The following is a 67,274-nucleotide window of genomic DNA, read 5'->3' as shown; positions in this document are numbered from 1 at the left end:
GAGCTATAGAACAAGAAACTTGAATGATCAGCATCGATGGCTACGGTGATCGGGCCAATTGTTGCCACTGCATCAGCCAGAGCCCGCTCATCTCCCTTAGGTATAAACTTGTAATCCTTGACATGAGCAACTGCAAGACTGCTGTCATAGAAACAAGGCTGGGTGTCCTATTGAGAAAGACCATTTTAGCAGCAGGTTGAATTCAGATTTGTTCCGATTGTATTTAATGTGATTTACAAGTGGAGACTCACCACTGAGGTATATGGGTAGGTGTCTGTTGCCTGCAGCCCGTTGCTGACCACGTAGTCATAGGCATTGGCCATCCAGGCACCGCTACACCCGTTGGTCCCATACGGTTTGGAGCAGTCCACCAGGTTTTGCTCACTCAACGATATAAGCTGGCCTGTTCTTTTGTACAATTGTCCCTCAATGGCTCCTGTAGTGCTGAAAGCCCAGCATGAGCCGCAGTAACCCTGGAAAGACAGTTTAAAGCATAGACCTGACTGTGATTGTGTCCCACATGACTCAAATGCCGAGAGATACCTTACCTGATCTTTAACTTCAGTGACGTAGCCCATGTTTCTGTAGTCAACAAACCGGGAATTTAAGTTTTTGGCATGGTAATGCAGTTTTCGAGCCGACACATGCTTCCCTCGCTTTGCAAACTGGGCATTAATAGTGGCTCCCTGCAAAACCCGGTACTCCTGTTTTGTCTACAAATGGAAGACAAAGGGAAGATTGTTCTTTAAAGCTTTCATAATACTTATATTTAACCAGCAAAACACAAATTCAAGCCAATAAATCTCATTTAATCTCTAAAAAACATTATCAGCACTACTGTCCATGCGTTATTATTATCTGTTTAAAGTAATTACAGTCACCAGCTGGTTGTCTTAGCTGAGTACAAAGACTAGAGGAAGGGAAAAATATCCAATCTGTTTGGTCAAAAGGTAAAAAATTCCAGCCACTATTATTTCTAAAGCTAACATGGTCATAAAACTGGACCTTGTTCTGGGGTTAAAAAAAAAAAAAAACTCTACTTCTTACTAGGTCTCCATATTTATTCATGGCCATAGCAAATGGCCTTCTCCCCATGAGAAAACCTTGATTGTGGTTTTCAATCATCTGCTTATTGCCTTCCCAGATGACTCGTCTCTGCACGTCATCCTGATTGGAAAATACAAAACAAAATAATCAAGTTATTTAGAGCACATGTGCTTTGTTGCTGTTTATGAGTTCAAAACATGAGGTCTGTCTCACTGATTCATCATGGGTTATGCCATTGCTGTCTTTCCAGATCTCCCACTCAGTCAGAACCACCTCGTCCGAGTCTGACAGCACGCTCTGGGGACTGCACAGCAGGATGCACAGCAGCATGGCTCTCAGCAGAAAACCTGCCTGCTTAACTACCAGAACCAGAGCATGACAGGGAGTTGAATCTTCTCTTCATATTTGTATTTATAAATCATATTACAAAGACATGACTTCTCTTATTCCAACTAAATCATCATCAAGTGGTTAATCTCTCCTAATTCTACACAGGAACATCAGCTAGAGTCAACACAACATATTAAATCAACACATATCATCTATTAAAGTTTCAAACTGTTTCAAAAGAAGTCCCAAAAAGCCTACCTGCACAGAGGTTAGTCTGTTTTGTTCCCATATTCTTAGAATGAGTCTGACCAGTGCCACAGAAACACACTACCAATCTGCCTTATATAGCTTTCCAGTAAGTACATGTTTCTACCATACTTTTATTTAATCCCCAAATCAACACCTATAGCAGACACTGAGAGTGGCATTAGTCCACAAAAATAAGTTGCTTTGCCTGCTCAGACTCCAGAAACGTGTAGTTATCATTTAGAAACAGCCAAAGCTGCAATATCTTAAATCCTCAAAATACCTGTTTATGACTGGACACAACACCTAACCTCTAACTTACCAAAACCAGCAGTGAAAGAAGAACTTTACTTCAGAAAAGTGTGTATATTTTTATATAAACCTATTGTATTCTGAGCAAAATTCTGCATTCAAATTATAACTAAAATCAGATGCATAATAACATCAACAACAAAGCATCAGTAAAAGCTATGACCAGCATGGTGTTCAAAGTTCATTACACAATAGTGATAAAATGGCACAAGTCTAAATAATCAAATCTTTATTTAGATTTTTTATTTCTTTTTTTTTTTTTTACTTTATTCATTACATCAGCTGAATCAGAAAAGGATATAAACATCCTTAAAGAAGGTAATTTGGTGCAGAGTGTGGCAAAACATTTTAGTTATCCCCTGTTGTCTCTGACATTTAGAGTATGTACAGACAGAATTACAAAGTTGTAAAGGGAAGGAAAATCCTAAGTCAAACATGTAGACATGGAAGTTAATATCTGAGACCAAACTGTAGGAAAATGGCGCACGAAAATAGGCTTTAAATGCAAAAATGACCAACTTCAGATGTTAATATCACCATAGCAGAAAAAAAGAAAGTTCTGGTGAGCCAAAGAGAAGACGTCATGGACTGTGAATGACGGGTGAAAGTGATATTTAGTGATTAATAACATCTCTGCATGGAGCAAAATGATGAAGCTGGTTCTTTGGTGCAGATCCAGTGGGATATGTAAATACGACTGCCTGTGAAAAACAAGCTAATTTTCTACAATCACTGATATGGGTCTGATGTCACGTAACAACCGGGGCAGAAGGCAGTTACTACATCTACGGTAAATTCATTGTGTACTTTCTCGTTCCATTAATCACAGCTTGAGTGATGCTGAAGTCATTTTCCCAGCTCAGAATGTATCCGTCACAGAGCAAATAGCTGTGACTAAAGAAAAACATATTGTACAGTATAGGCTGACAATTCAAGCTCTGTGAGAAGCCTCCATCCGTGTGCCTCAGCAGCTGAACAGGAGAAGAGTGGGAGGTATTCCACAGTTTATTATAACAACTATATTATTTACACTTTATTATTTTTATTTGTTTATGGTGAGTGACCACTTTTCCACATTTTTTCATTCATTTAAAATTTGCATCTAACAACTGTTTATTTATTTATTCATTCAGAGATTTTTGTGCATATGTATCTTTTTTCCTAATTTTTCCTATTCTTCTATTAAAGTTGTCATTAACAACTCTTCATTCATTCTTTCATTCTTGAAGGGTGGCTATCCTTTTTTTCCACGTTTTTTCTAAACTTCTTTGAAAGTTGCCTATAAAAACAATATTAATTTGTTAACATATTTGTTCGTTTAGTTGTGTTTTTAGTCATTAATTATCAAATTTTGTTTAACGTCAGGGCCTTTTTCAATAATTTTCATTCTATATATTTCATTCAATATATTTCAATTCTTTTATATTTACCGTTTATTTATTTATTTATTTATTTATTTATTTACTTATTTATTTGTTTGTTTAATTATTTATTTATTCACGTTTCGTTTGGCAGTTTAAATTCTCGCAGCAACAAGGAGTCAGCGTGTTCGGCAGCGACCCCTGGTGGCCATGCCTGGCCATTACTCCGTGCGGGACTGCAGAGGATGCGCACAGCTGACCGTCCTGTCTGTTATTATGGTGGCGAAAGGGCGCCGGCAACACCCAAACACGGTGCGGCAAAACAGGCAAGTGGCGCTCAGCATTGCTTCTAATGACTGAGTGCGCCGGAAGGACAGTCATGAGTCAAGACTAAGGTCCACAAGATGTCTTTCAAGGTAAACCAGCTTTCTCCATCCCATCACTGTATACACGCAGCAGCCTGACAGGGCCTTGATTAGATAACATCACTCCTGCTTCCTCTTCAAGTGCAAACTAGTTCATTGACGGAGTTTTAGATGATGACGATGATGTGATGTGTTTAGCTGTTAAACATTGAGAGGAAACAGTAAAGCTGGCATTTACTGGCTATGTACTTAATAATCACACTGTCTAGCTCTGAGGCTGCATGTGCGTGCACGTGTACATACAAACAAAGGCATCATATGGCATACTTTCACAAAATGTTCACATGGTTCTGCTTATTGACCTGAAAGCCCCACTGTAGAGACTCAACCCTCTTCCAGTCCCCATCCATAAATTTTAGTGTGAAGAATATTAGAGAAAAGCTTATTACTTATTATTATGCACTCGTTACACAACACTGCATGTTACCTGCACATGTGTTGGGGACACCAGGACACTCTCTTACTGTCTACTAGCAGCATGTCTAATGTTATAATGGTGGTTTAAGTGTCAGTGTTGTGTGTATTTACCCTCTAGAAGGAAACACCCCTGGCTAATGCTGTGTTTTGGGCAACGAGGAAGGGAAACTTGGCTCTGCTTCAGCTGCTGCTCAACAGCGGGCGAGTGGATGCGGACTGCAGAGACAGTGTACGGACACTGCATGTCCTGGCTGCTCAGCTGCACGCTTTAACCATAACCCACCTGTGGTAGGGATACAGAGAGTCTCCAGCCTTGCCTCTGTGATTCATGTGTTGGAGTGTGTGTCCTCACTGTGGACAGATTATTGAAGAAGAAAAAAAAACACTTTACAATACTTGTAAAAGTAATTATCAGGTACTTACTGGTGACCACAAAGACCAGGCTTATTAGGGAACAACTGGTCTTTGTGGTCACCAGTGAGTACTGGTAAGTAGTTATTAGTCCTGATTTGTTCCTCTTTGGATAACTAACAAGTTGTTCCATCATAAGCTTGGTCTTAGTGAAGTACTGGTTAGTTATCCATTAGTTCCTGATTTACTTCCAAGGCGTTCCCGTGTAACAAAGCACATTTTGTGTCCAGTATTGTAAAGCATGAGCAAAAAAATTAAAAAAAAGAAATACAAAAAGTCCCTGAAGATTGAGACAGGAAGACTGCACAAGACACGACACGTTCACAAAGCATGCAGGGGTTTTGTGTGTTCAGTTTTTAACATGATTGGCATAATTCTTCAAAATGTGTGACTTTCAGTTTGAAACTTTTTTTTCCAGGCGAACATGATTTTGTTCATTATGTGTCTTATTTACGTCTCTGCAAACCCAGTTCTGTGTGTCTGCTTTGTGCTCGTCATGTATCGTATGTTTTCTTTTAAGGTTCCTGTATTGTCATTCAGTTTTGCACCTGTTGTCACATCTTAAAGTCTCCACATCTCACTAGTGTTATGTTGAAACTATTTTGTGACAAGTTTGGCCAGTTTCCATCTCTATAGCCGTTTTAAATGTCTATATTTTGTGTCATATTTTATTCATTTGGTATATCTTCATAGCCAATTTTCTGTCTCTTCAGTTCACTTCTCTTTGGCAAATCTGGTTCTTGTTTTTCCTATTTGTATTTAATTAAAATAAGAAAATTGGCCCCTGATATCTCAGCCCGACAGACCCATTTAATGTTCAGCACCCTTATCATTTGTTTTTCTCCATTATAATAAAAAATTCATGTTTTTATTCTGCTGGAAACCTGCAGAATGTAAACAATCCATTACCACATTTTACGACCTTCGAACGAGCCACTGCAAAGTAAAGAGGAGGAAAAAGGGCTTTTCGCTCAATATCTGCATGTTTCTTTTCAGTATGGAACAACAGCTCTGATGGTGGCATCGTACAGCGGCCATTATGAGTGTGTCAAAGAGCTTATCATGCAAGGAGCGGATATCAACTACCAGAGAGAGGTAAAAAAAAAATAAAAATGCATAGAAATAATGATAATAACTTGCAAATGGACTGACTGCATCTAGTGTTATATTAACCTCCAGGGCTGCAACTCTCTTAGACTGTCTGATTAAACACTCTGAAATCAAGCTAATTATTTATGCTTCGCTTTTGTCAGGATTAAACAAATATGCGAGTCAGAATCTCTGAGATTTTAAATCAGTTTTCTTACCTACAGGCAACAGCAAGCTAGAAGTCTGTTCACAACATTTCCGACTGTTTCTTTAAGATACAAGTGTCTGTAATGTCACTTTTATAAGAAGACATGCCAATAAAAACAGCGTCTCGAGGGGCTGGTAAAAACAGTCGGCAAAACCTTTGAACTCTGCAATCAAATTAATTTAAAAAAAACATAAAACACAGCTTAAATTTTTTTAAACTATATCTCTAATTTTAAATATGCAGAAATATAATTAACATGCTGTACAGATAACCAGCTTTTTTTTTTTGTTATCCTCCTGTCCAGACGGGTTCTACAGCTTTGTTCTTCGCCTCCCAGCAGGGACATCATGACGTTGTCAAGCTCCTCTTTGAGTTTGGTGCCTCCACTGAGTTCCAGACAAAGGTAAGCTGCTATGACGTGTTTCACAGTCTTCCAAATAATGAGCGTGATCCTATCATCTCCAACTTCAGAAAGCTCCCTGTGGTGACAACAAGGCAATGATGCACAAATCTGCTGCTGAATTATACACCTCTTTGGATTAATTGTGAGGCTCTCAAAGATAACTTTCAGCTTGTCTTCTTTCTCTTCTCTCCATGAAGGATGGCGGTACAGCACTCACTGTTGCCTCTCAGTATGGTCACTCCAAAGTAGTGGACATCCTCTTGAAGAATGGAGCCAATTTGCATGACCAGCTGAATGTGAGGCCCTTTGCATCCACATCTGCATCCTGCTGTTAGGCCTCTCTCCTCACTGTCAGTACCTCTCATTGTCCTACATTAAGCCTCCTTGTCTGTCAGGAACAAGATGATTAGCTGCTCACAATGCAGCAGGAATCCAGCCTCGGGTTTCTGCAGACTGCTGAGTCAGACATGAGTCACCTTTGGCTGGATTTGACTATGTATTTAGGCTTTGGACAACAACCTGATTGTCCAGTTTTGCGTTTATAAATAGAAATTACTGCTAAAAGATCTATATGTTGTCAATATAATGTTTTCTTCTTGGAAAGTTTTCTTGGCAATCCTAAGCAGCATGAAATACTCTTAAATTTTCAGGATGGTGCCACTCCTCTCTTCCTCGCTGCCCAGGGGGGTCATGTGACTGTGATTCGTCAGCTTCTGTCATCTGGTGCCAAGGTTAACCAAGCTAGGGAGGTAATGTAACATCAAGCACACTCTTCTCCCAGCTTTATTCCTGTTTTCTATTTCAGCTTGTTTATGCTTAAACATAATATCAATACTGATCTGTTAATCAGTGTAGATCAGTTCAGAAGTCCTCATCATCATGACTCCTTGTGTTATCACTTTCTTTGGCATTGCAGAAGCTTCTGTTAATGTTTCTTCTCTTTAATTAAAAAAATTGTGAAATTTTAAAGTTTTCCACCCAAATGTTTTACAACTATTGATTAGTTTTTAGTTTAATAGCACACTAAGATATCATTTAAAGATATGGGCATTTCCTTTCACTGATGAGATTAAAAAGAGTCACGTAATTGAGGTAAACAGTAGGTGGTGCTAGTCTTCCAGCCAGGACTACAGAAGCAGCTGGTGCAGTGAGATTACTGAGGTAAACAATGATAGTGAAACTTCAAATAATTGAACACTAAAGCCTGACTGAAGACAGCACAGTGGATGATAAAAAATGAAGACTTCAGACATTCTTATGACAGTGTTTCATGTCCTCATAAAGATTCAAGGAAACAACCCCAATTCCACTGAAGCTGGGACATTGTGTAAAATGTAAAACACAGAATGCTTTCTAACCTCAGTTCAATTAAAAGCTCTACAAAGACAAGATATTTAATGTTCACACTGATAAATTTGTTGGCACCATTAGTGCTGAAGGTATACACAGGTTCTAGAGCAACATATGCTGCATCCAAGTGACGTCTTTTTCTGGAAAATCCGTGTTTTGTAGTTAAAGAGCAGGTACTAGACTGGTCTGCTGCAGTCCAGACCGGTCTCCTACTTAAAATACGTGGCACATTATGAACATACAATACAACAGAGAGACTGTTGCACATCAGGCAAGAATGGGAAAGAATTGCACGTACACAGCTCCAACAATGAGTGTCCTCAGTTCCCAAACACTAGAGTTATTAAAAGATAATGGAACACGGTGGTAAACATGCCTCTGCTCCAGCTTTCTGAGGATCATGTAGGGGGCATCAAATTCAAAACGTGCGATTAAAGAAAAATATGAGAAAGCTGTAAAATTTATCAGTTTGAACACTAAATATCTTGTCTTTGTTGTATATTCAGTTGAATATAGTTTAAGGATTCGCAAATGTTTGCAGTCTGTTTTTGTTTACGTTTTACACAACATCACAACTTAATTGGAGTCAGAATTGTACTGTTCATAATGGCACAAATTTACACAAGACGGCACAAAATTCAGCACCCAATGTCCCAGATTTACTACAATATATATAATCATGTTAAAATTTCTATGTATAAAATAAAATAAAAACTGAAATTACATCAAATAAAGAAAAGATAAAATAAATTAAATAAGAGTGCAACAACTGGCCTGTATTGCACATAATACTAAACTAATGATTTCAGCAGCCTCAACCCACAAAAACTCAAAAACCTCAGGATTGTAAGAAGTAGAGATTTTATTTGGATTCTTGTCAACTCCACCAGCTTGTTTCTCTGTGGGGATGGAAAAAAACAGGTGAGTCTTCATCAAAATCAAGCTTGGAGGCGTTTCTGCTGAGAGACTTTAACGTACCCGAAAGAGTAGAGTCCAAAATGTGGTAATAATGAGTAGGAAGACATGATCCAAAATCTAAAATCCAGTAGACATTTAGAGTTCCAGAAAACCAAAGAGACTTTCAGTGGAGGCAGATTTCCAGACTGGGGCAGGCAGGCTCGGAAACCAGGAGGAAGAAAACAGCTCATGCACAGGTTTTCCGGAATACTTTTGATAGGCTTGATGCGTGCAGAGAAACAAACTCTGACAACCTGGCAGTCAGAAAAAAGAGGGACTGCTGCTTAAAAAGGCGGAAGCACAAGTGAAGAGAATTAGAGTGTAATCAAGGTGCTTTCAGGGAAGCTCTGAAAATCGTCTCCACCAAGGCACCATGACACTAAACATTGCCTCTCATAAAGTGTTCAGTAAAGTGATTATTCTGCAGAAAAGTCATGCAGCCAATACACGTTATGATTAATATACTGGTGCACAACAACTCTAAATATAAATCAAACTTCATGCCCTCTGGTTTCCACAGGACGGCACTGCGCCCCTATGGATGGCAGCTCAGAGGGGTCACAGTGAGGTGGTGAAGGTGCTACTTTTACGTGGAGCAGATCGGGATGCGGACAGACAAGTACGTTGATCTTTTAAATAAACTTCATAAAAGTTTCAATAATCACATTCCTGTTACTTCTAGGAGTCATTCGGTCCTTATTTTTTTAACCTTGGCTGAGCTTTAAGCAGCCTTAATGCAGGCACAGAACCAGGCAGGAAAGCAGGCGTTTTTTTCTCTATGATAAAATTTAGCTGTAAAAACAGGAAGCTTTTTGGTTTATATTTATTCTTTTGATTCAAATTTATAAAGAATTGTTCAGAGTAAAGTAAGAAACTATTCAGACTTGTTGAGACGACGTCTGATGTACTCCAGTAGGGTTTAACGTTGATCAACGTGGCTTAAGGTTAATTCTGGGCTTTGTCTTCTGTCTTTTGAGGATGGCTCAACAGCTTTGTTTAAAGCAGCTTTGAAAGGACACAACGCTGTCATTGAGGAACTCTTGAAATTTTCGCCTTCACTTGGGCTTCTCAAGGTAAAACACGCTGCGGTTGTTGTCCATTCTGGCAAATATACTCAGAAATATATGGAATCAGATTTGTTTCAGAATCTCCAAGCAACACTTTTTAAAACTCAAATAAAAAACAACAATTAAAACCAAAACTTTTTCAAAACTTAAGTAAAATATATTATCTTAAAATAAAAAATTATTAATCATTGTGAAAACTATTAGGCTTTTATTTTGTTAAATTGAGTAGTTTTGTTTATAGTTTCCTTTTCCTCTTTCTCTCTTCTCACTATTTTGGTTGCGCTTCACAGTCTTTAGTCCAAAACTCACCAGCCAATCGAAATGCGCCCCTGAAAAGAGCCCGCCCATGAAAGGTGAGAGCCCGCCCAAAGTCTGGAGATCTCACAGCCTTTGGTTTTGATTCTCGATTGTTTGGTTTAATTTCTAACACAAACTTTTCATGGGCGGGCTCTTTTCAGGGGCGCATTCCAATTGGCTGGTGAGTTTTGGACCAAAGACTCTGAGGCGCAACCAAAATAGCGAGAAGAGAGAAAGAGGAAAAAGAAACTACAAACAAAACTACTCAATTTAACCAAATAAAAAGCTAAGTTTTCATGATGATTGATAATTTTTGATTTTGAGATAATTTATTTTACTTAAGTTTTAGAAAGTTTTGGTTTTAATTGTTGTTTTTGCTTGAGTTTCAAAAAGTTTTGCTTGGAGATTCTGAAACAAATCTGATTCCATCGTTTGGAAAATCTGATTCCAAAGAAATACTCCATAAAGTTCTTCACAAACTGCATTCTTATTTGTATTTTTCTCCAGAATGGCTACACAGCACTTCATGCTGCTGTCTTGGGTGGAAATCTTCAAACTGTCCTGCTGCTGCTTGGGGCCAATGCAGACCCCACACTACCCAACAAGGTATGCTGCTTAGTTATGGTGAACGGGGTAAAGCTACTGCAAGTAGACCGCCTCAGCTCATAATTTTTTCTCATGCATATTTTGCAGAACAATGAACTTCCTGCAGATCTTACAAAGAGCGATCGCATCCTAAAGGTTTTACGTCCAAAACTCGTAAACGGACACAGTTGATGACAGCATAGGTTCCTGCTTTCATACCTCCCTCCGCCACAAAGATGATGTGTACAGAGAGAAAAGAAATAACCGCAGTGTCTAAAATACTCAACTGCAACATGTACTGTTCACAGCTCTTGCTTTTTATTGTGGATGAAGAAATATGGACTAACTATAGAGCAACATAACATTTGTTTGTCTGCCATCATCTTCTTGTTCTTGGTCTATACTACATGGATATGGATGAATTTGGCATAAAAATTAAGGAAATGTATGTTTGATCATTTCTGGTGTTTGTATTATACATTGTTGGAAAGCTTGATTAGTCGCCTTTACAACAAGGTTTTACACGCGTAGGTAGATCACAAAAAATGTGCCAAAATGCTCTGCAACATTCTTCTTAGCTTGACTTCACAAACGAAAAGTTGTAAAGATGGCTCCCTTTTATACTGATTGGTGGTTGATGAACCAGATACGAAAAAAACAGGCAGTGCCGCAACAAGTGCAGTGGAAGTCTGCGAGTTGCTTCGAAGCAGGAGACGGTCCTGTATATGGTGCAGGTGGTCAGACCTCACCATTCTAAGTAAGGGCAGACCACTGTTTGTGATCAATGTGACAAGAATTCAAGGATTTAAACTTGAACTCCTTTTTTCGGTGCTCCCAAAATGACCGCATGGTGAACCGATGCAGAGTTCATCTTATAGTATGATCTCAGGCAGTCGATGATTGACCATTCTGGAAACATGACAAACATGACCTGCCTACCACTAGTGGTGATAAGCAGGATTGTCTCAATGCTTGTGACCGCTGCCTGTTCGAGGACATCAACGTTAGTGGCAAAGCCATTCCAATGGATGTCGAGGATGGTGCGTGTTTCCTGTGAATATGCCAGAAGTGGATGCCAACAGTTGCAGCCAGGTGGGTACCACTCACTATTGTATGACAAGACAGAGATATGTACTGATGCATCTGTAAAGAGACCTGAGACAGCATTGTTGTGAAGTGGCGCTATACAGATAAAGCTGAAATGAGTTGAATAGAAATAAGAATGAGAATCTGGAGCCAACAGCGATTCCATATCTATAGAATCTGGGACTAATCTTGGTGACAGAGCTCCCCCTATAGATCCAGGATCATTACAGAGGCCCTCCAGAATTTGGGAATGAAGAGGATGAAATGACACGCTGTCAGTCCAAACTTTTTTTTTTTTTTTTTGTCTTGTCCAGCATTTAAGCAAGCAGACTGATGTTCTGGATGCAGTCCAAACTTTAACCCAACTAAAAAATTGTGAGATCAGTTTGGAAATGTTTATGTGCAAGATGCTGGTTCATCGAGTCCTGGGTGAAGAAACCTCAAAATCTCACCAGACTGGTGACCAGCATGAGGAGGTGGTACCAAGCTGTTGTGGCTGTGTTTGGGTCTTCCACATGCTACTGGGGCTCTTAACCATGAATATAATGTGAAAATGGCCAAATTAAATTTTTTCTCATTACCGTGGGAGAGTGGAAGCATCCAAACAAGAATGAACACAACATTTTGGCACATTTTGGGGGGCACTACCCAGATTCTTAGCTATGTTTCATATATATTAAAGTCAGTGTGAAGGTGACGAATCAGGCTTTCTACTTATGTGGAATAAATACAACAGCAGGCGGTAATAAAGTAAGAATAATAATCAACCAAACATAAAGGCCCTTTTTTTTCCTGGTATTGTAAAAGTTTTGAGATATTTTGCGCAGTATTAGCCTTTTTAATAAATGTATTTGAATAGAAAGTCAGTGTGCAAGTTTACTATGATAAGATTATGCAGTTTTATACTGACAAACAAGGTTTTGCAATGAGAGAAGACAGTCTAGTCAAAACACTAGGATTTATTAGACCTTTTCTAGAAGTGGAAAGTATGCGATAATTCATTAGGAATATTTAAATATATGTATTTCAAAAGCTAAAACATGTCAAACATCATCTCACAGCAGCTGGCAGAGATGAAAAAAAAAATCACGTCACGTGACCAACGCGGAAGTGATAGTCTAGCTTTTGATGCGGAAGAGACGAACCTCTGGGATGTTTTCCGATTAAAGTTGGTCGATGATTTAATAAATCCATGCAGCTTGAAACGGAGAAGAAAAGTCAGCTGGTTTGTGGCTTTATCTGAACGAAGCGACTGACGTTTTGAGCTACACAAAGACAACAAATGGCGGGCGGTAATTTACAGGTGAGCGACAAACTCTTAACGAGTTGAAGAGCGAAACCTTCTTGTTTGTTTGGCTTTTAGTAAACAAACACTACTTTTAATTACTTTAAGCAGCCAATTTAGCAAGGAAAGGTGCTTAGCTTTAATAACTTACACATTAAATTATGTGACTGGAGTAAATGGTCAGTAACAAATGGGGTTTTTTTTTTTTTCGATTTCACTTACTTTACTGAAGTATTTCTACCTTTTAAGTACTTTTCTCTTTAAGTCTGCTATATTTTATACTTTATAGACATGTACTGCAGTTTAGTTTTTCTAATGTACATTAAAATACTGATATTATCGAGGTATGAAACACCACCTATTGTTAAATAAAGGTCTCCAACCTGCTTGAATTCATTACTGACTAAACTAAGATTTATTGTAATCTTTGAAAGCAGAACATCTTCACACAGCTTGATAATGACACAAAATTCCCTAAATGATATAACAAGTCACATTTCATAACATTTAGTCACTTTTATCCAAAGTGACGTACATAATGGGGGACAGCATTAAAGCTACAGTGCAGTGAGAAACACTGGTCTTTATGTTTATAAAATAAAGCCAATTTAAATATATTTTAATAAAAACAGACAGAGCAGGTAGGGAAGTGCAAAGTGAATGCAAGTAGGTGCAGGTTTTTCATGTCGGAGGTTTCCCCTGAAGAAACGAACCCTCTTGAGGGATAAAGAGAGACACATTGGCTCTTTGACACAACCATGTTTACATTGAAGCAAACATTTTCTTTACAATGTAATATACAAAAGAAAGCCAAATGTAGCAAGTACATAGTTGTTTACACTTTACTTCCAGTTGAAAATAATAATGGAAAAAGCATGGCTGTTACGATCACGTTATTTAGAGTCCAGTGCTGTCATTTCACATTACGTAAAGTACAGGGTGTGTCTACAGCTGTAGTGTATTATATTTGCTTTGAAATACTGCTCAGAAAAGCCTGTTTTTTGACAACTTGTCTTTTATATTGTTTGTCTTCAGAAAGCTATAGACCTGGCCGGCAAAGCTGCAGAGGAAGACAAAGCCAAGAACTATGAAGAGGCCCTCAGATGTTATCAGCATGCTGTGCAGTACTTCCTTCATGTTGTCAAGTGTGAGGAACCTGGCTTATATCACTAAGATGAATGCATTTGTGTCATTTTTTTTAAGCCCAGTGGCGTGATCAGAGTCTCATTGTTGATGTAGATGAGGCGCAGGGTGATCGAGCGAAGCAGAGCATCAGGGCTAAGTGTGCGGACTACCTGGACAGAGCCGAGCAGCTGAAGCAATATCTGAAGAATAAGGAGAAGAGTCCTCCTGTCAAGCCTGTCAAAGAATCCCAGTCTGGTGATAAAGGGTGAGAGTGATCAATAATTCTGCACAATGAGTTAATTTCGAAGTACCTGTTGCTGTGATAACCCTTTTAAACTCTTATAATCTGCAATATAGTGGCTCCTTTCATCTGTTTTATCAGCATTATTATAGACTATCGGTCTGTAAAAGTAGCTGGACACTTTTTATTAAAATGTAAATAAATGAAACCACTTCCTGTTTTTGTTTTATTTTAGAAGTGAAAGTGAAGGGGAAGATGAAGAAAAGAAGAAGTTCAAAAATCAGCTCTCAGGTGAGCTCCAGTGCTGCAGAATCCAGCAGCATTTTATAAAACATTTTAATTACTTATCAAACTCTCCCAGGCGCCATTGTCATGGAAAAGCCGAACATTAAGTGGAACGATGTAGCTGGACTGGAGGGAGCCAAAGAAGCCTTAAAAGAAGCTGTCATCCTGCCCATCAAATTCCCACATCTGTTTACTGGTATTGCAAATGAGGCACCAGTCTTAAACCAGTGAAATTTAATCAAAAATCCATGTATTCGGACTGTTTTCTACATGTTATATCTGTTTGTGTAGGGAAGCGAACTCCTTGGCGGGGTATCCTGCTGTTTGGGCCTCCAGGAACTGGGAAATCCTACCTGGCCAAGGCGGTAGCCACAGAAGCAAACAACTCCACCTTCTTCTCCGTCTCCTCCTCTGACCTGGTGTCCAAGTGGTTGGGGGAAAGTGAGAAGTGAGGCTTGGGTTTCTTTAAAATGGTGATGGTGAAGTTTAACACGATCAGTTGGAATAGAAAGCATTTGTTTTCTCTCTTCCCTCATCTGTCTCCAGACTGGTGAAGAACCTGTTTGCTTTAGCCAGAGAACACAAACCATCGATCATTTTCATTGATGAGATCGACTCCCTCTGCGGCTCCAGGAGCGAGAACGAGAGTGAAGCCGCTCGTAGGATCAAGACAGAGTTTCTCGTCCAGATGCAGGGTGAGCACAATGACAAACTACCATGATTACTCTGGGCTTCAACTTTAAAAGCTGTACTTTTGTATTTGTCACTGAGGCAGCAGCAGCATTTATTATCAGTCTTTGGATTATTTTGTCTATAAAATGCTTTTTTCTTTTTATCTGCATGTGTGATAAAGACATTTAGGCTCAAAAATATTTTCTTCATTTGTTTTCTTTGATTCAAATAAAGGCCTAAAAGGTGCATCTCTTTTTTTTTCCCCTCTCAGGTGTCGGTAATGACAATGAAGGAATTCTGGTCCTGGGAGCAACAAACATACCATGGACACTGGACTCTGCTATCAGGAGAAGGTTGGCGTCTTTTAAGTTATCCTGTCATCTCATCCAAAACTGTTTTTTTTGTCAAGTTCATAAAGATAATTCTCAGGATGCAAGAGGTGAAATACCTCATCATGACTAGCTGAACCTTTTGTCTTAGGTTTGAAAAGAGAATCTACATTCCTCTGCCAGAAGAGCACGCCCGCTCCTTCATGTTCAAACTGCACCTGGGCTCCACCCCCAACAACCTGTCTGAGGCAGACTTTGCCACTCTGGGCCAGAAGACAGAGGGTTACTCTGGAGCAGACATCAGCATAATCGTCAGGGACGCCCTCATGCAGCCCGTCAGGAGGGTTCAGTCAGCCACTCACTTTAAAAAGGTAAAAGCAAAGTGACTACTTGTTCTATTTTTAGCAGCAAGCTAAACTTCCTGTATTTTCTCGCCTTGCATCATGAAGCCTGAACTTCAAACCCAACAAAGAAAATCCTGAACAAACCAATAAGAAGCGGATTCGGTCCAGCTTCACAGTCACACAGAACATTGTTTTCAGTTTATCACATTAATACATGCTTCTTGTTTCTGCTGCCTACTAGTATGTAAAATACTTTCTGCAAGTCAAAAATACTGAGTACAATAAGGAATCAACTTTCCAAAACTGTAACCAGACAATAGATGTCAACTTCTTTTACTTAACTGGCTTCACCCCAGCCATGTGTCAGAAATCTGGTTTTATATCCTCCTTTTACTTCTGTCCATCCGTGTACGTTAATTCAGGTTCGGGGTTCATCGTTCAACAACCCTGGCGTTGTGGTGGAAGACCTGCTGACGCCATGCTCACCCGGAGATCCCAACGCCATAGAGATGACGTGGATGGATGTCCCTGGCGAGAAACTTTTAGAGCCAGTTGTATCCATGGTAAGAAAAGACGCATCATCAGTTGAGTGGTATCAGAGTCCTGCAATGGGTCAGAAAGCCGATGGACAAACCACAGAAATACTGACTTGCGGGTAAAAATTACAGATAAAATTTCTCGGTGTTGGTTCGGACAGGTATTTATTTTATGCAGGTGGGTGAGAATGATTTAGTTTTTTCTTTTTTTTATCTTTGTGGTGATGAAAGAAAGAAAAGGGAGACGATTTAGCTGATATAGAGGACTCTAACGACCAAATGTTGCAACCTGAGGATGACGGGGCTTCATGTATTAACTACAAGAGTCCCAAAGAAGATTCTTTTGATCTGTTGTGTTTGTGGAGTGTTTTTCCAAACCTTGCGCTTATCGCCAGTAATGTTCTGGCCATTCCGTCATCCAGCGAGTGCAGCCAGTGAAAGGGATTTTTCCGCTGCTGGTCCTGTAATCCAGGAACAGTGGACAGTATTTGGTTTATGAACTGCAATCTTGCAATGAAATGAATAAAGTCCATCAAAAAAGTTCAGGGCAAGTTCTTCTGCTGTTAAATAAATGTTTAAAATTACTGTGTTTTTCTTCAATTTTTAAATGAAGAAAATGATAAAAGAAAAATTAACCGCTCATATCAAATAATCAGGAATGCAACAAAGGTAGAGACAGGTGGGGTGTTCAGTGATATGTGTATGAAAATGTATAAACGTGCCAGCTGAGTCGTGGATTAAACAGCAATGAGTTGGGTCACCATCTGACTGGTAGATAGCTGCGGGAGACGGGTCAGGTTTGTTAATCAGCCTAACGGGTTTGGATAGATGCAGGTTGGTAAAATTGGACACATGCAGGACTCTGTGTGGCCTTGTTGATGAATGCAGTGATGAGGGTCTGTCATGATCTTCCTGATATTCTCCATATAGGCGGACATGCTGAGGTCACTGAGCAACACCAAGCCCACAGTCAACGAGCAGGACCTGGACAAGCTGAAGAAATTTACTGAAGACTTTGGTCAAGAAGGTTAATGGCACCCAGACTCCACTCATAAATAGGATTATTTTCACTTTCAGTCACGCTTTGGATGGTGTTACAGATCTTTTTGCTAAGAAATGGTTTTACACTGTTAATGAGAAGAAGCGCAAAGGTCTTCACTTAAGCTTTTATTTGTGTCTACATTTTTATGGGTTTCTCACCTAAGTTATTGCTCTTCTAATACAAACACACACATATATATGATGTACAATGTGTTTGTGTTCTTTCACTAAAAGCATTGCTGTAACTGCTAGAACAGTGCAGTAGATGTGACTTCTACCTTGGGTAGACCGTTGCACCTTTGAACACTACACTCACCACCTGATGTGAGCTTGGAGTGACTTTCCTGGTTGATTTTGTAAGTAGATTATTATTTTTGGGGAATGCTTCTTTCATAAATGTGTAAATGTCTGCTTCCTTATTTTATTTAACTACAAAGCTTAATACGTGCAAGTAGGGCCTTTTGGGTTTGGTAGATGACTGACATTGAATAAAACTATAATAATGCTGCTTTTTAAAGCATTTCTAAATTCAGATTTATCTACTGGTGAAATATTTTCTATTATATTCCCATGTAACCAAATTGCTTTTGTTGGGCTGTATATCTAGAGGGGTGTGACTTTCACGTATAGATTTTTATGATCTGTTGATATATTTAAAGATCCAGAAGCTCAATTGGTGCCTTTGGGTGTGAAATATGTTTGAGATTGCACACGTTGCATCGATAAACCTGGGAGTCATTTGTGCTTGTATATTGCTATGTTCTGTGAACAAGTCTCAGGGTTAAATAAACTAAATGTTGCAAAAAGAAAACAGTGAATATATTTATTTGTTAAAATACATCTTTTAAACAGAGATCATTCAATATATCTATTTGACAATGAGTCAGTAATAACTTAATTAGTACATTTAAGAAGCAAAAACATCTCCAAATAGATTTAAGGCCTTTAAAACTGTTTCTTCATACAGTGTAATTAAAAGCATACTTTGACCTGAAATGTAGCTTTAATGATTTTCTTGGAGCTGAAGTTGTGATTTTTAATGAATTCATAACCAACACTCAATTTTAAGACTTTAAGAGGAAAAAACACAGACCTTTAAATCCTCAAGTCTTATGAGACTAAGTCACATTTTAGGTGTTGGTGCATCAAGTCTGGAAATTTATCACAAAACATAAATCTGAACTTATCAAGACAAAAAACAATTTAACAGCTGCTAATGACAAAAAACCAAAAATACTAAATTTATACAAATATAAGATCCAGAGAGCTTCTGTCCCTTTCTAATTGACATTAATGCTAATACTGTCCTGTATGTAGTGTTATTTCTGGTAAAGACATACTGAACGATGCCCCAGAATGCTACAATGAAATTGAGTATTCCTTTATACATGTGCAATCCTCTACACGACTTGTCTCAGGCATCTCCACAACAAATAATCCAAACAAAAGGTACAGTACACAGAATGAACACAACAAGCAAACAAAAACAATGTGTCTTGGTTATAAAGATATTTGTACGACTGCAAAGGTCAATTGCGTCATGAAACTAATTTGACTTGAGAGGAGCTGTGGTGCGTAACAAATAAGTAGCATCTTACCTGACATTCTAATAGTTCTTTATAAGTGAATAATTGTATATTTTGTTAATAATATTCACATTAAGACAACACAAAAGGGTTTGGGACACACTAACAGCATAGGAAAAGTTCTATTAGTATTTAGGGAGTAAGCCACTGCCCATCACAATCATGTTTCCTTCATGTAGCCCAACAGACACATTTCATTTGAAATCATGTGACTGCAAAGTGAAAAAGGCCATATTGGAGTTAAGCTAGAGCACTAGAAGACTGAGAAGAGAGAGCCAATGGCAAAACCAGTTGCTGCTCCGGCGAGCATGCCCAAAGCCCGATCTCCTCCATAACCCCGCTCCGGCTCCTGCTCCTGAATGATGATGTGGTTCACTCCAGGAGCAACGTATCCACCTACACAACAACCAGCTGAGTTATTTCTGCATTTCAACATCTTTACATTTCTGCACAACAACTGAGCAACAAGCAGTAATTTACCTTGGTACTGATATGGATAAGCAACAGCGTAGGATTGCCTATCAGCACAGTACACAGCCTGTGTGGCATGTGGAGGAGGGGCCGTGTAGTCTCCATACGGCCCTGGAGCATAAACCTGATCTCCATATGGTCTTGAGGCATAAACCTGATGACATAAATAAATAAATAAATACACAAATAAATAAATCTCCAAAAAGATGTTTAGAAACCACTGGATGGTGGAGCTTTTGAACACCAGCACAGCATCACCACCAGATGACAGCAAACTCCAGCTTTCACATCATACATATTTTATCTTACTGGAATTCATGGATACTGTGTGAAATGTAAATATAAATAAATTAAATAATTTGCAGATTTCAAACCTGTATTTTATTTCAAATATAACAAACATATCAGAGGCTGAAACTGAGACGTTTCACCATTCAGTGGAAAATATTACCTCATTTTCAATTTGATGGCAGCAACACAATTAAAGCTTGGAAGAGGATGAAAATAGCTTGAAAAGTAATTGATATCAGTCAAAAGAAACTGGAAGAGCCCTTGACTTATAAGGCAACAGGTCAGTAACAAGACTGGACATACAACAGGAGAGGCGGAGTCTGGAATATAAAGATTGGCAGAAGTCCGGCATTAAAATCCATCTAAAATTGTGAAAACAACAACAGAAAGACCTGCAAACACTTTGAAGATCCCTCTATCTACATTGTAAAGTATTGTAGAATGACCATGAATCAGGAGGAGGAATCTCTGTGGGCATGGCACAACGCTGACCTTTCACCAACAGAAAACTAAACAAAAACAAAGGTCCAAGACTGTTGAGCAGCTTTGATCCTGAACCTGACCAGAATGGGACAATAATCCTCTCTAAAACTGGTGCAACTGGTTTCCTCACTTCCCAGACATTTACAGACAGCAGTTAAAAATGAAGATAGGATGAGACACAATGGTAAACACCACCCTGGAACTACTTTTCTAAGATTAAATGCTGCAATCAGAGTCAAAATTAGCTAGATATTTTACATGAAATTATTAAATCCCTCTGTTTTAACGTCCAATATGTTTATTCTTTAGGAAATAAAAACATTGGTTGATGAGATTTGCAAATGTTGATACTCTTTTTTTTTCTTTTTTTTTTTTAAATTGACATTTTACACAGCATGTGATTTCTTTTAATTTTGTGCTTCATTTACCTGTAGAGGAGCGTATTCTGAGTAAGGAGGAGGAGCAGATGCCACAACTTCCTGTACAAATCCAATCTGAGGAGGAGCAACCACCTGCAAATATTAAGCAACACAGATAAACCTCCACAAATGGCCAAAAAAAATCTAAGCTACATGGTATTTAGGACCAATGTAGACAGCTGTGTCAAGTTTAAAGGAACTAGTATGAGAATCATCTTTAAAAGCCAAATACAAGCATGAAATATGTCTCAAACCTAAATTCATGTCATGAAAACTTGTGGGACATTTTATTTTTATGATCTACAACAAGTCTGAGAGTACTTTAAGTCAGGACTTAAGAAGTCTAAAAACGGTGGACATTGGGTGGAAATAAAAGAAGTGAGCAGAATCTCACCGTATTTATTCTGGCATCCTGGAGAGCCATGCCCCATGCACTGTAACAAAAGTGGAAACTTTACTGTCTCAAAACAGAGAAATCAGTCTTTTTATGGAAACATAAACATGGATTACAAATATTAAACTAATGTATGAATCTAATATTTTGACTGAGTATGCATTCTTACAGAGCATCATCTGCACTGTCTGCACACAGGCTGATGACCCGTCCATCTCTGCACACTATCTGGAGCAACGAATCGCGTGTCTTTCCCTCCGGTGGGTTCAGCTCTAACACACAATGCAGCAGGACAAAAAGAAAGATGACAATTTATTAAAAAGCGGAAACAGATGGTTCATAATGCTCTCAAGTGTGATCTAATCACACAAGCATGAGCATGTGACAAGTACCCTGACATGCAGAAAAGCTTCGGATGTTAATGCAGTTGACTCTCATGTGGATGTCATCCTCCATGTCACGGCGTTGTTGATCATTGTAGAACACCAGGCGTCCATCAGCCCATAAGTCAAACCAGTTTCTTTTCCATCGGCGCAGTATGGTACCTTAAATGGAAAGACACAATGAATGTCTCTAACTTCACTTCATTATCAATTTTTTTTTTTTTTTTTTTTTAAATACTCAATTGCTTATTGTGATATACAGCTAATGACTACTCACTTTGTCTGTGGAGCCAGCCACTCTTTACCATGGCCATCTTAGAAGTAACACCTAAGCAAAAAAAAATGTATATTTTAGACACTGTCATGTCTGAGGGGTTGATTGCTGGGTGGGGAGTATTCATCCCAAATCTTGTGACTGATATTACAATAAGGATGTCCACAGAAACTAACAAAAACCATAAATGTGGACTAAGTGTCCTTGTTTACTGCTAACTGGGGTCAAATTGAGTTTAAGTCCATGGTTAAATTACTTTATTTTGCACGCACGTAGACCCACTTCCTTGGATATGCAGGTTATTGTTGCAAGATAACTTGCTAGTTGACGCCAACACCGACCTGTTAGCATGTGTTAACTAAATTAATGGTAAGCTCCTTGGCTAAATGCTCATATCTAATACTGTTCCAGACTCTAATGAAAGCTATATGTTGTTTTTAAATACATAATAAAATGCGTGTCAGTATTGTTATACTTACTCCACTTTTTGTATGGTTGTGAAGAGACGGTGTCGTTGGAGAGGAAGCAGAAGGCGGAAGTGAAAAGCGCAAAAACAAGATGCCTTCCTTGGAGCAGAAAGGCAGGTCACTGGATAGGACGTCTGTTATCTCGGTTCCCGTTAGGCCTTGGTTTGCCCCGCCAACGGAGCATCCTCACAAAGTTTCAGTATCTTTGGAGAGGGAGGTGTTTGTTTTGAATGACGTAACTTATCAGCTGACAGCGCTGGAAGGTGCTAGCAAACGCAGGAGGGGTGCGCTTGTTATTTACGGCTTGATGCATGTGCCTTCACGTAATCATTTTCCAGGCTTCAATTATTATCATCCCAGAATGTGGAATATATTTTTTGTCATTGAATGGTTACTTTTGGGCATAGACGTCTATTAGCTGATCAAGTGTAGCAAAGGAAATCTGAACTTTAAATTTCTTTGAGTCGGTCCAGTAAAAAGCTGTGGGGAAATTTTATATTTAATTAAAGTACTAACATAACTACCGCAGCGCTTGCAAGATGCAATCTTGCACAAGCAGAAATAATATATATTTTCTATATTTCAATGTTTTAAGTGCTTAAGAAAACTCAAAAGTGCACGCTTACAGTCAGAAATCCGCAAACAAGTAACCGACGGGCAACCGAGGTGTAACAAAACAAACTCAACAGTTCGCTGTGCGCCTCACTGAGCAAGCAGGAGCAACGCAGCAGCTAAATACATAACTTGAAATGGCGACGGCAATCTACTTGGAGCATTACCTGGACAGTAAGTGTCTTTGAATACGCAGTGTTTTACTTAACATTTTGAAAACTTTCGTTTGCTGAAATTTAGTTTGAGAATGTATTGAAGACTTCCCGTTTGGCGGATACAGAAACAGATAGGAATGGACGTACTTTAGCGAAGCTGTTAGGTCACTAGCCTGCTAGCTAAATGATTAGCCTCATGAGAGTTTTTGCTTTAGTTAAACAATGTAAACTCTATAAGTGTGGCACTGTGTACTCTGATAGGCGAAGGCAGTAGAGTTGGTTTCATACAGTATAAGGCTGATCACTTTTAGTGTGCTCGCTTTTCTTGATCAATTAGTTGCTACATCTCATATTTATGAAAGCAGCAAGTTGCATAAATTGTGCATTCCAAAATTGGTTAGTTTTAAAACTGCATTTTTTTTTATTTATTATTATTTTTATTATTATTTAAACTTTGTTATTGCATTATAACAGCAGGCAAGACACATGTGCAACCTGTTGGAGAGCGCGTTTCCCGTAAGCGTTTACGCGCCGCGCCGAGCTGGGGCGGGGTGTTGGAAGTGCGTCATGCAGCTGATGTTACTGGAAATGTTCAAAGTGACCCATAGTTATGCTGTGCCCACGTTCTACAAACTCACCCATCACATTCTTCGGTCCGGACACAAAAGAATTTTGTTTTGCTCTTGCATAAAGGTGCATCAAGTGTCGATATTATTATTGAGAATTGGCGGTTTCTGGCAGATAAATTAGTGAGTTACAAAGTGTGATGATGACAGGTATTTGGGAACAATTCTGATGCCTGAAAATTTTACTGTATCACACATTAGAGCTTCTTTTTAAATACAAATCAAATAGATTATCTGGATATTTCAGTTATTTTCCTTTTTTCATGTTTTGCACCTGCCACATATAAAATTAAACAAGTTAGGAATTGAGCTCATTAGGTTTATTATTTATCATAGCTGTTCCACCAATGTTTAGGTTGTTTCGCAACTGCTCTGCTCACCTGTTTCAATGTTATACCTCTTACACATGAAACATATGTAATTGGGGTGGCTCCTGTCAGTTTATCAGCTTGTAAGTTGGATCTAGAAATAAAATAACAGTTTAAAAAAATCTGTACCAGCAGAGATGTTCTGTCAACTTACTATCTAATTAGTCCACAACAGGTTGAACATTTTTATGTTAAATGTGAGGAACAAATGTGTTGCTGTATTAATTCTTTTTCTGCTTAGGTATTGAAAACCTGCCATGTGAGTTACAGAGGAACTTTACCTTGATGCGGGACCTGGACAACAGGACTGAAGGTGATCATTTAGAACAACACTTTTCCATCTATTTAAACATTTTACATTTGATAGAGTACTATGGAATCATATGTATAATCTGCAGCTATATAAATTAGTGGTGGAAAAATTTAATTGAAAAATCAAATATCAGTGTTTTTTGCTTCACAATTTAAAAAAAAAATTTTTTTGTTAAAAAAAAAATCCATATATATATTTTTTTTTTTCAAACAAATAAAAATAATCCATTATCATTTTTTATATATATATATTTTTTTTTTTTCCCCCGTTTTTGTTGATCTTTTTACTTGTCTTATTGGGTATTATTGCAACAAAATGATGGTCTGGCTACTGAGTTGTTTTTTCCCATCTGAAATCAAGAAAAATGACGAGCAAAAACAAGTTTTGTGCATTTATTTTTTTTTTTGTTTGTTTGTTTTTAATCTACAAAAATTAGCGATATAAAAGAATTGTGAGAATCGCAATTTAAATTGAATTGGCATCCAAACAAATCAGAATCGGGACAACAGCACATTGTCACAACCCTAATATATATAGTGGCATATTAACAAATATTGTCATATTTTGTTTATGTATTGCCTCAATAATTTTGTGTTTGAGCAGAGAAGAAAGGAGAGATTGACAAACTGGCTGAAGAGTACATTGCGAATGTGAAGAACTTGGCCTCGGGGCAACGAGTGGAACACCTGCAGAAGATTCAGAATGCCTACAGCAAGTGTAAAGAGTTCAGCGATGACAAAGTTCAGCTCGCCATGCAGACATATGAAATGGTCAGTCTGAAACTATTTGTGACAATTGGCAAGTTTTCCTGCTTTTTTCCCCCCGCCATCGTTCACGTGCTTCCATGTCATTCAAGGTTAAATTGTCATTTTAAAAGGATATTTTAAGATATACTTATTTAAAACTATTTGTGTATTTAGGCAGTAACATGAATAAATACTTTAACAGGTGGACAAACATATCCGCAGGCTGGATGCAGATCTGGCGCGGTTTGAAAATGAGCTAAAGGAGAAACTGGAGTTGAGTGGTTATGAAAGTACAGAGGGAAGAGGACTGAAAAGTAAGTTGAGAAATTGAACTTATTTAGATCTGATACCACAATAAATAGTTTTACTTGTATCAGAACTTGAGAATTACAAAGCAGAACAACTGAAATCAAGTGTGATACATTTATTAATTTATTAGTAATGAAGCTGCTTAACTGTCAGTTGTCAAATTACAACCAATGCTGCTTTGTGCCAAGTCTGATATTAATTTTTAATTGGCTGTCATTTTCCATTTTGGACAAGTAATTTTGACTAAAAGGCATGTAAAATATGTTATTTTTTCAAAAGGAGAAGGGGCTTGAAAAGCTTAATGTTGAGGCCTGATTATTATGTAAACCTTTTCCTTAAAGAGAGTGAATTGCGAGGGCAGAGAGAGAAACGTGGATCCAGCAGAAGGGGAAGGAAAGGATCCGAGGAAGATTCTCCCAGAAAGAAAAAGATGAAGAACAGGTAACTTTAGGCTGATCATGTAATCAAGCTGTAGGATTCCCTACATGCTGGCAATGAAGAAATGTAGGTCTGCACACGAGAAGTAGCTCCTTCAGATGTGTCTGTTGAAGGGCCGTGGGGGCACTTCTTTGTTTGGTTAGTAAACAGGGGAGCTACTTCTAGTGTGCAGATCTAGATTTTTCATTGTTACTTTTTTTATTTGGTTCCGGCACCTAGCTTTATTAGATCAAGCATGTGTGGGATTAAAACTTCTGCACTACATGTTAGTTCACTGATCTGTCACATTTAACTGTCTTTCTTTTTTGTGTTGGTGTTTAGTCCGGACTTGAGTGACACTCTTCTGCCAATGCAGCCGTCGGACGTTTTGGACATGCCAGTTGACCCCAATGAACCTACATACTGCCTTTGTCATCAGGTGTCATATGGAGAGATGATTGGATGTGATAACCCAGATGTAAGTTGTATGTTTGTTGTGCTAAATCGACAAGCTTCTTTAAGTTTAAAGACTTAATTATCTTGACATTGTCTCTACATTCCTGCTTACAGTGTCCCATTGAGTGGTTTCACTTTGCCTGTGTTGATCTCGCCACAAAACCTAAAGGAAAATGGTAAGACTTTCCAACTGCACAGAGATTGTCAAAGTAAATCATGTACCAAAAGACATTCACTCAGGGAACATATCAGTCAGCCTTTTTGTGTTAATTTTATATTTTCCTTTTTTTCTTTTCTGGGGCAGGTTTTGTCCAAGATGCACTCAAGACAAGAAGAAAAAATGAGATTTATTGTCAGAAATAATTACTTAAATGTATGTATTTTTAGTGTTGTTAAATTGAGTAGGATATATATATATATATATATATATATATATATATATATATATAAAAAGTATAAATATATCCTCTATAAAATTCCTCTCTATTGAAATGATGGATTACACAGCTTTCTTTAAAGGCCTAATTTGGATTTGGTGTAACGCTATGCTTGTGGCACCATCATTGCCCCGTACTGCTTTCACCACCTCCGTCTTTGTATTTTAGCACAACTTTCTCTGCCGAGAAGCTTTAAAGCTATTTCTTCCTTTTGTATTATTTGTTCGTTCTGGGTTTGATCAGAAAGTCCCTCCTCTCAAGTAATAAGCTGTACATAAATCACCATAACTTACGAGCTTGGAAAATCCCAGTATGCGGCTTGAGGATACTTGAAATGTCAGTTTTATAAAGAATTATTTTTTTAAATAAATGAACAGCCTGCTGAGAATTTACCATTTTTTCTCAAATCCCTGTTGAAATGGTAAAATGAATTCAGATTTTTTTTTTTTTTTTTTTTGTTACTACCTCCTTTAAGCGTACATCACCACTGTTTAAATGACTGCAGCTGATCTGTTTTGATTTTGTTTTTTTCTCTCTCACTCAACGTCTTGATTAGCTTCAAACCAAATTAGCAATGAAATGTAAAATCATCCTGGATCAAATTTTTAAAAAGCCTACGACATTTTTGAATGTATTATGGTCCTAACGCTTGGTCAGTGTCTTCTTACAGCTGAATGACGTATTTAAGCACTTTAAAAAGAAAAAATGTTTCCCCCTTTGAAAGGCTTGATAATGACGGCTAAGTGTTGAGATATAACTTCTCATTTAAAACTTTGTCCTGGCACAGCCAGTGTTTCCCCCTAAATTGACAGCTTTGAATGATAGTCTGCAAGGTCTGTACAAGTTTAGGGGAAATGTTGATAGTTTTCTTCAAACCATATATGGAAATATATTTTGTATCATATGATATTTTATAGACAAATTTTTCCAAAGATATGTGTTGTATTGTCTAGTTCCCGGTGTAACCTCAAAAATAATTTAATAGGATTAGCATCTTTCGTATTTGACTGTGAATCACTCATTTATGTGTAAGCCACAAATTTAAAAACCAAAGTTATGTATTTTGTAAGATTGAGTGTTTTATAACAAATAAATTTTCACTATTGATCCTGCGGCATGTCATTTTACTGTAGTTTGAATGAAACATGAAATATGAATGACTTGTGGTTGGTTTTATCCTTTGTAGTGTTTCAAATTAAAAGTCTAGTTTCAATCATAATATATATCCTCTATCTCAAGTCATGTGTTGGAAACAATCGCACAACATCAGATACTGTCATTTGTTCAGGTCAAAGGTAAGCAAGTCAGCTGTGTGAAACTTGCAGGGCTGCAGCTTCTGAGGACCAAACTGGCCTGCCGCTGGTTTATACTTGGGTGTGTAGTCTATGTTCTGATGTCAGAGTTTCAAAAATCATTGTCTGATTCATCATCCCAGCTGCACTTGTCTTGATTAGTGTTGGTGAAATCCACCTCAACGTCATAGACAAAGTCTGGATCATCTTTATGCTTTCGGTTCTTCTCAAACAGCGTATCCATTTGGCCCTTCTTGCGAGCTAACTCATCATCCTCCAGTTTGTTCAGGTCTTCGTCAGGATCCAGGCGGAATGAGGCAAGGCTGTGCTCAAGGCTGAAGCCTTGCATGTGATCTCGCAAGATGATGTGAAGTTTCTCCACCTGGCTCTGAGGCACTCCTTCGAGATAGTCCCTATGCCTTGGGTGGTTTTTCAGCCTTTCAGCAGCCACGCTACAGTCTGGAAGAGAAAGAAAACACCAGGAATTCAATGGAAGGATAAGAGTCCTGGGCTTGAATACCCAGGAAAGGGTGAAGCGTGTGCTTGTGTTATTCCTGCATCAGTGGTTAGTTATTATAGCTACATATGATGGACACTAGATGTGACTGCACTTGTTGAGTACTTGGTTCATGGTGTAAATATTCATGCCAAATAATTTAGTAATGAGCTTGCACAGGCAGCCACAGCAGTTTGTTTTTATAAAACTAGTTAAACCATGAGGTTTGACCCTGAAATACCTTTTTTAAAAATTAGATGAATCTGCAAATATTTCAGCGTTGCTTTTACTTATTTTAATAAGTTGCATTTTAAATAGAAAACTTATCCCCTGTTATAATAATATTGACTGCTGTAAAACAGCCTTACCACTGTATTTTGTGAAGTTCCGCAGAGGAATTATTCTTTTTCTCATCCTTTTAGTTTCTGTATTTACGTACATTAAAATTATGGAAGGAGGACTGAACTGTACTCCGCAACGCTTTGCCTCAAAGCGCATCTTGTTCGGTATTAAACGCAGCAAACCTGGTTAACCTGAACTCAACTACGAGCTAAAACCCGAGAAAACGGTGTTATTATTTATTTTCATAATAAACTGTACGTAGATCGGCTGAATTACAAATTGACACAGAAAATAGCGGCTTCTAATAAGCTTCTGACATAAAGCGTCGCTTCGATACTTCACGTTAGGCGGAAACTGGTACCAACTTCCTCGTCGAAGCCTGTCTATAATTTTAGAATACGTTTAATGTTCATTTATTACCTCTATAAAAACATAAATTATTCGTAAATATATTTCTAAATATAGGTATTAAGTAACATTAAATTAGGTCTTAAACTATCCCGACACGTTCATGACTTGCTATTTATAAACAGGCAGAGCCACAGCTCCTCTAAAACTACAAAAGGGTCCTTCAAAAGGACATTTCCGTAAACATTTGAAGGAAGCGAATTTGGATTGGATCATAAACTGAACATAAAGAGATAAACAGCGTTTGAAATAGGGTAGATATAGGTCTTACACCTAGTTACAAAGGTTTAAATGTATATCGTACTATTCTCTTTGTTGGTTTGTTTATGGAGATGCCATTGTTTGGTTGAAAAGGGTAAGAAAGATTGTAAGACTTATGAGATCTGAGGATTATTGTTACATGATGTGATATGTTAAAACAGAGGGGTGAGGTTCTCTTTCAAATATAATTTATGTATCTCATTGCTCAAATTAACTATTTCAGACTCATTACTTTTATTAAGTAATTTTGATAATATATTTTAAGTAATTTTGAACACAAACACAAGCCACTGTTTTATTTACATTACCTGCATATTTTTTGCAGACGAATATCAGGATCTGGAACATTGTGAGATGTTAAAACAGTGTCTTGAAGCCTCTACAGTGACAGTGGCGCTCACCAAAAAGGGTTTTCATAGGTATGCGGCTATATGTTACATTTGGAGTAAGTGTTTGCTTAAATAAAAGGAAAAGTCTAGATGATTTCTGTTGTGGTCTGTTGTGATTTAGAGAGTTGATCAACACTGTTAAGCTCAGACCTGACACACCCAGGGATGTCAGAGTCTTGCTGGTTCACAAATGGCCAAGTGGTGTCTTCTTAGATCCATATCAACTTGCATCCATGAGTGATCAAAGAGACTGGCAGGTAACACTAATGTTGTGTTTATTTTAGTTATATATGGTTCAGTATGTTTGTTGAAATAGCATGACAAACTAGTGTGTTTCTATAACCTTTTCTGATTTCACCTCTCAAAGATATTATTTAATTCAACCATTGACCTCGAGATGCCAGCTCACAAGACTTCAGGATTTCTTACTTATGTCTATCCCTCCTACACCGGATCAACTCCTACTCTCCTAAAAGTAAAAATTCCAGTACATGGACGCTATCATGAGCCTTCTTTTACTGGGGAAATGTTTACATCTGTCAGCATTGAATATCCTGAGTTGCTCTTACGGACAGAAAAATGTAAGCAGGTCATCTTTATTTTATGGTCATGTACATTTATATCTACACAATAATAAAATCTATATTGAGCTATCAGTTTAAGAGAAAATTCTTAAGAGTATTTAAGTGTATTTTTTTTAACACATTTCCCTCCTTATAAAATGAAAAGATAAAGATGAAGTGATATGGTGTTTTTCTGCATATGCTACTTGTTTTTATATACCTTCATCAAATGTTGTGTGTGATTTTTTTTTTTTTTATCCACATTTTATATAATACAAACTTCACAACAAAATGGTACCTCAAACTAGTTATTGGAAACACTTTATGAATCAATTTCCTCCCTTTAGGTGATCAGCTCCATTTACTAGAGCCTCATACTGTTGTGGATGCTCCATGCACAGTCAGCAATTCAAGCACCTGTTCATGGGTTAAAGTCCGTCATCGGGAGGTGGTTTCTACAGGATCTTTTTTTTTTTTAAATCACTCCATAATTGTTGTAGTTTTTTCCTCTTTTTACTCAAAAATATTTTGCTTCTTGCAGGAGTTTGGCCCTTTGAGTTTCCAGCTCCCAGTTGGTGATGGATCTGCAGTGGCGTACATATGTGGAGGAACTCTCTTTGTCACAGTGATCTGCTGCGTGGCACTGTCCAAATACATGTGGAAACATAAAATAGTTTAAGCAGCAACAGTCAGCATAACTTGTGCTTACTAGTTCATCATGTTATGCAGGTATATCTGTTATCATGGTCATTCTGTTTTGTGTTGTAGATGGGTAATAAGGCTGTTTTTTTGGTTTAAAGGCACTCAATATACTCTTGTAAAACTTCTCTTTGGAAGATAACATTTGATTTGGAGAGTCTTCTAATTTTGGGCATATTTTTTGTGTTCTTATGGTAAGATGATACTTTTTAATTTTTCAGTTTAAACCACTTAAATGTGTTTTCTGATCTTGTTTAAGCAAACAACATTTTGAAGAAAATAAACAGATGTACAAATTCTGTGCAGAGTAGTAGTTGTTTCATTGTAGAACATTGGATGCAAATATGACTTTAGTGGGTAACTTTAAAATTATTTTTAAAAAAGTGTTTTACTTACTTGACATTTAAAAAGCAGATCATATCTGGGCAACGCTGACCACAGACTGAAATATTATTAAATCTAACTGTGAAGAGTCTGTTATTGTGTGATCATTTAAAAAGAATAAGCTTTGCAACTTGATAATGTCTTTGGCTACATAGATATATAAATAGATATGTATATATAGATATACAGTTGTGCTCAAATGTATTCATACCCTTTCATTAAAGAAAAGGCTGAATTTACAACAGTCACTCAAATAACTGGAGACTTAAAAAGGAACAATAACTAAAAGTTTGAAAAAATATACTTGTTTTTTTTTTATTATTATTTAATTGAGTTGAAGAAAGAAAAAACAAACAAAAAATCAAATTGGTCCTGGACAAATTAGAGCACTTTTCTGTTGAACAGTGGGACAAAATACCTGTCAACAGGTGCAGAAGTCTGACTGAGAGGAACAGAAAACACCTGACTTAAGCGGAAACATTGAAGGATTGCTCAACAAAATATTAGTTTGAGTGATGTAATCTGTAATAAATTATCTCTTTTTTTTTTATTGTATTTAACCATAATTAGAAAATAATGTAATGATTTTCATTAAATTTGTATTAATTATTACCTTAGTCAATTTCAGCTTATTTTACAGGCAGGTGATTTTTTTCCTTCTTTAATAAAAGGATATGAATAAATATGAGCACAACTGTATATATACATAGATAAATGTCGTGTAAATATTTTGTGTATATATATATACGCACAGACGCATGTAGATAGATAGATAGATAGATAGATATGAAATATATGTACTTTTAAGTGATGAGGTGTGACTAGACCCCCATTTATTATCGGTACAGTGAGTTTCGGGTCGTGTTGTCCTGCCTGCTCCATTCATTTGAAACATTTATTGCAGGGACCAGGGCTGGGTCGCTAGTTCCGCTTCCCCTTCGCCATAGCGGAATTATCCAAGGGCCGAAAAGACAGATGAAAAGTTGCACTATAAATCGTTGGAGACACGTTTTCACTAACTTATTTGTACTCCATGTGTACTATTAATGTCCCTATGTTTCTGTGGAAGAGGTTTTTCACGGATTTATAAACGTTTTCCAGGCCGTCGAGGATCGTCCAGGAGTCAAGTTGAACTGGTGAGGAATCTCCGGTGAGCTCTGCTGGTCCTCTGTCCCCCCCGTTAGCTTCCGATTTAAGCACTTTTTTGCAGGATAGTTTGCTTCTTAGTTGCCTGTGTGTTACAGTTAAGTCATCGCTCGCTCTAGCCAAGTTCCCTGGTTGAAAGTGTGGTTGTCAGGCGCTGGTTAGCGTTCGCTGAAAGCTTTTACTGTACTAGGATATAGCAGCTGCTAGTGTAGTAGCATGCTGGGCTAGCGGTAACTTCCAGCTAGCACACTTGTTGGCCAAGCAGATAATATGCTAGCGTTAGCTCACTTGCCGTCCCTGTTGTTATTCATTTGAAGGGCATTTTGAACAAAGCTGGGATAGAAATTCAAATATAGTAGGAAACTATTGACAATATACCACTATGTGAGCACGATCGAGAGTAATAAGAGCCAGTAAAGTGTCAGCTCTTTTCATATCTGTGCAACGATGGTAATAATAACTTCTAATATTGTCTCATCTAGGGTTTTTTTTTCTTGCAACTTCTAAGAAATCAAAATGCTACTGTTGCATTTAGTTAATATACTGAAAGATTGCTTTCCAATTGGGGAAGTTATTTTTATGATACATTTGAGAAACTTTCTTTTCTTCACTCTGCAGCTCTTTTAGTTTCTGTCACCACATATTAAGTTATTTATGATGACTGGGATGGGTTGAGACTGAATGAATATGATGTGGATTTTACAACACACATCACATTAAACACAACATCTGTTAATACAGGAAGTACCTCCTGATTACAATTATTTGTATAATATCTTTAATCATATCTGCAGCTTTTTCATAGTCTTTTAATGGTTGGATTCTTGTGTAGGTATCACCTGGTGCTTTCTTTCTCCTGCATGAACACATCAGTACTTCATGCTGATGTGAGCGCTGCCTCCCTCCCTGAGTGCTTACCACCCTCTCCATCCTCATCGGCTTAATACCCTGGTCTGGTTAACCCTGTGAGGTTTGCAACAACTCACCAGCCATGTGTGATAACGGAGACCCAGAGGATAAACCGCCTGCCCCTCCAGTTAGAATAGGTAGCACCATCTTCAGCACCAGTGCCGGCAAAGACTCGCTGTCAGCCAACCACAGCTCCAAACCGCTGCCCTCTGTGCCTGAGGAGAGGAAACGTAATAAGATCATCTCAATCTTCTCTGGGGCTGAAAAAGGTGAGGCAAATTATTTGGTACCACCTGGAAATGATGGTGCATTTATTTAAGAATTAAGCCCTAGTTTGTGCACGTTGTAGTGTCATGATCTGTTTCTGTAAAGTTTATGTTTTCTTGCAGGTGGCAGGAAGAAAGATAGAGACAAAGAGCGGCCAGAGATCTCACCGCCTTCAGATTTTGAACACACCATACATGTCGGTTTTGATGCTGTAACAGGGGAGTTCACAGTGAGTTTTCCTATGCTTGACCTTTTTGCACTCACCAAATGCTAACTATTAACTGAAACCCTGTGCCAGCCCGCACCATTTGACCTGTTTTCCTGTTTGGCTTTCCTTCTGTAGGGTATGCCAGAGCAATGGGCTCGACTACTCCAGACCTCAAACATCACCAAGTCAGAGCAGAAGAAAAACCCACAGGCTGTGCTTGATGTTCTTAAGTTCTACGACTCTACAGGCAACGGTCGACAGAAGTACCTCAGCTTCTCTTCCTCTGGTGAGACTCAAAGCTTAAAATAGTTTAAGAAAAGTAGTATAAGTGTTAAGTTGCCCATAAATTGTGGTGTCACCAGGCAGTGCAAAGACCTGGTAGACCTGGAACAAAAACTCATTTGTAATATGTGACTGTTAAGCTCTTTTTCTTTTTTTTTTTTAATATATACATGTAAATAATTTACAGAAAAAGATGCATTCACTCCTGGACCTCAATCTGTAAGTATCTAAGAAAAAAGAAACTTAAAGTTTTATATGTGGTATGTTTTATCTTATAATGCTGTGATTTTGATTAGCCTGCAAAAAAAGGCACCGAACCCTCATCTCCTAACATCAAAGACATCGATGATGATGACGATGATGAAACTCCCCCTCCTGTTGTTGCGCCAAGACCAGAACACACAAAGAGTGTAAGTTTCCCTTGATGAAAGGAAAACCAATCACATTTTGGGTTCATCCTGGAATGTTCTTATTTTACTTTTGCATGCATAAAGCTCTTCTTCGTGTCTTTGATGGGTACTTTGGTATGTTGTGCAGGTGTATACACGGTCTGTTATTGACCCCATCCCTGCTCCAAGCACGTGTCCAGATGGGGATGCTGCCTCCAAGGCTACAGACAGACAGAAAAAGAAGGGCAAGATGACAGATGAGGAGATCATGGACAAACTGAGTAAGGAATAAAGAATCATAAATACTAAATATTTATTCCTCCTTTTGCTTCCATTAGCCAATCCCTTATCGCTTATCATTGCACTGTGACTTACAGGAACAATTGTCAGCATTGGAGATCCCAAGAAGAAGTACACAAGATATGAAAAAATTGGTCAGGGGTAAGTGCGCGTCCACTGTTTCTGTATAAAATATATGCAGCATGTTATCAGCAGTAGTAATGCAAATAGGCCAAATTCAGTTAATACAGATGGCAACGGAGCATCATGTTTTGATAAATGTCCCTGCTTTGTCAAACATGACAAACAAGCCATTGTTTTGGGTTTAGCGAAAGCCAGATGATGATGTTAGATTCCCAGCCAGCTTCTATGGTTTTCTGTAGCCGAAACACTGATTTGATTTTGCGACACTCGTTTGGTTTCATCATAGAATGCAAAAAGCAGCTTACAACTTGTGACTTTAAGTAGTTGTCTTTAAGTGTACCAAAACTAATGTTGAGCCAATGAATCAGATGTTAGAACATCACACTCCTTCTGTTCTTTAACAAAAGAAAATTAGAAGAAATAAAAAGGGCAAGCCCTTCACACTTTCAGCACAGTCTGGAAAACTGATATTGTATCAGTATTATGTCTTGTCATATGCCTACCTGTCGAACATTTTTAGTTTGTAGCATATCTAAAGATTAGACAAAGATTGTACTTGTGTTGTAATTTAACCAAAATGATGATGTTGGGTTTTCCAGTTGGTGTAATGTGATCTGAAACTGAGGGAACAGATGCTATCTGGCACTGAAACATGAAAACATGTTTCTCTACTCAGTATTTCATGCTCATTTCCAGGTCTGGTTAGTAGAACCTCTCTGACCAGTTTTTGTGCATAATCAGTATCAGGCTTAGCAAAGTCCTGCAGAACAAACACAGGTTTACTAATGCATCTGATTCTCGACTGAGATCTGAGGTTTAACTTGTAGACCAGGGGTGTGAAACTCCAGTCCTCAAAGGGCCGGTATCCGACAGATTTTTGTTGTTTCCCTCTACTAATACGGCTGATTCAAAGCAAATGGATCCAGCAGCTTCTTGTCAATCTGTTTATGAATTTCGATCAGGTGTGTTGGAGCATGGAGACAACAACAACCTGCAGGATACCAGCCCTCAAGGACTGGAGTTTAACACCTGCGTACTGATCAGCCAGTGATACATTTGCAGTGAATGAATTTCATCTTCTGCCTGGTGCATATTTAGTGATTTTAGATTAACTTGAAACAGCATGTGTGACTTTTATATTTAATAGGGGCGATGCAGACCATTTCAAATGGACCATTTCTTATGGTACGTGTCAAAATAAATTGGTTATCTCACTCTTTTTGCAGGGCATCAGGAACAGTATTCACAGCCATCGATGTCGCCACAGGACAGGAGGTAATGAATTAAGTGAGGGAACCTGGAAAAAAGGTTCTCCAGGCGCACAGCAAGCTGACTGTGTCACTGAAGTTGTACAGCTGTCTTGTGATAATCATGAAATAATGGTAGTTTTTAATACAGGCTGGAAGAATTTAGTGTTTTTGCTGCCACTACTTGAAGTCATTATCCTATTTGTCAAACTGCTCTAAAATAATGTTTACACAAATACCAAAATGAAATTTGTCTTATTATTGTTGTCATTATCTGTTAATGTCACATTACGATTTGGAGAAAACCTTTTAAAATGTATTAATCCTGCATCTGTGGAGTAAATTTCTGGTATTTCTCTCCAACAGGTTGCCATCAAACAGATTAATCTACAAAAGCAGCCAAAGAAGGAACTCATCATCAATGAGATTTTAGTGATGAAGGAGCTGAAGAACCCCAACATCGTCAACTTTTTAGACAGGTAAGAGTGAAACGAAACATGCAGCCTGGAAGCTTTGTGAATCTGTCGCAGGCAAGTGTGTAAAGCTGATTCTAGGTGTCACAAAATGTCTTAATGTAATGCTTTTTATCTTCATGTCTCATGCCCAGTTTCCTGATGGGGGAGGAGCTGTTTGTGGTGATGGAGTATCTGGCCGGCGGCTCGCTGACAGATGTTGTCACAGAGACCTGCATGGATGAAGCTCAGATAGCGGCTGTTTGTAGAGAGGTTCGCAACTTCCTTTTAGTGGCATTTAAACTCAATCCTCTTAAAGTCCCGTTCTTTATAGAAGATGGAACAAAATCTTCATCCTTAAGCACTTTTCCTATTTTCCTACTGTCTTCATGTCTGCAGTGCTTACAAGCATTGGATTTCCTTCATGCAAATCAGGTCATTCACAGGGACATCAAAAGTGACAATGTGTTGCTCGGGATGGACGGTTCTGTGAAGCTGAGTGAGTACTGGACTCGTGTTGGCTGCTACGATCAGCAGCCGGGTTAAAAACATGGATCAATGCACATTTTAACCGTGACATCTTTTCTCTGTTTCTCCGACAGCCGATTTTGGCTTCTGTGCTCAGATCACTCCAGAACAGAGCAAACGCAGCACCATGGTGGGCACGCCTTACTGGATGGCTCCTGAAGTGGTTACCAGAAAGGCTTATGGGCCTAAAGTAGACATTTGGTCGTTGGGAATCATGGCCATTGAGATGGTTGAAGGAGAGCCTCCTTATCTGAATGAGAACCCACTACGAGTGAGAACGGAGTGTTTAACTTCCTGGTTTTATCTCCTTTTAAGCTTAGCTGTGTAGGTTGTTTGCTCTCAACAGGGGGTTTTTCCCAGTACATTACCAGTAAACTCAGTGACACTATAAATATTGCAAGTGTTTCTGTTTTATTTTTTATTCGGCTACTAAAAAACTGAGATTTGTGGTTTACGTCTTGAAGCATGCAGCTTCGTTGCAGAGCTATGCTATTCTAGCTGTATGAGAATTGATCCTCCTTTTCTTGACCATTGACAGCAGCATTTCAACCAAATGAATGTTGTTTTCATCACACAGCCTTTTTCTGTCCAGTTTCTTTTATTACGTCCATCTGTTCTGACTTTATTTTAATTGGTTATGGTTTGGGGCATTTTCAGTTATTCTGTTTTTAATGCTGTAATTAGTTATTCCTCAAAATATTCCCATAAAACCTTTGTTGCACTTGGTGTGATCTTGTCTGGGATTATATGTTTGTTGAATAATAATAACAATAATAATGATAATAAAACATTTTATTTCTTGCTGCCTTTCCATACCCAAGGTCTCCTTACAAATACTGTCTGAGAAAACTCTATTTTAGATCTTATTGGGTTATAAACATTTCTCAATTCACCAGTTTGACTTGTGTGTCAGTTCCATAGAGCTGCATGTCAAATTTGCTTTGTTTATTTTTCTTTCCCTGTCACAGGCGTTATACCTGATAGCTACGAATGGCACACCTGAGCTTCAGAATCCAGAGAAGCTGTCTCCTATTTTCAGAGATTTCCTGAACCGTTGCCTGGAAATGGATGTAGAGAAAAGAGGGGGAGGCAAAGAGCTGCTGCAGGTAAAAATGTCCAGCTTTTACATGTCTTTATCTTTTAATTCTGCCGTTCCGAATGACATTTACCCTTGGCTTTTTTTTTTTCCTCTCCACTCTCGTGACATTGTTGTCGATCTATGTATTTCAGCATCCGTTCCTGAAGCTGGCGAAGCCCCTCTCCAGTCTAACACCTCTCATCCTGGCAGCCAAGGAGGCCATGAAAGGCAATCGTTAGCTGACGGATCCAGTTGCCCTGCCTTCCCATTGCTGTGCACAGATATGTGCCAACCATTTAGATTTTGTGCCAGACAATAGGCTGAGAGTGGCTCGCCACTCTTGATGCACCAGCCTTATAAGCCCTGACAAACCTCACTGTGAAGAAGACCAAAAATTGAGAGCACAACCCCACCGCTGTCCATATGAACTCTATTTTCTCTGATGTCAGAAGACAAGTCAAACTTAAGTGCTTAGTTTTGGAGTCGGGCATAATTTTGTACATCAAATCTCCTGTTGTCATGTTAGGGCTAGGCCTGTATTTAACTTGGAATGAAAAAAATGCCTAGTTGTGTTTAGTTTTTTTTAATCAACTGCCTTAAACAAATGCAAAATGTTGCCTAATGTATTGTTGATTGTGTCCATGTTTCCTTTCCCATTGATTTTTACTACCTTTGTAATTGACCTTTTCAGCTTGTTGGTGTCTTAGTTATTTTGATACTTGAATTTCATGTTTGTTTCCCTCCTCTTGGTTTATAATGTCTCATTCAATGAACACTTGCCATTTCCACATTGACGCGTGTTTTATGGACATTTCTTTTACTGGTTTTTATAGGAAACATTTCAGTGCAGCGGTCATCATGAACATGTGCTGTGACTGTTGTTCTTGAGCTGTCACACCTGATAGATCTACTGTATCAGTTCTTCCCCTGTATCATTAGTCTCCTGATAACAGAGACGCACCTTACAGGCAATTAAAATGTTAGATTGACAGGGTTTGTACTTTCTGCTCTATTGTTATTAAAAAAAAAAAGGAGTATTGTATGCTGAGTTATGTCCTTGTGTCCTTCCAGACACTTGCATGTGTTTCATTGTGTTCTAAGGTAGTCTGAAGAGAAGTTATCATGCTGATTAACTACAAAAGAAATATGACTTGTAAAACCTTCCCTTTTCTCTGGATAACTAACAGTCTTGTCTGCACACTCAAATAAATGTAATTGTTCTGTTTTCATGATTTGGGTATGAAAGTGATTAGTGTGCAGGAACACATTTTCTTTTGTAGATTAATTAATATGATTAATATGTGAACTATAGTAGTTCTGTAGCTCATTATGTGAACATGAATGAAAATCTTAGAAGTATAAATTCTAATTTTATGACATCAAATAGGTCTTCAGTGCTGTTTTTTTTTTTTTTTTTTTTAAGTTTTCAATTTCTTCTTAATTGAGTCAGATGATGCTTTGCTTTCAGCAGTCACTAATCTTAGCTTTTCCAGATGTACTTAGACAAGGCAAGTTTATTATAGCAGATTTTATGTACGAGACAATTCAAAGTGCTTTACATAAAACTTTAAGGCATTACAGCAAGTTGCAGAGAGCATTAAAACAATTAAAGAAAAAGATAGATTAAATATAAAGAGAGGGAGGAAAAAAACTTAGAATAAAATTTACATGATTAGAAATGAACAATTAATTGGATGAAAGGTGGCAAATAAAAAAAGTTTTTAACCTTTATTTAAAACAGCAGAAAGTTTCAGATGAGTTTACTGTCCTGGACTTGCAGCCTTTCTTTTTTCACGTGTCAGTATGAGCTTTTAGTCTTCTTCGCATATGATTAGTCACATTGCATGCCCATCAAAATTAGGCCCCGCCCCTGTAGGCAGCAATTGGGTGCGGATTCGGTTCTCGCCAACAGAGTCGGCTACAAAGAAGCAATTGTCGGGAACGGTTCGTTTGCGAATAGTCCATCACTGTTTCATTCAGGCAAAGCTAAGGTTGCTACTGTCGAATCTTAAAGTACAATTGGTTGTAACAAGTTTGTGTTTTGCACCCTATTTGCGAGATGGCAGTTCACTTGAAAGACAAAGAAGCCTACCAAAGACTGAACTATCTTTACCAGGTTGGGATTGGTTTAAAGTTAGCCATCTTCAGCACACAAATGGCTGATATGCTAGTCGTTCTGCTAACCGCTTGGTCTGATCCTCTCCACAGGCTGCACATTGTGTTTTATCTCAGCAGCCAGAAAACGTGGAGTTGGCTCGGTTTTACTGTTTCACACAGAAGACAATTGCAAGACGTTTGGTTCTCAGACAGTAAGTAGTCAATACAGTACAGAAAACTGCTGGGGATCTGGTTTATTTTAACTGGTTTATTGACAATCTTCTATCTTCGTAATGCAAAGTTTTACTATATGGCTTTAGTTTTCTTAACCAAAGTAAGGTTTAAATAATAAGGCTGTCAACAAATGACCATGTTGTAATTTAGTGTTATTTTTTGTCATTATAAGCTAATTATTTGTATTTATTCATGCAGTGAAACTCGTCTTTAAAATTTCATCAATTATGACCACAAACTAAACCATGAAGAGAAAACCATATCTCATTTAACTAAACTTATGATGTATAATTATTTAGACTGTATGCATAAGGGAAAATATGACTTGACTGTGAGTAGATACCTTTTATTTAAAGAGGTGTATTTTTATTAGTCGGTTTCATAGAAAAAGATCTAAGTAAAACTATTTAAAATCATACATATAGATTTTAAATAAATGCAGTTCTCTATGGATGATTCAGTCGCTGTGATGTGACCACGAAACAGTCGACTGACTACAAATGGTCAGCTTGGTTGCAGAGACCACATGCAAAGAAAGAAGTACAAAGAAACCATGAATAACTCTAGAAAGATCAATCATGAATCTATTAATAATCTGTTGTCTATTAAAGCCAACGTACCTAGACTATTCAAGGTGTCATTGAACCAGAAATGTGTCCAAACTCAAACAGACTGAAACACAACTGAATATGTTTTGACGTTGAAGCGTTAGGATATATTTCTCCAAATTTCTGGGTAACAAGCGGTTGTTGATGGACCACATGGATGAGTCAGCAGTGAGAACACACACAGATCAGATCACCGCTTCTCATCAGACCTCAAACAATGTGGAAGAGTAGTAATGATATGTCCTGCTGCCATGCAACATTTGCATCTTTTTACTGTTTACACATGGTGTGGCATGAGATGTGCATGATTATTTGGAAGGTATAGAGTTATCTTTTTTTTGTTGTTGTTGCTTTTTTCTGACTAAGAAAAAAAAAACCACTCAGACCAAATGCTCAAGAGATGGCAGAATTAGTCATCTTTTCTTCTTTTTTTTTCTTCTGAATCTTGCATGCAGGAGTTTGTTGCTGCCATTTCAGTAAAATTATATACCAAAAAGGCAAAGAAATGACAGACTGCAGATGCGGGGGTTGTGGAAGAAAAAAAAATATCTTGGGGATTGAGTTCAAAACTGTCATTTTAATTATTCCATTACAACTCACTCAGGCCTGAGGCTTACAGATGGGATTGAAAAGATTTTTTTAACAGAGATTCTAACACAATAATTCTGTATTTTATTGCAGAGATCCATCAGTTAAGAGAACAATATGTAAAAAGTGCTGCTCACTGCTCATTCCTGGTGTAACTGCAACAACAAGACAACGAAGTGAGTCACTTGGTCATTTCCACTTAACATGCATGTCATACTGAACATTGCCCAGCTGTCACATGCATATATTTCAGAGATCAGTGATATTTGACAACTTTTCTGTCTGGATCTCTAAAGGAAAACATGGCAAGACTCGCTTCACTGTGTTGAGGTGTCTGAGCTGTGGTCAGACCAAAAGGCTGCTGAATAATCCAGATTACTGTCTGTGGGTGGATCAGCCCGAAGCCCAGCTGGAGCAGCAGCATAAGCAGCCAGGTGATGTGGCAAACATTAAAAGATGAGCACCATTACCACAGTACAGGTCCCATAATTGCTATAACATGGTACCGACTGTGTTCTTTCGCTCATGCAGACCCAGGTTCGACTAAAAGGCAGTCAAAAATCACAGAGAAAGAAGAGTCGTCACAGTTTTCGAAACCTCACGCCGCTCAGAGATCAGCCAGCACCTAACGCCAGATCTTTGCTCCAGTTTTGGAAAATGCAGCTTATTACAGTATTCTTACTAGTTCCTATAAAACGAGTTCATTTTATTTTTATATTTGAATTTCAAATTAGTATTCTGCTTTTCATTAATCTAATAAGATTGCTGAAAATAACTTGTATAAGTGATGTTGAACACACTGGAAATTAATTTGATCCAAAGAGACTTTTTTTAAATTTAAGATATTAAACAACTTGGGATTTGTTGTTGTTGTTTTTCACTTTTCCTGTCAGGCTTCCTCTTTTGAATAAACATCACTCATTTGCTTTCTTTTGCCTCCATTTTTTTCTCACTTTAGAATAAAAGGCAGCATTTCACATTTTCTTCTTTTCTGCTTTCTCTCCTTTCGGCACCCTGAAGCGGGTCTTCTGGTTGTACAGAAGGTTCTTGGCAAAAATCCTGGGAATGTGACCCATGTACAGGAGAACAGCCAAAGTCATTCCTAGAAAACAAGACAATTCGCTATAACAGCTGGCAGAAAATGAACATATACATGTATTTAAAATGTCACATACCCATGAGCGAGCTCAGCCAGTAAACCACTGCATACTGTATGAAGGTAAATCCAGGGCAGCGGAAGGTGAGGCCATATGCCAGTGATGGATTTATGTATGCTGAGGTGTAGCTTCTGGCTGAAAACAGTTTCATGTTTGTAGCACTTACTAAACATTATTTAATCTTTCTTTTTTTAAAGACATTTAGTGAGTAAGTTAACCAAAGACTTACCTGTATGAGACAAGAATGTGAGGAGGACGGCGATCAGGGGCACCCGGATCAGAGCAGATCTGCGTCGCAGGTTCAAGTGGATGAGATGAAAGATGTGCGCACAGGCACACTCGGTGAAGAAACCGTGTAGCACAGGAACCATCAGGGATGTGCTACACTCACTAGACATCAGGTTTTTGATCATGTGCATGTCTGTTAGCTCCAAGCTCCAGTAAAACGTAGCTGCAAGAAAGGCTGATTGAGCGCCGACAAACTGGGCTCCAACAGCAAGCAGAGTGTGGAGAGTGGTGGCCTCAAGTTGCAGGAACTTCTGCACAACCAGGCTGGGATTCCCTGATGCTTCACCACATATTACACCGTGAGTCAGCAGCACCACGAACAGCATAGTAACTGTCACATCAGGGCCCAAGCCCCCGGCCCACTCACCCACCTCCACTATGGTCTGTACCTCCAGCCAACAAGCCACCAACATAAAAGAGGACGCAAACTCTGAAAGGAAGCTGAACTGTGGCCATCTTTTAAGGAGTGTTCGAACTGAGCCTGCAAAAATCACGACAGCCAGGAAGAACCCAAGGGATGCATTCAGTCCAGACATGGCTCAGGTTATATCTTCTCCGTTTCTTGTTCAGAAACAGAAATTTGATGAGGAGTTGACTCTGTCTGCTTTCTATTTGACAACGTGGCACATGCACAGACACATTTCTTATCAGAGACACGTCAGGTTTTTATCCCACGACCACCTGCCAAAATACACATGAGCCTTTACAAGGTCAGGGCAAAGATCTGGCTTTCGTTTGGTGGATATTTATTAGGGTTTTTTCTTTTTTGTTTGTTTTTTTTTTTAGAATCTTTTTACTCCTTGGAAAAAAATTCAACTTTAAACCTTTTGGCTAACACAAGCCTATTTGCAAAAGATATGGGATGCTATATGAACTACAGTAAATTACAAAAAGTTTAGACTCATGCAGATAATCAAGAATACACTGATTTGCAAACATAACCCAATATTTCTTTCCACAAAAGAACATAAAAAAGTTAAATGTAATAAACATGGAGAAACGTGTCACAACTAATTATGTTAAACAGCAACAGGTCAATAACATAACTGGGTATTAAAAATACTTAAAGCAGCAGAGACACTCAGAAGTAAAGATGGACAGATGTTCTGCACTCTGGAAAAACTATGTCTACAGATTATTATTCTGAAGTTTCAGAATAACCTTCCTCTTTGGGTTGATGCTTAATTAAAGTCAATTGAGGCAATGTGACTTTCATGTTGATTAATGGTAAACAGGTTTCTTTTTGGAAATCATGACCACTGCACCTTTCAGACTGAAAAGGAGAAGGACAACCTGGCTCGCTGTCAGCTTTACACTGGCTTCCAGTCAGTCACAGCACAGATTTTAAAACTGATGGTTTACAAATCGGTTTAGGCCAAGAAAACATCTGTGATATGTTCAGAGACCATAAATCATGCAGAGCTCTTCAATCCAAATACTGAGGTCAACTAGTCCAGACCAGAGTCCAGACTAAACATGGAGAAGCAGCATTTAGCTGCCATACTGCAACTAAGTGGCACGATCTTCCAGTTGAGATGAAACATTTCTTTCTGCACTGTAACTTTTAATTGATTTCATGATGATTTGCTTGTTATTTTTGCTATTTTTGTTGTCTTTTATGCTTCTTAACAGCACATGTAGTGCTTTTAATGTTGTACGTACAGCATTTAGAATTGTCTTGTATATTACAGGTGCTGTACAAATAAATCTGTTAGTGTACGATCTGTATCACACTAGACTAAAAAGACAGAAGGTTGATCCATAGATTCACATTCGTACCTAAACAGACTATAACCACTGGTGCTCACAGGACATAGAGAAGAAGTTTCGAACTTTTGTGTGATACAACAATGAGCATGCGGCTTATTACTTACTAGAAAATATACAGAATTAATGTGATGTCAAGACAATATATAAAATGCAGAGATGAGATTGGGTTTATTCATTCTTGGGCCACTTGCACAAAGAAAATCTCACTCATGAGATTTAAAAGTCTTGACTTTTAAATTAAAAGTAAAATAAAATTAAGTCTTGACGATGTAAACATTCTTAACATAGCTATACTAAAGGTTTTCAGTCATCAGATAGCACATTTGGGCCATGGAATTATAAAATAACAAATCCATCAAGATGTTATGTTATATTTGACTTCATCACATTAATTTGGATGTAATATGTTGTGCTTCCATCTTGTGGTTGACATACTTATGTCACTTTTCATCATGTGTTCTTGTGTTAAATTGCTTTATTTTCCTCTCAAAATAAATAAATAAATAAAAGTAGCTGGCATGCAGTCTGTTTTGTATTTTAGATATTATATAATCAAATACAACATTCAATGAGTCAAATATTTGATTTATTTGGTTAGACATTTATTTTATTTTTCCATTTAAACTCCCACAATCCCATCATATTTATCTGATGCCTATTTACATTAAATTGTAAATAAGTTCTTAATTACACAGACAGCTAATTTAATTATAGATTTATAGTTTAAAGGTTTGTTAAACTTGTTACTTTCATTCATATAAAACCATGTCCACAAAAGGTTCAAGTTTAAATGTAACTATTAATTAGTTTTCTAAATCGTTTGTATCTGGATAAAAGGAGTCACATCAGGTTAAAAAATTAGGAAGTGTTGTTTGAACAATGTTTCCACTAATTTTACCATAGTTATTATTTATTTATTTTTTCTTTATTTGTCTTCCTGTTGACTGATCTTTTGTTGCAGCTCCTTTGTAAAAATTTATTTTAATGTTTACTGTTCTGTGTGCCTCATAAATGTACCTATTGCAGTTAAGTAAGAATACATGGCACAAAGATCTGTACATCTCACCATGTGTTCAATTTATTCTATTCTACAGTCATTTAGCAGACTCTTTCATCCAAAGCAACTTACATATGAGTGAGAACAACACAAGCACAAAATCAAACAGTAGAAGACATCGTAGGAAGGTGCTAGTGGACTGTCCAGTTGGATGCAGGTCCTTCCATGAAGTGCTACAGGCTTTTTTTGTTTGTTTGTTTGTTTTTGTTGTTTATTCCCTTCCTACCCCATAATATCACCTATGTTATAATACAAAGAATAAATACCATAAAGTTTGTTGCAAAGAACTGGGCTAAGTTCTCCAACTTTCCAATAAATATAGCTAAATATATATAATAAATATAAATATAGCTAAATATATATAATAAATTGTTCCGTTTCTATGTGGCCCTGCGATGGACTGGCAAGCAGTCCAGGGTGTACCCTGCCTTTTGCCCAAAAGACTGCTGGGATAGGCTGCAGTATCCCCGCGACCCTGAATTGGATTAAGCGGTTTGGAAAATGAATGAATGAATGATATATGATACATATAAATATTGCTAAATATATATAATAAATATAAATATAGCTAATTAAAAAAAACAAATACGTGTCCAATCAGATGCCACTTTAAATTTACAGCCATCATGCGAATAAATTAACGAACAACTTAAATTGATTGGTTATTTGGTCGTTTATTTTAGTTTTAAATAAATTAGCAGAAGCTAGAAACTGAACCGAGTCATTCTTTCCAGTAGAATCTTTTCAACGCATGAGACGCTCAGACGCGGCGGAAGTTGTGAAACGTCGGAGGCCTCGTGTTACGAGCACGCATGCGTTCCCGAGTTTGGGCAGCCTGTGTTTAAGTGGAAGAACCCGCTGTGGAGAAGTGATGGCAGAGGACGAGCCGACACTCGGAGAGGAATGAGAACTTGTCGGGGATGGCGGATAAACCTTCGCCCCTGTTCGTGAAGCTGTTTGCCGCCGCGTTTTACGGTCTGAGCTCGTTCCTGATCGTCGTGGTGAACAAAAGCGTCCTGACTAACTACAGGTAACGGGGTTGAGCGGCTCCGCCGCGGTTGCTGCCTGGTTAGCTAGCGGAGCCGCTGGGAGTTGTGCTGGCTGGATAGCGGAGCTGCTGCCGTGGAGCTCATTAGCTTAACTTTTGGCTCTCGTGATGATATGAAAAAAACATAGACTATAAAGCTTTTTCTAATTAAACCTTTTTGTTAGTCTTTTAGTGCTTAGTCTGTGTTGGCTAACTATGGGATGCTTTGCTCTTTAAAGCTGTAACACTTAACTCTCCTTTTTCAGGTTCCCCTCATCAATATGTGTGGGAATAGGACAAGTAGGTTGAACATTTTTCTGCTTTTATTCAAACACATGGTTCTTTTAAAATAGGCAGGTAGAAATATACTGATTTTGACTGGTGTGTGTGTCCAGATGTTGGCCACAGTGATTGTGCTGTGGGTGGGCAAGGCTGCGAGGGTGATCACCTTCCCAGATTTTGATGAGAGCATACCTCACAAGGTGAGACAGTAATATTTGTAGGTGAGACTCTCACAGAAAATAAAACTAGTGCTTTTTTTTTCTTTATAAATGAACTTAGTGTCTGACATAATTGTTTCAAACCTAAAATTAATCTTAAGGTTGTGTTTTCTTGGTTAGATAGATATTGGTTGTTTATGTAAGATACTGATGTTATGCTTGCTCTCTAGACATTTCCTCTACCTCTCCTTTTTGTGGGAAATCAAATCACTGGTCTCTTTGGTACCAAAAGGCTTAAGTAAGTTCTCATCCTGCACTAACTTGACATGCATGATGTTGGTTAAAAAAAAAAAAGAAGAAAAAAAAAGTGTAACCATGACTGATATGTCCTTTTCCACTAGTTTGCCAATGTTTACAGTCCTGAGGAGGTTCTCCATCTTGTTCACAATGCTGGCTGAGGGCTTTCTGCTTAAGTAAGATTACATTACAGTTAACCCATTTTCATTGTTAGATCTTCTGTTCAGCTTGACACAAAACCTTTGTCTCTGTACAGTAATTGTGGTTAGCAGACAGATTAAATTTCATTGTCTTTGACTTGTGGCAGAAAGAAATTTTCCAGGCCAGTCCAGCTGACAGTATTTACAATGATCCTTGGGGCGTTTATAGCTGCAAGGTAAGTTCTGCTTTTTCCAGGTGTCCCGAGGTTTTACAAGACCAGAATTACCTTCACTACAAAGGGTGGCTTTGTATTGATATATGTCCATACTTAGTTAACATCATCCTGAGGCCCATTATGCAGATGTTTTACATCTGTAGTAAAATAAACCACTGAAACATAGCTTAACCAGTGCTTAACTCTTAGTGTGCTTATTTCTTATGTAATTTTATCTTTTTTCACCGTATGTAGTGCTGATTTGTCCTTTGACCTGCAAGGCTATGTCTTCATTCTCCTGAATGACATCCTGACTGCAGCCAATGGAGCCTATGTGAAACAAAAATTAGATGCAAAGGTATGTGGCAGCACCATCTGATGAATAGTGGCCATTGTTGGGAAGGAGCTGTGCTTGGCATTGAGTTGATGTTGACTAGAGAACCCAAACTGTTCATCAGCATCTGACTTTAAGGATCTCAGTGTGTACAAAACACATTAGTTGTTAGTGTGACCTCAGATGATTTGACAACATGTCTTTATTTATTTATTTATTTATTTTACTTCTTATTTTGCACCTGTTGAAATGTCTTGGAGCTTTTTTTTTTACATCACATAAGCAGACTACTCAGCTCTCAAATTACAGCAGAGGCCAGAGCAAGATCCAGATTTAGTCTGTGATATCTGAAGAGCACTGTCTGCTATGCTGAGAGATGTGAAAGAGTAACTGAGTAGATGATGTAGCAATGTGAAACACAGCCAGATGAATGCATACTAGAGGTTTTTGGACAGTGCAGTTGCTTCACCATGCATGTGCGCTTGTTAGTGAGGAATGTGGAGAAAAACTTGTGAATAACTCACTGTGCTGGCTTTACTGATTTTATGCTCTTGTTGCTCAATTCCCATCTGTTTTCCTCCTTCCTGCAGGAGTTAGGGAAATATGGATTATTGTACTACAATGCTTTGTTTATGATCATTCCCACTCTGCTCCTGGCTCATGTGACTGGAGATATACAGAAGGTGAGCAGTTTGACTCTCCTGTTATCTTTTAATTGTCTTCAATGCCTATTCTTTGTTAAAAGTTTAGTATAGTGAGTCTGTGTCGCTGCTCAGCCGTTGAAAGGTTAAATCCCAAAATAAAATGTGCTCACATATGTGTAAGCATGGGTGTGTGGAGTATGTATGAGCTGTCTTTGGTCAGTGTTGGCAGAAACCTTCTGGCTTGCCCAGCTGGGGCCCAGTAGCCTGAAAAGCACAAAGATGCTATTATGCACTTAGCAGAGTCATTACAGCAGCGTCTACATCTTCCCTTGACTCAATAATCACAGTAGAGACGCAGACTAAAACCTTCTAAACAGTCATGGAAACTTGGTCTTGGATTTGTGACTTTGTAAGAGTTAGTTGTGCTGCTGGGCGTGTCAACATGTCCATTGCTGCAAAGGTGACTCATTGCAACTCAGTTTCTTCCACTGAAATTTATATGCAGTGACTAAACTCTGTTGTTGAACAACCCCCCCCCCAACTAAAAGTTATTTTAAAAAAACTACCTTTTTATATCTATGTATCTAATACTGTGTTTCTGTTCCAGGCTGCTGAGTTTGACGGCTGGTCTGACGCAATCTTCCTCTCCCAGTTCATCCTCTCCTGTGTCATGGGGTAAGATAAGATCCACAACTGGATCGTGCCAAATTTCTGTGGTTTATATCAGAAATCCAATATAGTTCCTTCTCCTCCGTCTGAGTGTGTATCTCACAGTGATGGGTTGTCTGCAGTGTTGCATTAATATTGTGAAATCTGATTCCATTCCAGGACATGAACTATGTGGAAACTGATCTCTTTTTATTTTCATTTTCAGGTTTGTCCTGATGTATTCCACAGTACTCTGTACACAGTACAACTCCGCGTTAACAACTACTATTGTGGGGTGCATCAAGGTAAGCTGCACAGTGACATAACAGAAACACAATCATGAAAACTCTTAGCCTCATTTGTGTCTTCTCTGTGTTGCAGAATGTCCTGGTGACATACATCGGGATGGTATTCAGTGGGGATTACATTTTCTCATGGACTAACTTCTTAGGTTTGAACATCAGGTATGAAAGTGAAAGTTTGTTTGGTATTGAGGGCCGAGCATCTGAGATGCTACAATATTCCACATTACCATGTAATGATCCAGCTGGGCCACTGTTTGCCCAATTCACCACATTGATGGCGACTGATGTACTTTAACTGCTGGATGGATGTCCTTATAATCAGATTTGTTTCAGAATCTCCAAGCAAAACTTTTTAAAATTCAAGCAAAAAACAATTATTAAAACCAAAACCTAAGTAAAATAAATGATCTCAAAATCAAAAATTATTAATCATCATGAAAACTATTAGGCTTTTATTTGGTTAAATTGAGTAGTTTTGTTTGTAGTTTCCTTTTCCTCTTTCTCTCTTGTCGTTATTTTGTTGCGCTTCACAACTTTGGTCCAAAACTCAACAGCCAATCGGAATGTGCCCCTAAAAGAGCCCGCCCATGAAAGGTTTGTGTCAGAAATTAAATCAAACAATCGTGATCCCAAAACAAAAGACTGTGAGATCTCCAAGACTTTGCTTGGAGATTCTGAAACAAATCTGATTCCATACTTGTAAGACATCACCTCATGTGGAAAAGCGGGTCAAAGTTTTAATTTGTCCACTGCCTCAGTATTTCCTTTTTGTTGTCCGTTTCCTGACATTTACGATCCTCAGAGCCTCCCTCTTGTGCCACCATGAGGTTGACATTTAAGCAGATCAAAAATACCCCTCAATATATAAGTTTTAGAGGCTGAATGACAGAAAATTAACTTAATGAGTATCTTGAAAAACTCTGTTTTAACTCATTTTCTGCCCCTTTTTTTTTAGTGGAAAAGAAATGAACAGCAAGCTAGTGTTGCATTTAATATAATAAAATTGGAACATTCTCACACTGTTGAAAATGTACTTATTGTATATTATCTGCAAGGAATAAATACAGTAATTGATCATCTGAAGGCAACTTCAGAGTTGTTAGTTTTCAGGCATAATTAAGCTGAATGTCCCCCGCTATGTTTAACTTGCTTTCTAGTGCAGGCCTCTGCTTGATCCTTATTGTGGAAAATTTAAAGAGTATGTAAGAAAAACAAATCAATATCCCTTTGTGGCTGTGTCGTTTCAGTATCGCTGGCAGCCTGGTGTATTCATACATCACTCTGACAGAGGAGCAGTCCAACAAAGCCAGTGACAACAACAAGCTGGACATGAAGGGGAAGGTGGTTGTGTGACACTGGATTTTATTGTTTTTATACTGATGAACAAGAAGAACTCTACGTTTTTAGTATTTTAGCAGCAGCTTTGCAGTATTGGTGGGAACAATTTTCCAGAAAATTTCCACGGAAATGGAGCCATGATGTCCCCACGCCTCTCCTGCTGCTGCCATGGTTACAACATCCTCCAAAGGGATTTGAGGCTGATATACCTTTTACTTATAGATGCTGTTTTATTTTTAAATATTTTTATTTTGATACTGTATTTGTGTGTTTTCAGATCAATGGAAGTGGAACCAACCAATAATATTTATAAAGATTTATTAGTATGTAGCTGAATATTGTTACATAATGTTTAAGAGTCAAACAGCTGATTTCATCAGCTCTTCCAAGGCACCAGAGATATTAAATAATGGTTATTTTGAAGACAGTGCAAGTTTTTGTTGCCTTGTTTGTTTTGCTGTTTACAAGGAATGTGAGTTTTAATGTCCTCTGAGTGCAGTGAGATGCACTGATATTTAGTCACGTTCAGTCTTTAGCCCTGCACTTTTGTGCAGATGCTGTTGTAAGTTTGCTACAGACAGTGATCAAGCCTCATTCTCCTAACAACCAAAGTGGATGGGCACTGGTTTCAGTTACTGGTAGAGATTGTGGCTTTAAAAATTCCTGCATCCTTGTTTTTTAGATGGTTTAAAATGGTTTACATTTTACTTCCTCAGTATTATAATTATTGAACTCTAAGGCTGTAAAATTGGTTATTTTTATGTTGAATGAACAAGTAATTATTTGTTTGTATGGTGGAATTCACCATGAGTTTTTATTTTTTTTATCTCCCCACAATGTTTGCATATTTTTATCAGGTAGCAGCTGCAAAGCAACAGAAACAAATTCTCACCTACAAGACTAATGTATTAACTTGGTTATTTAAACAAATTATAACCAGATAGGGATGCTGACTTTTCTACGTTTCTATTTGCTCAGTTTTCTATTTATTTATTCTTTTTAATGTTTTTCAGGTGGAGTTGTCCATGTATCATCTCAAATAAGTCATTTGTAACAAAGAAAAAAATGTATTTTTACATTAAAAAGAACCTTCTCTGTTTGGTCGTTTTGCAATTTAATTTTGGTTTCAAGAATGTTTATGGGTGTATACTCAGGGTGGGAAAATCAAGAATCGGGGTTTTTTTGCTTCACAATTTAAAAAAAATTTTTTGTTTAAAACTTTTTTTTTTCAAATGTAATTAATTCATTATAAAGTTTTTGTCATTTTATTTTTATTGATCTTTTTACTGTTCATCTTAGGCATTATCGCAGCAGAATGATGGTCTAGCCAATGTGTTGTTTTTCCTAATTAAAATCAAGAAAAATGACTAGCAAAAAAAAAAGTTTTAGATATATTTTTTTGTTTTTAATCTACAAAATCAGCAATATCGAAGAAGTGTGAGAATCGCAGTTTAAATCTAATCAGCACCCAAAAAATCCGAATCCAATCGAGACAAACGCACATCATCACAGCCCTAGTGTATACAGGTACATCAGAAAAATAGAATATCATGAAAAGGTCTTTCTCTTTTTTGTTGTGCTACTTGTGTCTAAGTGAACCCATACATAAATTCATGACAGAGTGAAATATTTCAAGCCCTTATTTCTTGAAATTGTATTAGTTTTGGGTCACAGATAAGACTAAATTTAGGGTAAATGTCAACATAGGAAAGTCATGGTGTCAGACCTTAGTCTGCTAATTACCTGGAAACACCTGCAAGGTTCCCTGGGCTTTAAATATTCTATCTGGACTATTATGCTACTTAATGATGGTAAAAACTCCTGACTGGACAGATGTCCAGAAGACAGTCTCTGACACATCACAAGGGTAAAGCCTGCTGGTTAAATAAGCTGGCTGCTCAGAGTGTTGCATGTAAACATGTTCGTAGAAAGTTGAGTGGTAGGAAAATGGATAACTGCAGCCTTGAGAAGGTTTTCATTCAAGAATTTGGGAGAGCTTTGCAAGGAGAAGACTGATGCTTTTGGAACATCAAAGTCCCGCAATCTGGAGGAAGACTGGAGAGGAGAGGTTGCTTGAAGTCCAGTGACATTTCCACAGTCAGTGAGGATTTAGGTTGCCATGTCATCTGCTGGTGTTGGTCGACTGTGTTTTCTGACATCTACATTTAGGAAATTTTGGAGATCCTTATATGTCCTTCTGCTGGTAAGCTTTGTGGAGACTTTATTTTCCAGTAGGATGTGGCACCTGCCCACACTGCCAAATATACCAAAAAGCTGCTTCAGAGGCCAGATTGGCCAGCAAACTCATCTGAAAACAATAGGAAATCTCTGAGGTATTGTCAAGAGGAAAATTAATCAGCAGACCCAACTATGCAGATGACCTGAAGGCAGCTATCCAAGCAACCTGCCTTCCATTACACCAGAGCAATGCCACAGGCTGACCACCTATATACGCTGCACTGATGCAGAAATCATGCAAGAGGCCCAACCAGGTACAGTATGTATGTTCAGTATGCTTCAGTACACATTTCTGTTTAAAGTATCCTTTTTTAAAACTGATCTTGTGCAATATTGTACTTTTCTGAGACACTAAACTGAGTATTTACTATCTTTCAGCCATAATCACCCCAGTTTCAAGAAATAAAGCCTTGAAATGTTTTAAGGTCATGAATCTTTGACAAATGGCTTTCATTTTCTGAAATGAGCTGCAGTATTGACTTCTTCGTGATCACATACATGTACACATGTGTACTGTGTGTTGTACATTCTTTGATGCTCATGAATGCATCATGTCTTGTTTTTTTTTTGTTTTTTTTTTTATGTTCAGCTGAATAAAAACATCAGGGTAACAGAGTAATACTTGCTATTCATTTTTATTCCTGATTAAATGTAGGAATAGTTGTGTTGCATGTTTTGTTATATGTATGATTTTCCCCACCTTGTTTGTGCTCATATGCTTGACAAACAGCAGCTGTTATGCTGATATTGCCACTAGATGAGGCTAAAACACAAAGTTAGTCTTGTTTAATGTGCAAACTTAAGTTTAACCATATAAACTGATGCTGATCTGTGACAGAGTTTTGGTTAAAACCTGGACTAAACAAAACATTTGAATTAAAGATAAATGAATGCCAATCATTTTGTCTTATTCCTGTGTATAAAACTGAGACCAATATCCTGGTATTAATGGTAAACCCTGACAGAAGATGCACATTATTTCCCACTGGTGCCTTGCCATGCCTTTGTGGTGTGGAACCAGGAAAGTGATCCAAATGGGCTATGCCTCTTGAAATATAATATACCCGAGTGGGTCGCCAGCCTGGATCCTCGATCCTGCAGCTTTTACGTTTTCCTGCTGCAACACACCCAACTTAAATCAGTGGATGGTTCACATGCTTGAGCAGAACTTGACACGATGTTGACACATCTGTTTAACTTAAATAAGGTTTGCAGACGAACATCCAAAAGCTGCAGGATAGTAACCCTTGATGTGTACAAGTACTTTATGGTAAAACTTGCATGATCACTACCATTTCAATCAGGGCTCGAGGGCCGTTGTCCTTCAAGTATTGGATTTTTTTTTTTTACCTACTGTAGCACACCCGTTTCTAATATCTGCAAAATACTGGCCCTCGAGGACCAGGCTCGGAGATCTAAATTGAATGAAAGTAGCTGTAATGAAGCACAAAAGTGATATAAAAATTTATTTTAATGCAAAAACAGAAGTAAATCACATTTAATACAAACTCAAAGCACGGCAGCTTGTCCCGCTTTTAACATGGTTGATCTTTAGGTACATTGTATTAAACAATCCCCTCAATATAAACCCCCATAATTGTTCTTCAAGAAGCCGATACATCTACAAGATCATTTAAAACGTTTGCCACTTTAACTCACATACATTCTGTAAACTGGCAGAGCTTACAGGCAGCAATGAGCTACTAGCTGTACAACAGAAGAAAAAAAATGTTGCATTGTTTTTGCAATTAATAAGATACATTTAAATAATATTAGAAGAGGGGAGAAAGCACCTTGACCAGCACAGTCTGTCAAGACAAATGATAAAGCATTTGTAAGACCTCAGCTTCTTTTACCTCAACTCATAGATCAAAATGTGTGTCAAAATAAAACTAGCTAAAAAAAAAAAAAAAAAAAAGCACACGGATACAAAAAGGAGTTCCTGTCACAGCAGATCAGTATCATTTCAATATACAGAGAGAAAAGAAAGATGACTTGGCACAGATTGTCTGCGTGACACAAAGCATTTCAAGCAATATTCAACCAAGTATGCACAGTTTGAGTCTGAAAACTCCACTGCTCAGAGCCAGACACTGCTGAGACAACAGGTTAGAAACAATTCAGCTCCCGTTCACGTCCTCATTACATATCCCCACAGCCAGATTACAACAAATGCAAACGCATGCAAGTACATTCATAAGGTTGTACGTAAAACAAAACAAGCTTAAGAAATTCCAGACAGAAGATCAGGTATCTTTAAAATCCTTCACAAATACATACAAACACGATTTCCCTTAGAACATAAAAAAAATGTAGATATTCCTCGGATGTTAAGTGGCTAAAATTCATTCATGTTTTCAAACAGACCATTCTTCCTCCTAAACTTAGTATTGTACAGTCTCCTCTTCAATGTACAGTGTTGTATAAAGCTGCAGCACAGACACAGACAACAATAAATTAAGATAGAAAAATGTGTGTACTGTTACAGTTACTGATAGGAGTAAGTGCTGCTTAAGCCAGTGATGCTGCCAAGTCCTCCGTGACATTCTGCTTTTGTTACAGACATTTAGTCCAGACAGACCAACACAGGTCAGCAACAGAAGTGTCAAACACCCTATTAATACTTTCAGCAACAATGCATCATCTACTGGATTTGCTTTATTGTTTATTGTATTGGGGGCGCTGGGGGGGGGGGGGGGTACATTTCAACCTGGCTCTGACAAACCAGATTTTACGGTTAACATGAACTATCAGTTGTTTTAATAGAAAAAACCATCAACAAATGAAGTGCAACAACAATAATAGAAGCAGCTGCCTGTCTGGCTCTGTCTAAGACAGAAAACTTTCAATCCTAATGTGTTTGAGGGGGGGTGGGGGTGACCAAAGTCAGTCCTCAAAGCCTGCAGGTTTCCAACGTATTCCTGCTACAGAACACCTGACTCAAATAAATCTATCAGCCTATGAACACAATGAGTCATTCATTAGAGTCAGGTGTGTTTGAGCAGAGATACATCCAAAACCTGCAGGATTGTGAACCTTGAGGACCGGATCCGGACACCCCTAGATCGGATGGACTTGTAATTATTCAGTCAGAGCACAAAACCAGACAAAGAATTTCTTAAAACCGCTACCTTTTCTCATGGACAAGATGAAGACTGGTTTTGTTTGCAGTCTTCCTGTGTTGAGCAGCTTGTGGTTATTGCTGCCGTACACAACGTATCCTACACTGCCACCTGCTGACATCATACAGCACAACCAGTCTGAAGCTAATTTCACACAGCCGATGGAGTCCTCTTAATGTTCTTCAGAGGTTCAGAATTGGTGGCAAGGCAAACACATGCCTGCAACACTGGCTCAGAAGTTTTCCACCCAGGCTCCTGGTAAATATGTCTAGATCAGAGGGTGAGACGATACATAATGGAGTGGTTATGTGTATACTGCAGATGTCCTTTCTGCTGGCCTGTATGCTACTTTCCACTTACTCTGCACTCTTGTGGAAAACAAATCATGCAGTATTAATATAAAGAAATAAAAAAAAAAAAAAGAAGCTTCATCTGATATTCATTGTGATTTCTGCATCATATTCTTCCCACCTGGGTGCTCTAAGCAGCAGTCTAATGAAAATCTGCAGTGCTAGTGTTGATATCCATCTGTGTCATTTCAAAAGCTGGCTTCAAATTTCCTTTACATTTGCACTGAAACCCAGCAAATGTCTTCTTCAATGGCACACTGAACAACAGATACAAAGAGGCGCTCTTCTAGTCGGACAGCTTTGGCAACTAGACCAACCTGCTGTGTGACAACTAAAGTTTTCCTCGCTGCTCTTTTACTGATCAATCCCATGAAGTACTTCCCAAACACCAACAAATGTGAATCTCGACACAATGCAATTCTAATGCAGACAACCTCAAAGCATTGCTTGAACTGTGCTTGAACACTTCTTTTTTCATTCCAGGAGAGCTAAAGATAGTACAACCTTTCACCGTGAACCAGAAAACACACACACAGGTGCTGCCCTTAAGGTAACAATATAAGCTAGACAAACCTGTGACACAACAATGTGAGCAAAATATTAACACCCCACCCAAAGGAGGAGGAAGCAGGAGTAAACAGCACAGGAACCTTTATGTCGCATTCTCATATTAATCAAAGGACTGAACTGAATCCTACTTTCTCACTTCAAACCCAAATTTTTAAAAACACACAAAAATAGAAAATATTTTACCTATTTCAGTTTACTGAATGGTACCACATGATAATGTTAAAGAGAAATATCAAGGAAGCCACAGACTCCATTCACTCTAGGTGAAAGGTCACTCATTCATCTCTGTTCAAACCTCGAGGAAGACATGAGGCAGAACGGTTTCTGAATGAAGCTGTATCCTGTCATTACTTCCAAAGTCTTACCTCACCTTTCACCCCACACTCCAATGACACATGTAGACAGAAAAGACATTAACTAAATATAAATCACCTCTTCCATTGAAAAGAGAAGGAGTTTCTGGATGTGGGCAGGATTAATGTGGGATTGTTTCAAACAATGTATCAGTCCAGGTGTTGTGTATCAGTGTTAAAGTGTTCCCAGGTTTTCAGCCATATAACAGAGACTGTAGAAGTTGCAGCCTATGCAGCAGAGGTTACACAGAGAAGACAGCAGTCTGTACAACCAGAGCCGGCTGCAGAGGTGTCTGTATTTCACATCTGTCTCGCACAGCTTGGCATAAGCCTCTCGGTTAGATGACTGTCCGATATCCTGGCCCAGTCCGCACGTCTGCTCAATAAGGTGCATGTCTGCCATGATCTCTGATGTCATTTGACCAAACCACTGAGCGTTGACAGCTGCAACTGTCACCGACACAAAGAAGATGAAGATCTGGTGGTGAAAGAATAGGTAAAGATTTAGTTAAAGTGAGGAAAATGGGAATTGTGTCATTTTATGGTCAAGAACCAAAGATGTACCTGAAAGGCTTCTCTATCATCCAGCATGTCTTTAGGATGATACACAGCATAGATGGTGAGGTTAAAGAAGGCACAAGCAGACCCCAAGTGGAGGTAGAAAGGAACAAGGCGACTCTGAATGAATCCATATGTGTGTCTGTTGAGATGGTTGTCCATCACAAAGCCTGTGTAGAAACAAAAAAAACACATGACTGCCAGAGACACTTTTTTTCATTTCTATTTAATGTGATCATTCATTTGGCATGTACTAGCAATGAGTACATATAAAGACACTCCTAAAACAATATGATAAATCTCAGCAGTTTTTCCCACTCCTTGGCTTTAAACAGAGCTTTACAAGTGAAGTTTTTATAAGCGCAGCCACTGTGGCATACCATGAGACTGATATAGGGTTTGAACAACAGACCTTTTTTTTTTTTTTTTTTTTTTTTTTTTTATGAATTGAAAACACACATTTGATATGAAAATGCTGAGAAAAACTTTGAACCAGACATGTAGATTTATATATTTCCTGTCCACAGAGACTCCCAGTGGACACTCCATGACTGAGGTCAGTCAGGATCACAGATACATTCATTCTAAATCTGTGGCATGTCAGAACAAAGACAAGCCTATTTAAGCCTTCTTGTCTTTCAGAAGTTTAACTTCACTGTTGACTTTTTGTCAGATTCTCTCAAAATGATTTAATTTCCATCCACTATTTCAAGAAGTCTCCCTTAAACATTTCTTATTTAGACTTATAAATTTTGACAGAGCTTGAGAAAGCAATGGATGCTTCTTTAGAGGATCCTGCTATTACTGAGCTTCATGATCTCTTGGTTATAAAGTTTTGAGAAGCTTTTAATCCATCCATTAGCACGTTCCAGCCTTTCAGTTTTCCTTAAATTGTTCAGGAGAGCAAGAAGTCAGTGTGAAATTAAGACTTAAAATAACTCGCTGATTCTAACTGATGTTAATGTCATTTTACCAAACAGAAGCTTTTGGCAAATTTAGTCTGACAGACACAAAGAGATGCTCTTCTAGTCTCTTGTGCCCTTAAACAGTTTGATAGCACCAAAACAGTTTATGGGCACAATCAATTTGATTGCTGCAACTGTCTCCTCATTAATCTGACCGCAGCTTAAATCTCACACCATATAATCACACTTGTGCTTTTCCAAAATAGTTTGCACTGGACATGTACTACATGTATGATACATATAACATATGAATACACACAATTACTGACTGTAACAGGCTCCAATGTTGCATCAACTTCTTTCATACGGTGTGTAGCACAGAGTTAACAGTAGAGACAATGTCACAAGGTTGAGAGTCACAAGATAACTTTAGTTTTTCCCTTTTTGTTTAAACCTGATAATGATGCTTGTTACGGTTATTGCAATGAAACCACCCAGCACCTGTATTTAGTATATAAAAGAACCGGAAGTAATACACATACTGTCATGCTAAGTAGCTTAAAAAAGGTTTTAATGGTAGTGATCTAAATGCATCTAAACTTCTGACTTTTTACCTGCAGTTTTAAATGCAGATATAGTACAGATAAGCATTGGAATGGCATGACACTTCAAACAAGGAATGTACACACCCTGATTCTCACAATGTGTGTGTGTGTGTGTGTGTGTGCCCTTGCATTTTCAAGAGCTGACACAAAATGTATTCCTACAAAAGTTGTGGTCAAACATGATCCAAGAAAAAAAAAAAAGTAATGGGATAGATCTAACAGCACATACATTACAGTAAATCCATGTCAAATACTCTTAAAAATTAAATCACTCTGTGGATTTAGATAGGTATATACGTGTGTGTTACTTACTTGAAATGAAGGTGACCCAAATTTGCATTCCCCAGTAGGTTGAGAGCATCAGCAGCTGCAGCAGCTTCACAGTGAACGTGGGCTCCTGGTCCGTAGACATGCTTCTCCTAAATCTTCTTTCCTCTGCAGACTGGACACCTCTGTAGCTGACAGGGTAGCACCAGGACAATCCCTTCACACAGCTGGTCTTGTTGTTATGGGTGGTGCTATTCCAAAGTCTCTGTAAATGTACAAATCATTAAATTAAAAAATAAAGCTGTGACTATATTAGGAAAACCAGAACTTTCCCACCCCAAGTAACTGATAAACAAACCTCAGTTTTGTTTTTTTAGATAAGCACAGGCTTGTGTGTTTTAAGGAATAGGTCATTTAACCTCAAATTAATTAAGCAACATGTTTGTTCGTGATTTACTCCTTAAAGGTTTGGAAACTTCCGCTTTGATGTCAAGATGTCTGGCGCTGCTGTCCCGACCTTACCCGGAGTAGAGCTGCTTCAGCCCGGCAGGAAAACACGACAAACACGGAAATAAAGTTTCAAAATGGCAAAGTTCAAAACAAGCAGAAGAGCCGAATTATTTCACTCCAGTCAAAACCCTCGGTTAGTTAGCAATAAAGGAGTTAAGTGGCCACGACAACTCTTCAAAGTCACCTTTGCAATAATGCGGTATTTTGCGGACTAGTCAAGCATGACTGCCGGGCAGAGCTACACTGACTAGCGGCTAACAGCTGGTTAGAACCGGCCGTGTGCCTCCAAGGTAGCTTTAACTTTAAACCATTTTATATAACTGAAGCCGTCGTACTAAGTGATTTCAAGAGAAAACATAATTAAATGATAAACTAAGTGCATCTTACCTGCGTTTCCTCAAATCTCCGAGCAGCCTTTCGCAGGAACTTCAGCTCCAACTGTGAACTTTTAACCGGCTACCCGACTAACTCACTCCCCAAGCGGCTACAGGGAGGGGGCGGAACCGCAAGGCTCAGGATGTGCCCTGCAAAATCCACCCTGCAGCTCCAGACAGTAGAAACTGGTTCCTTCAACAAGTACAGATACAGTTGTGCTCAAATGGGTTCATACCCTTTCATTAAAGAAAAGGCTGAATTTACAAGTCACTCAAATAACTGCAGACTTTAAAAAGGAACAAAACTATAATTGAGAACTATATATTATATAATATAATATATAATATAAAAACTATATATTATTTAATTATAATTTTAATTATAATTAAAACTATAACAAAAACATAATTGAGTAATATAAGACACTGTTTTTTTGTTTTTTTTTTCCATTTAATTGAGTTGAAGAAAGAAAAAAACAAACAAACAAATTGGTCCCGGACACATTAGAGCACTTTTCTGAAGAACAGTGGGACAAAATACCTGTCAACAGGTGCAGAAGTCTGACTGAGAGGAACAGAAAACACCTGACTGTAGGGGAAACATTAAAGGATTGTTCAACAAAATATTAGTTTATAAGTGATGTAATAAACTATCTTATTTGTTTGCTTTTAAAAAAATATTTCTATTGAACCAGAATTAGAAAATAATGTGATGGTTTTCATATTTTTTTAAATTTATTATTACTTTAGTCAATTTCAGCTTATTTTACAAGCAGATGTTTTTCCTTCTTTAATGAAAGGGTATGAATAAATATGAGCACAACTGTATCTCCTATAGAGAAGCTGTCTGCTTCAGATAATAGCATCATACATTTATATGCAGCAGAGATGCTCTGATTTACAGGAACAGGTATGATTTTTTCTACTTTTATATATTATGATTCAGTGTTTTTATGTTGCACCTTATCACCAAAAACAAGTTCCTAGTCAGTGAATTGTGTTCACAGACAATAGCAATAAAAGCTTCTGATTCTTTTCATATTCTTTTACAATTGTCTTTTTATATATCACGAGTTTTGTTCCTCCATGAAAAAAGTTAAAATAAACAAATAAAAAAAATAAGCCTTTCTTATTATGATATCCGAAATGTATAGTTTGTAGCTAAAACTGAGTTAGTTGCAACCCAGTAGCAGGGACCACTCATTACAGTGGTCCGGACCAGACAGCTTTTTTCCTTGTTGGAAAGAGAGCTGACAGACTGTGTGTTTGTGGCAGAAAAACAGAGACTGGCCATCATATTCATGGAGTGTGAGCTCTATGATCAAGGAAGGAGTTGATTGTTTAAGTCTCTAGTTAAATTTGGATGAAATCTGACTCAGAACACTTTTTGGCCGACAGACACATATGAGTGATGCGATAGCAATAATTATGAATACTTCAGTCTACGTAGCAAGATTTGTCCTTGTGCCGTTTCTCTTATAGACTTTGAGGGGCAGCAATTCGCATGACGGCGTTGAGCCTCCCACAAATAAAGAAGAGAAGAAGAAGAAGAAGAAGAAGAAGAAGAAGCAGCAGCAGCAGAAGAAGAAGCACGACCATCCGATCTATGAGCACGACACAGCATTGTTGATTTGAGAATAAAGATCTGGAAGATCCGCTTCTTTTCCACACAAGGTATTTTCTGGAACAGTATTTAATTGGTAACCTACTTTAGACTACAGCTGGTGAGTCCGATCTAACTTTTATACTGAACAATGTTCGTTTTTGTCCTCTGCAGAAACCAACCCACTGGGCAGAAAGAGGGATCAAATAAAGACTTTTTTGTTTGTTTGTTTTTAAACGAAGGAAGCGTCGTCAGGAGACGAGGTGAGCCTTAACATCCCTTGGTGTGATATGTTTGATTTAATAAGTAAGTGGCCGTATGTCAGGTAGGGCTGGGCGATATGACCTTTTAGTAATATCCCGATATTTTTATGCCATGTCGCGATATACGATATATATCTCGATATTTACCTTAGCCTTGAATTAATGCTTTGGTGCATACAGTCACATCAGTAAGATGATTTTGTGTCTCCATTAAAACATAATCGCTCATACTGCATTAAGATATGCTGATTTTAAACATTCATGCCAAAAGGATGAAATTGTAACGAAGCAAACTGATCAAAACTGCATTTATTGAACAGTTAAAGCAGTGGCAGAAACATGTCATTTTAAAACAAAATAAAATGCCTTTGCATGATGTAATAAATGCAACGTATGAAAATAGGTGCTCCAGGGGGTGACTTTTCAAATGAACTATTATAAGGCTTTGCTTTATGGTTACGTTTTTGAGTTGTCGTGTATTTTTTTTAATCGCAGAGTTTAGCATAGAAATCAGTCTTATAATACAGGCAGAATGTCCTCGTATCGTCTCCAATAAACGGCTTCAGCCAGTTTTTAATTCAGGATTTGATTCCCACTGCTTTCTGTACTTTCTAGAGACATGACGAGCTAGATAAATATGCTTGTGTCACACACACAGTGGATGAGGTGAGTAAGTGACAGAGGCTGTGAATGTAATCAAATATAATGAATTATTTTTGCGTGACGTGAAAAACTTTGTAATTTATGTCCCACTCTGTAATCCAGAGCGCGATCAGTGGCGGATTTAGCTGTTCATTGTGACTGTAGGTGGAGTCGTGCAGGTGTCCTCTCTGCTCCTCTGACTGGCTGCAGCCGGAGCGACTGAGTGCTTTAGGACGGGGAGAGACTTTCGTTCTGACAATAACTTTACAATATGTGCTTTAAAGTCAGTCGCCAAAACACCAGGAAAGTCTCCAATAACTCCTGTAAAAGTTGCTAGATTTGTCGCTAGTCGCTTTTCACAAGAAGTCGCCAGATTTAACGAGAAAGTGGCTACATGCTGGCTCTCATGACGTAGCACGTAGCTCACGTTATGTACGTAACTAGGTGTGCTTGCTTTAACTCTCCGTGCAAAGCGGTGCAGAGTTGAGGAGGAGTGAGAAAACCCCACCCACAGCTAAAAACAACTGCGTGACAACAGGATACTCAAATATGACAAATATAGGCATTTTCTATATTACAGGGGACTAGCAACGATATATCGAGTATATTCGATATATCGCCCAGCCCTAATGTCAGGGATATCTGTATTTGTGATGTTTGGTGATTACTGAGGTTAGGTTGTTGGCGGACCAGAGTGGAGGCTTTGTACCATTTATGTGGTTTTTGAGTTATAGCGGATTTCTTTTGTTTGTTTTCTTTATAAGGCTAAACCGAGAAAGTTTACTTTTTAGAGAATTAAACCAACATACTGTAAACATCAAGACGTGTCAAAAGACTGGAGGAAGAATAATTATTCTGTGAAGTTATTCATAAGATAAAGGAAAACCCTCTCCTGTGCACATTCGCCAGCGAGAACGTCCCTCCTGATCACCACGCAACTACAAAGTTCTTCACGTATCTCCGAGTTAGCTTGGTTAGCTCTTAGCTACAGAAAGCTCGGAGTTCGCTCGATGTCAGTCATCCACCATTCAATTCACTTTTTCAGAAACCAATGGGTGACGTCACGGACACTCCGTCCATCTCTTTATATATAGTCTATGGTCTAAACCACAGGTGTCAAACTCCAGTTCTCGAGGGCCGGTATCCTGCAGGTTTTTGTTGTCTCCATGCTCCAACACACCTGACTGAAACTTAAAAACAGGTTGACAAGAAGCTGCTGGATGCATTTGATTTGAATCAGCTGTGTTGGTGGAGGGAAACAACAAAAACCTGCCGGATACCGGCCCTCAAGGACTGGAGTTTGACACCCCTGGTCTAAACCAAGCAGCAACCTCCAGTGGTTAAAAGTGAAGCCTAGAGGAGTGCGTAAAACTGCAGTTCCCCCTTCATCCGCTAGGGGCTAGCTGCAAAACAGAGCAAATCCCCATAGACTCCCATGTTAAAAGATCAACTTTACAGCAGAGATAAACATGTTTACAGCCTGGTTCAAAAATTCATTTTCGGTTATTGGGTCAGGTTTACCTTCATGACAACTGTGGGGGGAGAGAAATTTTTTCTAACTCGCCCATTTAAAAGTAATTTAATCTCCAAGTTCGGCAAATTTAGGGGCGTGTCCTTTTGATTGACAGATACCAATCTCCCGCTTCAAGTAAGAAGAACGTGGAACAGCCGCAGTTTTTAGTCGGTTAAAAACGTGACTTAGCTTTAGCCCGCTTACCTCCGTTAGCTGGTTAGCTCCTGTTATCTCAGGGTTAGCTCGGTTAACTCTTAACTACAAGTAGCTCAGAGTTCACTTGATGTCAATCATCCACCATGACGCTCACAGCCCCCCTCTCAGCTCCACCTCTTTGCCGTAATTTGTATTTTCCGGGTCAGACCCGGGCATGCCCCTGCCAAGATGACGATGGTAGGAACCACCCACCGAGCTTTAATTCAGCTTTAATTCAGCTCTTCAGAAACCTATGGGTGACGTCATGGAAGCAACATCCATCTCTTTATATAAGGTAGATGGTCTCAATTCAGGGTCTGCACACTACATAGGCTACAAAGTTTTCTACGTAGTCTGCACACTCCAAAAAGCGCTTAATGTTGTGGAAGTTAGAATATATAAAGGTCATATCTGACCTCCGTGCTTGGAAAACAACAGGTGTTGCATGAAACAGGACGCTGTAATGCCAACAGTCGCTATACCAAGTTAACAGGGTTCCTCACATAGACTGTATATGAAAGATGGACGGAGCTTTCGGTGGTAAAAAGTGAAGCCTATGTGGAAGTGCGTAAAACTGCAGTTCCCCCTTCATCCGCTAGGGTCGGCAAAACAAAGCAAGTCCCCGTAGACTCCCATGTTAAAAAGGCCAACTTCACAGCAGAAATAAACATGTTTACAGCCTGGTTCAAAAATCCATTTTTCGGTTTAATAGGTCAGGTTTACCGTCATGACAACTGTGGGGGGAGTTAATTTATTTTTAACTTGCCCTTTTAAAAGTAATTTAATCTCAAAATTAGGCATATTTAGGGGCCTGTCGTTTTGATTGACAGGTACCCGATCTCCCGCTTCAAGTAAGAAGAACATAGAACAACCGCAGTTTTTAGCCGGTTAACAACATGACTTAGCTTTAGCTCGCTCACCTCCGTTAGCTGGTTAGCTCGTTATCTCTGGGTTAACTTGGTAATCCCTTAGCTACAAGCAGGTCGGAGTTCGCTTGATGTTAATCATCCACTATGACGCTCGCAGCCCCCCTCTCAGCTCCACCTCTTTGCCCATATTTGTATTTTCCGAGCGAAGCGACATGCACGCCCCTGCCAAGATGGCGATGGCAGAAACCTATGGGTGACGTCACAGAGGCTCCGTCCATCTGTTTATATACACATATACATCTACGTATATATGTGTATATATAATATATATAAAATCAGCCAGCTCCTGTGGTGGGGGGAATGGTTACCCCCATCACTGGGTATGTGGACGACAGGCTGGCCTGGCATGCCAGCCTAGGTGGTTTCTCAGATAGCTGTGCAGTATCAGGTATCGTTTGGCGACCGAGTGGTTAGCTCGTTCTGTGAACAGAAATGCTAGCCCGCTAACAGCACTTGTTCTCTTAGAGGTTGCCTCTGGGAGCTAGAAGAGGCGTTAGACTGAAGAGTGAGGCACTTATAATGGGAGAAGGCTCCTCCCCTGTGGAGCAGACGTGACCTCTGTCTGCAAGTCAGGACTGGTGCAATGTAATGTTGAAAAAGAACATCTTTACCTGTATTCAGCCACACGATCAGCGTTCATCATGCTAATTTTTATTTCTTATTAATGTAAA

The 67,274-nt window shown here is 38.4% G+C and overlaps 12 protein-coding genes and 1 long non-coding RNA gene across 14 annotated transcripts in view; 8 read left to right on the top strand and 5 right to left on the bottom strand.

Annotated features, from left to right (window-relative positions):
• Window positions 1–1,074, bottom strand: part of cts12 (cathepsin 12) — a gene marked incomplete at both ends in the record, with an annotated part of 1,641 nt that extends 567 nt beyond the window's left edge. Inside the window, 4 exons of the mRNA XM_079245509.1 lie at window positions 1–167; window positions 252–473; window positions 549–713; window positions 1,048–1,074. The exon at window positions 1–167 is cut by the window's left edge and continues 2 nt beyond it. Of these exons, the coding sequence (XP_079101635.1) occupies window positions 1–167; window positions 252–473; window positions 549–713; window positions 1,048–1,074 (581 nt within the window). The remainder of the gene's footprint in view (window positions 168–251; window positions 474–548; window positions 714–1,047) is intronic.
• A 2,626-nt stretch (window positions 1,075–3,700) lies between these two features.
• Window positions 3,701–10,697, top strand: ankrd29 (ankyrin repeat domain 29; the record flags this gene model as incomplete). The annotated part of the gene is made up of 10 exons (XM_079245465.1): window positions 3,701–3,712; window positions 4,257–4,367; window positions 5,546–5,644; window positions 6,151–6,249; window positions 6,447–6,545; window positions 6,900–6,998; window positions 9,077–9,175; window positions 9,534–9,629; window positions 10,428–10,526; window positions 10,614–10,697. The coding sequence occupies 10 exons, from the start codon at window positions 3,701–3,703 to the stop codon at window positions 10,695–10,697; spliced, it is 897 nt and encodes a 298-aa protein (XP_079101591.1).
• A 2,039-nt stretch (window positions 10,698–12,736) lies between these two features.
• Window positions 12,737–18,168, top strand: LOC306759716 (vacuolar protein sorting-associated protein 4B-like). The gene is made up of 11 exons (XM_079245436.1): window positions 12,737–12,894; window positions 13,912–14,023; window positions 14,116–14,266; window positions 14,478–14,533; window positions 14,604–14,723; window positions 14,819–14,975; window positions 15,074–15,222; window positions 15,471–15,552; window positions 15,680–15,899; window positions 16,295–16,435; window positions 17,339–18,168. The coding sequence occupies exons 1-11, from the start codon at window positions 12,874–12,876 to the stop codon at window positions 17,438–17,440; spliced, it is 1,311 nt and encodes a 436-aa protein (XP_079101562.1). The 5' UTR covers window positions 12,737–12,873; the 3' UTR covers window positions 17,441–18,168.
• A 90-nt stretch (window positions 18,169–18,258) lies between these two features.
• On the bottom strand, window positions 18,259–22,309 carry plekhb2 (pleckstrin homology domain containing, family B (evectins) member 2). The gene is made up of 8 exons (XM_079245536.1): window positions 22,230–22,309; window positions 21,754–21,804; window positions 21,486–21,638; window positions 21,263–21,365; window positions 21,094–21,133; window positions 20,709–20,792; window positions 19,516–19,660; window positions 18,259–19,431 (listed from the first exon to the last, which is right to left on the bottom strand). The coding sequence occupies exons 2-8, from the start codon at window positions 21,788–21,790 to the stop codon at window positions 19,289–19,291; spliced, it is 705 nt and encodes a 234-aa protein (XP_079101662.1). The 5' UTR covers window positions 21,791–21,804; window positions 22,230–22,309; the 3' UTR covers window positions 18,259–19,288.
• A 456-nt stretch (window positions 22,310–22,765) lies between these two features.
• ing5a (inhibitor of growth family, member 5a) lies at window positions 22,766–27,766 on the top strand. Its single transcript, XM_079245307.1, has 8 exons — window positions 22,766–23,003; window positions 24,220–24,291; window positions 24,895–25,061; window positions 25,240–25,351; window positions 25,688–25,787; window positions 26,106–26,241; window positions 26,334–26,395; window positions 26,524–27,766. The coding sequence occupies exons 1-8, from the start codon at window positions 22,967–22,969 to the stop codon at window positions 26,561–26,563; spliced, it is 726 nt and encodes a 241-aa protein (XP_079101433.1). The 5' UTR covers window positions 22,766–22,966; the 3' UTR covers window positions 26,564–27,766.
• Window positions 27,767–27,966: 200 nt separating this feature from the next.
• cep19 (centrosomal protein 19) lies at window positions 27,967–29,047 on the bottom strand. Its single transcript, XM_079245308.1, has 2 exons — window positions 28,813–29,047; window positions 27,967–28,407 (listed from the first exon to the last, which is right to left on the bottom strand). The coding sequence occupies exons 1-2, from the start codon at window positions 28,940–28,942 to the stop codon at window positions 28,061–28,063; spliced, it is 477 nt and encodes a 158-aa protein (XP_079101434.1). The 5' UTR covers window positions 28,943–29,047; the 3' UTR covers window positions 27,967–28,060.
• Window positions 29,048–29,395: 348 nt separating this feature from the next.
• Window positions 29,396–31,328, top strand: pigx (phosphatidylinositol glycan anchor biosynthesis, class X). Its single transcript, XM_079244772.1, has 6 exons — window positions 29,396–29,549; window positions 29,781–29,874; window positions 29,966–30,101; window positions 30,212–30,425; window positions 30,755–30,855; window positions 30,949–31,328. Exons 1-6 carry the CDS (start codon window positions 29,486–29,488, stop codon window positions 31,084–31,086), a joined length of 747 nt encoding a protein of 248 aa, XP_079100898.1. The 5' UTR covers window positions 29,396–29,485; the 3' UTR covers window positions 31,087–31,328.
• A 1,103-nt stretch (window positions 31,329–32,431) lies between these two features.
• On the top strand, window positions 32,432–39,422 carry pak2b (p21 protein (Cdc42/Rac)-activated kinase 2b). Of its 2 annotated transcripts, none has more exons than XM_079245748.1 (15): window positions 32,432–32,626; window positions 33,510–33,814; window positions 33,935–34,041; window positions 34,156–34,306; window positions 34,490–34,521; window positions 34,599–34,712; window positions 34,840–34,972; window positions 35,069–35,132; window positions 36,341–36,389; window positions 36,728–36,840; window positions 36,969–37,086; window positions 37,213–37,312; window positions 37,416–37,612; window positions 38,310–38,447; window positions 38,572–39,422. In XM_079245748.1, exons 2-15 carry the CDS (start codon window positions 33,628–33,630, stop codon window positions 38,656–38,658), a joined length of 1,590 nt encoding a protein of 529 aa, XP_079101874.1. In that variant the 5' UTR covers window positions 32,432–32,626; window positions 33,510–33,627; the 3' UTR covers window positions 38,659–39,422. The 2 variants fall into 2 exon arrangements, with proteins under 2 accessions (XP_079101874.1, XP_079101873.1); XM_079245747.1 differs by having other exon boundaries at window positions 33,469–33,814.
• A 976-nt stretch (window positions 39,423–40,398) lies between these two features.
• rpp21 (ribonuclease P subunit p21) lies at window positions 40,399–42,839 on the top strand. Its single transcript, XM_079244467.1, has 5 exons — window positions 40,399–40,535; window positions 40,628–40,728; window positions 42,040–42,122; window positions 42,243–42,380; window positions 42,478–42,839. Exons 1-5 carry the CDS (start codon window positions 40,479–40,481, stop codon window positions 42,573–42,575), a joined length of 477 nt encoding a protein of 158 aa, XP_079100593.1. The 5' UTR covers window positions 40,399–40,478; the 3' UTR covers window positions 42,576–42,839.
• An 81-nt stretch (window positions 42,840–42,920) lies between these two features.
• aqp12 (aquaporin 12) lies at window positions 42,921–43,927 on the bottom strand (the record flags this gene model as incomplete). The annotated part of the gene is made up of 3 exons (XM_079244887.1): window positions 42,921–43,048; window positions 43,122–43,238; window positions 43,333–43,927. 3 exons carry the CDS (start codon window positions 43,925–43,927, stop codon window positions 42,921–42,923), a joined length of 840 nt encoding a protein of 279 aa, XP_079101013.1.
• A 3,151-nt stretch (window positions 43,928–47,078) lies between these two features.
• On the top strand, window positions 47,079–52,611 carry LOC306759726 (nucleotide sugar transporter SLC35D2-like). The gene is made up of 12 exons (XM_079245448.1): window positions 47,079–47,248; window positions 47,512–47,545; window positions 47,641–47,727; window positions 47,916–47,983; window positions 48,087–48,158; window positions 48,290–48,358; window positions 48,593–48,695; window positions 49,262–49,354; window positions 49,923–49,990; window positions 50,190–50,268; window positions 50,345–50,427; window positions 51,516–52,611. The coding sequence occupies exons 1-12, from the start codon at window positions 47,139–47,141 to the stop codon at window positions 51,619–51,621; spliced, it is 972 nt and encodes a 323-aa protein (XP_079101574.1). The 5' UTR covers window positions 47,079–47,138; the 3' UTR covers window positions 51,622–52,611.
• A 2,757-nt stretch (window positions 52,612–55,368) lies between these two features.
• Window positions 55,369–61,555, bottom strand: LOC306759422 (transmembrane protein 205). Its single transcript, XM_079245072.1, has 4 exons — window positions 61,472–61,555; window positions 60,620–60,839; window positions 58,804–58,967; window positions 55,369–58,717 (listed from the first exon to the last, which is right to left on the bottom strand). Exons 2-4 carry the CDS (start codon window positions 60,717–60,719, stop codon window positions 58,415–58,417), a joined length of 567 nt encoding a protein of 188 aa, XP_079101198.1. The 5' UTR covers window positions 60,720–60,839; window positions 61,472–61,555; the 3' UTR covers window positions 55,369–58,414.
• A 1,482-nt stretch (window positions 61,556–63,037) lies between these two features.
• Window positions 63,038–67,274, top strand: part of LOC306759122 — an 8,000-nt gene continuing 3,763 nt past the window's right edge. Inside the window, exons 1-2 of the long non-coding RNA XR_013771415.1 lie at window positions 63,038–63,132; window positions 63,236–63,324. This is a non-coding gene — a long non-coding RNA (uncharacterized lncRNA). The remainder of the gene's footprint in view (window positions 63,133–63,235; window positions 63,325–67,274) is intronic.

The sequence above is a fragment of the Telmatherina bonti genome, assembly GCF_933228915.1.
Source record: "Telmatherina bonti genome assembly, chromosome: 8".
In the NCBI taxonomy this organism is placed as follows: Eukaryota; Metazoa; Chordata; class Actinopteri; order Atheriniformes; family Telmatherinidae; genus Telmatherina; species Telmatherina bonti.
Note: the sequence above shows the minus strand (reverse complement) of the source record. Positions and strands in the feature narration are given on the sequence as shown.

Bases quoted from the DNA above. Each gene is read 5' to 3' on its own strand.
- LOC306759716 (XM_079245436.1), top strand. From the start codon at position 12,874: ATGGCGGGCGGTAATTTACAG. The intron at 14,024-14,115 runs GTGAGGAACCTG...TTGTTGATGTAG, and splicing joins CTTCCTTCATGTTGTCAAGT to ATGAGGCGCAGGGTGATCGA. The intron at 15,900-16,294 runs GTAAAAGCAAAG...ACGTTAATTCAG, and splicing joins CAGCCACTCACTTTAAAAAG to GTTCGGGGTTCATCGTTCAA.
- LOC306759726 (XM_079245448.1), top strand. From the start codon at position 47,139: ATGGCGGATAAACCTTCGCCCCTGTTCGTGAAGCTGTTTGCCGCCGCG. The intron at 49,355-49,922 runs GTGAGCAGTTTG...TTTCTGTTCCAG, and splicing joins TGACTGGAGATATACAGAAG to GCTGCTGAGTTTGACGGCTG. The intron at 50,428-51,515 runs GTATGAAAGTGA...GTGTCGTTTCAG, and splicing joins TTCTTAGGTTTGAACATCAG to TATCGCTGGCAGCCTGGTGT.
- LOC306759422 (XM_079245072.1), bottom strand. From the start codon at position 60,719: ATGTCTACGGACCAGGAGCCCACGTTCACTGTGAAGCTGCTGCAGCTG. The intron at 58,968-60,619 runs GTAAGTAACACA...GTTTCTACACAG, and splicing joins TTGGGTCACCTTCATTTCAA to GCTTTGTGATGGACAACCAT. The intron at 58,718-58,803 runs GTACATCTTTGG...TTTCACCACCAG, and splicing joins ATGATAGAGAAGCCTTTCAG to ATCTTCATCTTCTTTGTGTC.
- rpp21 (XM_079244467.1), top strand. From the start codon at position 40,479: ATGGCAGTTCACTTGAAAGACAAAGAAGCCTACCAAAGACTGAACTAT. The intron at 40,536-40,627 runs GTTGGGATTGGT...TCCTCTCCACAG, and splicing joins GACTGAACTATCTTTACCAG to GCTGCACATTGTGTTTTATC. The intron at 42,381-42,477 runs GTGATGTGGCAA...TCGCTCATGCAG, and splicing joins GCAGCAGCATAAGCAGCCAG to ACCCAGGTTCGACTAAAAGG.
- pak2b (XM_079245748.1), top strand. From the start codon at position 33,628: ATGTGTGATAACGGAGACCCAGAGGATAAACCGCCTGCCCCTCCAGTT. The intron at 34,042-34,155 runs GTGAGTTTTCCT...TTCCTTCTGTAG, and splicing joins CTGTAACAGGGGAGTTCACA to GGTATGCCAGAGCAATGGGC. The intron at 37,087-37,212 runs GTTCGCAACTTC...TCATGTCTGCAG, and splicing joins TAGCGGCTGTTTGTAGAGAG to TGCTTACAAGCATTGGATTT.
- cep19 (XM_079245308.1), bottom strand. From the start codon at position 28,942: ATGCGCTTTGAGGCAAAGCGTTGCGGAGTACAGTTCAGTCCTCCTTCC. The intron at 28,408-28,812 runs GTAAGGCTGTTT...TTTCTCTTCCAG, and splicing joins GAACTTCACAAAATACAGTG to ACTGTAGCGTGGCTGCTGAA.
- ing5a (XM_079245307.1), top strand. From the start codon at position 22,967: ATGGCGACGGCAATCTACTTGGAGCATTACCTGGACA. The intron at 23,004-24,219 runs GTAAGTGTCTTT...TTTTCTGCTTAG, and splicing joins CTTGGAGCATTACCTGGACA to GTATTGAAAACCTGCCATGT. The intron at 25,062-25,239 runs GTCAGTCTGAAA...ATACTTTAACAG, and splicing joins CCATGCAGACATATGAAATG to GTGGACAAACATATCCGCAG.
- pigx (XM_079244772.1), top strand. From the start codon at position 29,486: ATGTATATCGTACTATTCTCTTTGTTGGTTTGTTTATGGAGATGCCAT. The intron at 29,875-29,965 runs GTATGCGGCTAT...GTTGTGATTTAG, and splicing joins ACCAAAAAGGGTTTTCATAG to AGAGTTGATCAACACTGTTA. The intron at 30,426-30,754 runs GTAAGCAGGTCA...TCCTCCCTTTAG, and splicing joins GCTCTTACGGACAGAAAAAT to GTGATCAGCTCCATTTACTA.
- plekhb2 (XM_079245536.1), bottom strand. From the start codon at position 21,790: ATGGCCATGGTAAAGAGTGGCTGGCTCCACAGACAAA. The intron at 20,793-21,093 runs GTGAGATTCTGC...TAATATTTGCAG, and splicing joins AGGATGCCAGAATAAATACG to GTGGTTGCTCCTCCTCAGAT. The intron at 19,661-20,708 runs GTAAATGAAGCA...TTATGTCATCAG, and splicing joins CAGAATACGCTCCTCTACAG to GTTTATGCCTCAAGACCATA.